Source organism: Pituophis catenifer, unplaced genomic scaffold (genome assembly GCF_029215685.1).
Source record: "Pituophis catenifer annectens isolate HBS135680 unplaced genomic scaffold, rPitCat1.0.hap2 SCAF_4, whole genome shotgun sequence".
Lineage (NCBI taxonomy): Eukaryota > Metazoa > Chordata > Lepidosauria > Squamata > Colubridae > Pituophis > Pituophis catenifer.
Window position 1 is genome coordinate 109,607,567 of NW_027256884.1, and position 60,948 is coordinate 109,668,514.

General features: G+C 38.6%; 1 protein-coding gene across 1 annotated transcript; it reads left to right on the top strand.

Moving 5' to 3' along the window:
* Positions 1–11,740: 11,740 nt before the first annotated feature.
* On the top strand, positions 11,741–59,508 carry SPATA13 (spermatogenesis associated 13). Its single transcript, XM_070943658.1, has 13 exons — positions 11,741–11,932; positions 12,817–14,604; positions 26,562–26,918; positions 33,390–33,534; positions 40,676–40,812; positions 42,100–42,279; positions 45,890–46,075; positions 47,669–47,848; positions 48,910–49,142; positions 52,510–52,639; positions 54,496–54,868; positions 56,047–56,121; positions 58,223–59,508. The coding sequence occupies exons 1-13, from the start codon at positions 11,741–11,743 to the stop codon at positions 58,402–58,404; spliced, it is 4,158 nt and encodes a 1,385-aa protein (XP_070799759.1). The 3' UTR covers positions 58,405–59,508.
* Positions 59,509–60,948: the final 1,440 nt, after the last annotated feature.

Genomic DNA, 60,948 nt, shown 5'->3' on the forward strand with positions numbered 1-60,948 from the left:
AACCACCAGTCGATATTGCTTTAGTGACGGCACCCTGAGGAGGCCCACTCTGTGGGAGCATACTGGTTGGTGGGAGGTTATCGGTTGCAGAAGGTGGTCTCGTAGGTACCCAGGTCCTAAGCCATGGAGCACTTTAAAGATAAGAACCAACACCTTGAAGCGCACTCGGAAGACCACCGGGAGCCAGTGCAGCTCGCGTAGGAGAGGTGTTATATGTGAGCACCATGTCGCTCCCAATATCACCCATGCGGCCGCATTCTGGACCAGTTGGAGCCTCTGTGTGCACCTCAAGGGGAGCTCGATGTAGAGAGCATTACAGTAGTCCGGTCGGGAAGTAACAAGGGCATGAGTGACTGTGCATAAGGAGTCCTGATCCAGAAAGGGTCGCAACTGGTGAATCAGGCGAACCTGATAGAAAGCTCCCCTGGCCACGGCCTCATATGCTCTTCTAAAGACAGCCGTGTGTCCAGGAGGACACCCAAGTTGTGAGCCCTCTCCGTGGGGCCAATGACTCACCCCCAATAGTCAACAATGGTATCAGCTGGCTATATCGGGACGCCGGCAGCCACAGCCACTCGGTCTTGGAAGGGTTGAGTCGGAGCCTTTCTCCCCATCCAAATCCGCACGGCTTCAAGGCACCAGGACATCACTGCAAGGGCATCATTGGGGTGATCTGGGGTGGAGATGTACAGCTGAGTATCATCAGCGTAAAGATGGCACTGCACCCCAAAACCACGGATGAGCTCACCCAGGGGCTTCACATAAATGTTGAAAAGAAGAGGTGAAAGGACCGACCCCTGTGGCACCCCACAAATAAGGTGTCTTGAAGTCAACCTCTGCCCTCCTGCCAACACAGACTGCGACCGGTCGGAGAGATAGGAGGAGAACCACCGTAGAACAGTGCCTCCCACTCCTAGCCCCTCCAATCGGCGCAGCAAGATATCATGGTCGATGGTGTCAAAAGCCGCTGAGAGATCTAATAGAACCAGGATAGAGGAGCAGCCCCTATCTCGAGCTCTTCAGAGATCATCAACCAATGCGACCAATGCCGTTTCAGTGCTGTAACCAGGCCTGAAGCCGGACTGGAATGGATCTAGGTAGACAGTTTCATCCAGTTACTGCGGGAGTTGCTGTGCCACCACTCTCTCAACAACCTTTGCCACAAAGCGAAGGTTGGAGACAGGACGATAGTTTGCTAGAACAGCCGGGTCCAGAGAGGGCTTCTTGAGGAGGGGCCTCACCACCACCTCTTTCAAGGCGGAAGACAAGAGACCCTCACTCAGAGAAGCGTTTATAATCCTCTGGAGCCAGCCTCGTGTAACCTCTCAGGAACACAGTACCAACCAGGAGGGACACGGGTCCAATAAACATCTGGTCGCGTTCAACTTCCCCAGTAACCTGTCCACGTCTTCAGGGGTCACAGGGTCAAACTCATCCCAAATAACATCCTCAAGACCTGCCTCCAACATCCAGTCAGAGTCCAAGCCTTCCCGAATTTGAGCGATTTTATCGTGCAGATATTGTGCAAAATCCTCAGCTCGACCTTTTAAGGGGTCTTCCCGTGCTCCCAGGTGGAGGAGGGAGCGGGTCACCCTAAACAAGGCGGCTGGGCGATTATCTGCCGATGCAATAATAGCGGAAAAATAGTTATATTTTGCCGCTGTTATCGCCACTAAGTAGGTCTTAATATAGGACCTCACCATTATATAATTTATAAACTTATACAATTTATCAAATTCAAATACATTTTATTCAATTACAATTTTTGCCATATTTTTTCCCTTTTTTTAATCATATCTCAATATTTCTTTGCTTACTTATATAAACAACATCTTCATTCGCCCTCAAATTCTAATTTTCCTGTTTATTCATATTTATTTCATTTGCTTTGTCCTTTCAGCTGCATTATCTCCAAAGATCCTTTCATTTCTCTTCCTTTCTCTTAATTCATTTAATTGCTAAACAACATATTGTCTTTTCTTCTGCTGGCACCAAAATGGCTTCCCTTTTCGTTAGGTATCCCATTTTTGCACTACAGTATTTTTGTTACTGTGATTTTTCTACATTTTTACCTGATTTTCACCCTCAATTCTCCTACTTACCCTGTAAAAATATCTCCATTGTGTCTTATCATTTCAACTTCTGGGCTCATGCTATGGAAATCACATCAAGATGTAGTTTTCCATTGCAGAGGATGACATAACTTTCCCACAAGTAACTCTTATTAGCGAGGAAGACAAAAATCTATTTTGTGGCAGGCCAAATCCAGAAGAATTTGAGGCTGTTTTTATTCTGTCTTTGAGACACATCTACGTATGCGCTAGTAACTCTGAAGGAGAACGTTTGAGTCCAAATCTGTTTCAGTTTATATCCACTCATAAGAATTACTTCATTTGAGAATCAGTACAGTCACAGGTATCAAACCTGCAGCATCATGCTATCATGTGACGTATCCTGACTTTTTTTTCCTTCGCGGAGCTGGGGTAGGTGTGGCCTAAGTGTGATGCATCCAGCCTGTGGGCCGCCAGTTTGACACCCCGAGTACAGTTATGCTATGCTGTTTTTTTTCCCCTTCCATTCAATCAGGTGCAAGTGTGGGACACTGCCTGAACAGGTCCTTGCAGTTTTCTTGGCAAAGTAGTTTTAGAAGTGGTTTGCCATTGTGTCCTTCCTAAGGCTGAGAGAAAATGACTAGCTCCAAGTCACCAGCTGGCTTTGTGCCTATGGAAGGACTAGAACTCATGGTCTCCCAGTTTCTAGCCTGATGCCTTATCCACTACAGCAAACTGGCTTTCTGTGCTATGCTACATTATGCTGTATTATAATATAAACTTAGACCTGCTTTCTATTACACAGACTCCCTGATATCCAAACAGGAAACTAGTTCTGAACTAAAAGAAAGTTTAATGAAACTGCCCAAAGAAAAAATAAAGGCGGAGACAATAAAGCAAATGCAAAAGATCATACAAGAGCTGATTAATGTTTATTTTAGCAAAGCAAGTACAGTCTATTTTTTCTGTGCTACGGACAGTACAATGTCAGTCTGGTCTGAGTTTCCTTGAATTATGTATAATAAGAGTGGCTAGCATTAAAATTCACATATGCCATAAACAATGATTCATAACTATATTGGCTGCATTGATTAACATATAAAGCCAATCCAAAGAAACCATGTCGTCATAGACACCCATTCCTGATGATTGTAGCTGAAATGATGAAATCTGTGTTGTGATGTCACAGCACAAGCTCTTGGTTTATGTATCTCCATCATGAGATCATATGCAAATCTATTAAAGACAGAATTTGCATGGAAAGACATGTTTTATAACTTACTCTCCACCCAGCAGACACCTACTCATATTCATATTATATTCATATTATATAATTTAGCATGATGGATAAATGCAGCCACAGTATAGCATTTTGATAAGTTAGTGGATCATTTTAACATGGGAATAACAACACATTACAGCATGTGTCATGAAAAAATAAATACAAATTAAAAATGCTATAGACATGGTAAATGTGTTGGGGAACACATGTGTTGGTGGCTCAGCAGACTAAAAGCATTGTGTTTAACCCCAGCTATCTGCAATTACTGTAAGTTCAAATCTCACCAGTCTCAAGGTTGACTCAGCCTTCCATCCTTTCTAAGGTAGGTAAAATGAGGACCCAGTTTGTGGGGGCAATAAGCTGACTTTGTATAAATATACAAAAGTATGAAGGCTATTGCTTAACGCATTGTAAGACGCCCTGAGTCTCCGGAGAAGGGCGGCATATAAGTCAAATTAAAAAAAAAAAGCCACAATATCTACTAAACATACCTTTCTTTGAAGAAAAAAAGCCCATGTTTTGGTTTAACTAGTTTGCTGTAACATTTGGATAATTAAGTTGTATAGATGGTAGAGGTCTGTCATGCAACTCATCCTTCCTAATATGCACATTATTTTAAACCCTTCTTTTTGGTTACTTTGCGATACATATTAAGTCATCGCTCTCAATTGATAATAACTCTTTTTTTCCTTCACCAATCCAGAATTTGTTCTCTAAAACCTTTACATTCATTGCTTTCTAATCTTTACTTGACTTTCCCATCATTTATTGTTAGCAGAGGCATTGACTGAATTAGGTATTTTATCATTCAACAGGAAGGAAAATTAAACCTAACTTGTAAAACATTTGAGATGTGCTGCTTTGTACAGCTAGTATAAATTCTTGTTAAACTGCTTGTACTTCCTTCTTTCCTTTCTTTTTCTGTTCCAGTGTTTCTCAGCTTTGGCAGCTTTTAAGATGTGTGAACTTCCACTCCCAAGATTCCCCAGGCAGGGCTTATTGGGGAATCTTGGGAGTTGAAGTCCACATATCTTAAAAGTTGTCCGATCGAAAAACACTGCTGTATGTTCAAAGTTGATGTTTGTATGATGCTAAGCCTTAACTTCATTGGATTGGTTTCCTATATTTTTGGCTCAAATACTTTGGCCATCTAATGAGAAGGAAGGACTCACTGGAGAAGAGCCTAATGCTAGGTAAGATTGAGGGCAAAAGAAGGGGACGACAGAGAATGAGGTGGCTGGATGGAGTCACTGAAGCAGTAGGCGTGAGCTTAAATGGACTCCAGAGGATGGTAGAGGACAGGAAGACCTGTAGGAATGTTGTCCATGGGATTGTAATGGGTCGGACACAACTTCGCAACTAACAACAAAATATTTTTGGAAGCCTGTCGTTATGTAGGAGGTTGGCACCCACCCCTTTCCTAGAAGAATGAAATACTTTGGGAAATATTAAAAAGGCAGAATATTATGTTTCCCTGGGTGAGAAATGGAGAAGCATGTTTTAAAGACAAAGCAGCTCCCACCTTCCTGCCCCCACCCTTTTGTTAATGGGCCAGAGGCAGAAACTCAATCTTTGTCAATGGACCTCATCTGCAAGACAATGGGACCCATCAATAGGAAGAAACTCACCACATGGCACCTGGGAAGATTATATCAACCAGCAGGGCTAGCTAAGACCCCCATCCCCTGGAAGTCTGACAACCAATCAGGATACTCTTTCTGGGCCCCAGGAAGTTCAAAGCCAGACAGAGCATAAAACCTGAAAAACTCGCTGTATCTGCCCTTTTCTGTTCAGGAACTCAAACCATGTGATCCTGTCCACCATTAAACCATCTTTCCAAGCAGTCTCCATGTTTCCAGTGTCTTTTTCCCCACTTGGAGCTGAACCCAGAAGGATATTTCTTCCAACAATTATAATTAGGAAATCATGGCTTAGGCTGTGTGACATCTAAGAGCCTAACTAATTGTGGCAAAATAGCCATGGAATTGAAAGTTTATTCTTGGATACATATTTCAAACTGAAATCTGTATTTACTTCCTGTGATGAAGTAATGTTTTAAATTTGGGGGTGTTTTAATATTGAGCCGAAATTATTTAATAATTTTAAATTATTTTAATTGTTGTTTGTGTTTGTGCTTTTAATAGGCTGTACACCGCCCTGAGTCCTTCGGGAGAAGGGCGGTATAGAAATAAAATAAAATAAAAAAAAAAAAATCTGGAAGATGGATCATCACTCTGAGCCATTAATACTTCACAGCAACTTTTCCTCCATCTGATGGGGATCATTGGAAACTGCAACCCAAGAGAGAACTGGAGGGCACCAGAACGAGCAAAGCCGTGTCACACCAGTGACTTGCAAAAAATGCATCACTGCCCTGCCTTAACCAACATAGTGCGTTTTAAAGTAAAGTTTCGCCGATGGACCCCCCTGTTTAAAAACAGCGGCTCCTGTCCTTTCCATCGGGCCGGCCTCCTGGCTGTTACCCGGTTCTTCGGATAACTTCGCCAGCGAGCCTCCCTTTGTCTCCGGCGGGGTCGCAAGGAGGGCGAGAAGAGGGGAAGGGGGGGGGAATAAATGAACGCTTTTGAGGCTCGGGCTCCCCCCTAAGAGACGCTCCCTTGCTAAGTGAGAAGCGAGATGATCTTACCCCGGCCGGCCGGCTGGCTTCCAAAAGTCCCGGTCAACTTTGGTTGCCTTTTTTTTTTTGCAAATAATAAAAAGAGAACCGGACTTTGGGGCTGAAAAGCCACAACGAGGAGCGTCAGCCTGCAACGCTTCTCTCTCCTCTTGCCGGGACTGGGGGCGAGAAGAGGCGAAGGAAAGCGAAAGGGAAGAAACTTCGGGGCAGCCCGATAGTAACACTAGCCAAGTCCCTGTCCTCATGAGGAACTCGGTGCCCCCTCCCTCCCTCCCCTCCCAAGCGCTCTGCACGCTTTCCACCCTCCTCTCTGCGCTCCAGTGTTGCCTGAAGGGCTTCTCCACCCTCTTGTTCCGGTTGCTGCCATAGTGATGCGGGGAAGCAGATTAGCCTCCGCTACCCAGGGGAGGGGAAAAGACGCCGCAGCAGTAGCAGCCAGAGAGGGAGGCAAGGGGAATGCCGCTGCTGCTTCTCTTCTTCCTCCCGCTTCCATGTAGAAGCGTTTAGGGGCTCCCCCTTCTCCGGGCGGTTGCTTCTTCCCAGCCCGCTGCGGATTTGGTGCTCAGCGCCTGCAGACGTTCGGTTCCCTTTTCCCAGGTAACTGGTGCCACCATTGGTGCGAGGGAGGGAGGAGCGCTCGTGGTTAGACTGCCCTGCTTTCTTTGTCGCTTGAGCGCACCGAGGTGGTTGCTGCTTCACTTTTGCGCTTTGTTTGGCACTTAAACCTTCCTTCCTTCCTCCTTTTTTTTTAAAAAAAAAAATATTTCGTGGGATTCCTGAAAGGAGAGCCTGGGAGCCCAGCAGGTGCCGGGTTCACGAGTTGTAGAAAAGTTCAAAGTAAAAAAAAGAAAGAAAGTTGGAAAAGAGTAGAAAGAGAGAAGGGTAAGGAAGGAGACGTCATCCTTGGCTGCCCAGTGAGCAAGGGATGCGTTGAAGTAACAATTTTGAGTGGCCATTGTTCCCTGCAACGTTACTTTTCACTGTACGGTCGCGCCTTTTGCTTCTAGTAGTAAATAAGATTGTTATTTTAGAAGTATATGTGCAAGCGGGGTGACTGCCTTCCCTTCCATGATAATGTCTTGTCCTGCTGTAACTTTCTTCAACCCGGTGTCCTAGATGTTTTGAATTACATAGCCCTAGTCATCTCCAGACAACAGATAACCACGTGATTGAGGTAATCCAGTATACTTGGAAGATACACAAATGGGGAAAAATCTATTTGGACACTATCAACAACAAACCTTGCCTTTAATTGTTTTGATCTTGCATGTGCCCACTGAGAAGTTCAGAAGTAAACATTATTTCACTCCGACTGATTTCACGAGTTTAAGATTGTGACTCTTAAAACAGTTGTCATGTTTTCTCCCCTCCCTTTCTAAATTTTAAAACTAACTTTAAACATTTTTTTTAAAGTATAATCGGAAAATAGCTGATGAAGGAGTATTTGAAGGAGCTCTTAAAAATTATCTGGAAAACAGTTCCCGCAGCATTTGAAGCAGCCCCTTGCAAATGTTTAGATTTAAGCGTGTCTTGGTGGGTGTAAGAAATGTCTGTTGCAGAATGGAGAGTGAAGCTGAAAGGACTTGAATAGGACAGCAGGGGGAAACAGAATTAAAGGAAGTTGTTGAATATCTCTTGGAAACACACTAAACTCTTGTCTGCTGCTGTGTAATGTCAATTTTAAAAAGGAGGAAAATGGAGAGTATAAGGGAAATGGTACTAGTTTAGGATGAAGTTAATTGAAACAAAACATTCCCAGAGTGTTTATGTAAAAGATTGCTTATGCAACATGTTTTTGTATTTAAATAGAAATTAAAACAAGATATTTTTTTTTGAAAACCAAGATTGAAGCACTTAATGGTTGCTTGGAATTAGCAAATATTCCACATGGAATGTTAAGAATATATTGCTTATTTATGTGCATAGGCACTAGATATCTCTTCCCCCCTCTTCCTCTTTAATATTGATTTGAATTCTAGATTTCAGTATGTTGATTCCATTTGTTATTTTGACTGGTAGAATGTATAGCTTTCACAAATCTCACAGATGTCCTAAAAGTGAAGGTGAATATAATAGTTTCTGGTCCTGCAAATATCTCCTCACTTTAATGGGTTGTTAAGAGAGCTTTTCCTTTCTAAATGAACTGAGGAAGTGTTTACAAGAATGGCTTCCACTGAGTATTAGCAGATACTCTAGATAGGACCAGGCGATTTGTATTAGAAGGACCTTGATAAAGAGTTGCATGACATGTATTTTGGTTTGTGCTTTGTCAGGGAATTCTAAAGAGCAGGTAAAGAGGCGGGATTGAAGCGTGAGACGTTACAAATGCAAGCAGGAAATATTTTGAATGAGTTCAAATAGGAGCAAATGAATTGCATCCTAGGTTAATGGATGAACTGGCAGACGAGTTGGCCAAATTCCAAAGGAATATTATCTTTAAGAAATCCTAGACAACCTGTGAATATCAGATGACTGGAGAAGGAGAAATGTGGTCCCTCTCCTCAAAAGGGGTAAACAAAGATTCAGGAAACTATAGATTAGTGAATCTGACGTGGATTCCTGGGAAGATTCTAAAACAGATCATGAAAAAAAATGATTTGCACTCTCTTTCAAAATAATGTGATAATTCTCAAAAAAATTAGCATGTTTTGAAGAACTAATCTTGGAGGACTAACTTTGTGACATTTTTTATCTGTTAAATTCCTTAATAAAGTGTGCGAATGCTATAGACTTCATGTATCTTGCGTTTAGCAAACATAACCATGTTTTTCCCCAAATAATTTTATTAGAGATTACAGTTAAAAAGAATAAAAAACTATACAAACTACAAAAACATAAAAAGAAAAGGAAGAATATAGCATGAAAAAGAAAATAGAAGGAACTTCCTCTCTCGTCCCAGCAAGTACACACAATTCAGGAAAATCTATTGCCATCTCTTAAATTAAAATATATACTCTGTTCACCCCATATCTCATCTTAGCTATAAACAACATCCATCGTTGTCATGAATTCCTTATTAGCAAATGTCCAGTAGGAGTTGTAGGTATAACTATCTTAATCTCTTGATCGACTAAGCCAACCTTTTATTCCTTTCTTAAACTTTTAAAAAACTCAATTCTTGACCTCTTCAAGTAGAATCTTGCATCTTGACTTTTTGTCATCTTATTTAATCCTTCCCCCCACCCCCAAATCTTTCCAAACTTTAGCAAGTCTCTTTTGTACATCTCATAAGAGAAATTTGTGCTTTTTTGTCACTTCTCAAAAAAACCTTCAAAACTTTAATAGACCTGTTTTGTACGTCCAGCCAAAAAAAAAAAGGGGGGGTCCATCTCTCTTTTCTGGTTTGATATTCTGGTATATCTTCTTTAGGCATCAGGCATCAAGGGGCTAAGAGTATTTGGATAGTACAGTGCAGTAGTGGATTTCACTTACCTTCGCTATCGGTTCAGAACTGTGAACGCATGCGTGCGCTTGCTTTACTCGCGCGCAGTGTTTCTGCGCATGCACAGAGCATCCATGATGACATCCGGGCAGGTGGGCGTAGCCTCCCAGTAGAAAGCCACCACTGGTACAATGAGTCCAGAATGGAACTGTGCAGACAATTTTGAAGGCTTCTCGGATGGCACATGTAACACCACTGTTACATGAGCTATCCTGGCTGCTGATCTGCTTCCGGATGTCATTCAGGTTGTTGATCATTAGCTTTAAATTCCCTGAAAGAGAAGCTGTTGGCTGGAGGTGGCTAGTGTAGTTACAGAGAAGCCACTACCACCCCCAAACCTCTACTCTTTTTTAGTTTGTTTTAATCTTTTGCAATTTTAATCTGGTTTTATAGTTAGAATTGTTTTTAATCCATGTCTTATTATGTTGTAAGCCACTTGGAGTCACCTCAGGTTGTGACATGACATGAGCAGCATATGAATTTGATCAATAAATTAGAGCATCATTCTGTTTCATTTAAAAGTTCATTATATCCTTTTCTTTATCTCATTACTTGCCACATTCATATCCACATTCAGATTAATATCAAACTTATCTTGAATCTTTTCTTCTTCTTTCATTGCATCCTTAACAGTCCATGTATTCATCATTTCCAATAACGTCAATATTTTTCAAATATTCAATTTTTCATTAAAAAAAATCTCAGAATATTTCTCTTGTCTCCATTCTTTTGTTAGCCTCTAGCTCTCCTCTAGTGTCCAACATTCAAAACTCCATTAACTTGTTTGTAGAAAGAAAAGGCAAACAATGACAATTTCCCATGGGAGGAATCCTTCCAACAGTTTAAAATTGTAATTCCAACTCCACCTGTCCTTAATTTGTTGTTAAACTTTGTAAAATCTATATTTTAAGCATCCTTTTGCTGTTTAATTTGAAAAGATAATATTTTTCAAAAGCTTTTACAATCATATTTTAAAAATTATCTAAAGAGAAGGCAACTCATCTAGTAAATGCAGTATACCTTATTGATCTGAAGGGTCTTAATCTTTAATGCAAATTCAGAGTGATTAAGCAGTGAGGCTTGGTTGAACTTAGTTCTTTAAAAAGGTTGGGTTGATGACCATGAACAAAGATGGTTCCTCCCTCGATTTGCAGATGCTCAACCCATAAGCATACTGTAAAATGACATTCCTATGACTTACTCATGAGAAGCTGCTTTGTGGACCAGCTATCTCAAGTTCTCCCCTTACCATGGGGAGATATCAGTGTCCTGGCTCTTGTAACAATTTTCTGTTACAAAAAAAGGGACACAAGCTACCAATAGCCATGACTTTCAACCAGAAGTCAATATCCATTACATACTAATTAGGAAACTGGGCAAGCCGAATGGCATGATAATTAAATAGATATATAAGTGTCATGAGAATCTTACTCAAAAAATGCTTCTTAATGGTTGTTCATCAATTTGGAAACAGGTAGCAAGGGGGGGTTCAATAGAAGTCATTCTTGGGTGTATATACTCTTCAGTATTTTCTTTCATTTACTTGAAGAGTTTGAGGAAATGCTTGTCAAATGTTCAGATGACATAATACTAAAAGGGAGAGTTAATAATTTACAGGAAATATGAAATTCAAAATGATAGGTTGGAGAAATGGGCTCAGAGAGAAAAGCAAAAGATGTTTCATTTAGGAAACAAAAATAAAAGTTCTCAGGTGCAGGATAGTTGATACCTGGTGTGTTAATGGTATGATATTTTTGGAATATCAGTGGATTACAGCATTGCCAAAACGGCAAATCAAAATGTAGACTGCATCAGAAGAACTATTTTCAAAGCACAAGAAATAATTGTTCCATTTTATTCTGCCTTGTTCAGACCTGACATCCTCGGCTGGCTCTAGTTCCATATTATGTCTCATTTTGAAAACAATTCAGATAAATTGGGACAGGCAATGAACATAAAGGGGTCTAGAAATTGAGTTCTATCAAGAGCTGGTTATGTTTAGCCTTCTGAAATGGTAATTGAAGGGAATATTCTTCAAATACCTGAAAGATTGTCACACAGAAGATTAATAATTTCTGCCTCATTCAGAATGCAGGACAGAGAATAATGGATTTAAGTTGCAGGAAGGCAGATTCTGATTGAATAGTATGGGGTTTGACAATGGAATTATTTCTCCAGAGAGGCAATTTCCCTATTTCCCTTTCATGAGATATGTTGGTGCAGATGCTAGGCAGTCATCTACTGGGGTGCTTTAGTTTAGATTTCTGCCCTGAGTATGGGATCAACTCAATGGTTTAGATCGGGGTATCAAACTCCTGATCTGGCCCATGGGGTGCTTAGATCTGGCCCGTGGGACCATTCTGGAAGCAGCGAAAGACCAGCCGATGGTGCCTCTGCCAGCAAAAACAGAGCTCAGGAGGGCCGCATGCAGCCTCGCAAGCTTCGTGTTCACTGGCAGAGAGTTGCAGGAGACCGTTGCAGCCGAAAACGGAGCTCGGAACCCTGTTTTCGCTGGCAAAGTACTCGGTTCACCTCAGGCACCCCAACACAAGAGATGTTGAGCTGACCATGCCCACCCTGGCCATGCCCCCCGCCCTCCCTGGTCAAACACAACCCCGATGAGGCCCTCAATGAAATTGAGTTTGACACCCTGGTTCAGATGATCCTTTCCATTTCTATGATTCTATTCTTTTAGGTGGAGTTCATAATTGTGTTAAACCACTACGGCTTGGTTTCTGGTTAACATGATTCAATAATTAATCAAAATGGTTTGTAAACCACAGGTTATAGCTTAATAGGTGTGAATTTAATCAGTTGTGAATTAATAAAATGGCCAGATTTCCACACTGTGATTTCAGATAGCTTTCCAGAATTGTGGGGAAGAGATTAAAGATAAGTATGGGACCAGCTTACTTACCAAAAGCTTCATTCATATCCCCAGTCTGACCCTCGTCACCCAAAATCAATTGAAAATTACATTGCTTGGACGACTGATTTGTGACTCCAGCTATTTACAAGGTGTCCAAACTGTATGACTTGCTTAGTGTGATGTCTCAAATTCAAACTGTGTATGGCTTGCTTATTATGATGTATCAATCAGTAACATATCTGAACCAATGGAAGCTTCAAATAGATTCTGATAAAGTTATATGGTTGGTAGATTGAATTTCTATGGCTGAAAGGATTAATGTTAGAAATAACTGCCTGTGAATAGTACCTAAGTCAGCAGAGTAAGTAACATCTGATAATATTCACTTAATAACAAGATTACTGTGGTATCATTTTAAAGATTTTCTCAGCTATACTAGAGAGTCCTTTGAACCTTTTCTATCATACAGAGAATCTCTCTCTTCTTCTGAATAGAAAAAAAATCCTAAATGCTGACTTTGTTTTCTTGATGCAGGCACTGCAGGCTACTGGAGAGCCGAATTCACCAAAAATATGTATGAACAAGGAGCTTGAAAATTGCACAGTTAAACAAAGGCTTCAGCATGGAGAAGATGAAGATCAAGCAGTCATGAGCCATGACTCCTCCTCTTGTACAAAAATTGGAAACATGACAACTTGGCAGAATGGCTTGGGAAATGCCACCTCTGTTATCTGTATAGTAATGGATAATAAAGAATCAGGGAGCAATACTACCTCATTATGTCATAATGGGGGGATCAGCACAAATAACAAAAATGGAAATAACAATCAGGACGATAAAACCAGTCCTTCCAAAATAATGCATTTTTTCCCCACTCCTCGTAAGAGGTCCAGCTCCAATGTAGAACGGCCTCGTTCGGTTATAGTTATGGGGAACTCGTCGACATGGAATGCTTTGTCTTCCCTTAGAAAAATGGGATCCTTCAAGAAGTTAAAATCATCAGTTCTCCAAGGAATTTCAGCCAAAGAAGATCCGGATAGCTTAAAGGATAGCCTGTCAGAGAACAAAACCAGGAAGTACATTCCAAACAATACAACTGTGAGAGTTCAGACAAACAGGTATTCTTATTCGGGGCCTTTACATGACCGCACCACAGATAACACGGTGGTTTCTGATAATTCTGATGGAGAGGAAGATTCCTTCCTGAGGAACACGCATCGATCACGCAGCATCAGACGTGCTTATGCAACTGGCCGTATAAATTTATTAGATGGCGATCAAACCCAGGACCCACAGAGCAATGCCAAAATGGTCTCCTCTGTCCTGCAGGAATCCCAGATTTGTGAAATTATAGGGAAAGATCCAGAGTGTCCCAAAGTGATTTACAGGAGGAGTAAAAGCAGCGATAACCTGAATTTTCTCAAAAAGAGCTCGTTCAAAAGGAAGTCGACCTCAAACCTCACCGACCTCAAAGCTGTAAACGAAAAGCCTTTGCTACCAAGAACCACAAGTATGTCGTCAACTGACTCAGACAAAACCAACAGGAACTCGGAGCGGAAATCAAAACGTTGGAAGAGCCCAATTAGAGCGAAGGATTTTGACAGAGTTTTGAAACTTGTCAGTAACGTAACTGATGGTGCTTTGAAGAAGGACTGTTCTAGGACTGATATTTCTTCCCCCGGTGAACAGAACCAAAAGACAAGACCAAACAGCAGGCTCCACGAGGACTATTCCCGCAGGGTTTCCAGCAGCACTGAGAATGAGAGGCGGAAGTGTCTGCCATCCCGACGTCACCCAGCTTCAGCTCCTGCCAGGTTCACCATCCAGCGCTCTGAGGATGACTCTGCTGGTTCACCATTTGCATTAAATGTTGATGCTACAGGCCGTAGGATGTCATCCTGTGAGCTTTCAGACTTGGTTTGTTCTCCACCTCCACTTCAGAACCCTGGGTCAATTCCTGATGAAGTTTTCCATGAAGATTTTGATGGGTCAAAAAACTCCAGCCCATTTACATATAGCACTGAGCCCCCTGACCAACCTGTTAGACCCACCGTTCCCAAGCCTCAGAGTCTTAGTGCTGAAAGCATCAAGTGCAACATGGAAGTCCATTGTCCAGACCGGTACAGTACCCTGTCGCTCAGCTCAGTGGAAAGTGAGGGAAGAGGGGAGGGGTCGTCTGCCAAGTTGGGGAAGAGTCCTGTTTGCTTCCAGGATTCTGTGCAAGCCGTCTACTATGATGATACAAATGAAGACAGTGGCATCAGCAGCCATTCTCAGCTGAGTCTCAACTTAGCTATGAGTGCTGATGAAAAGAAGGAAGAGGTAAGAAGGAAAGTAAGCACTTTTTAAAACAATCAGTAATGCTTTATATGGTTGTCCTGTGGCTCCAGCTGTCTTGTGCTTATCTGTATTTTACCTTTCGTAGAATGCTTTCCTTTATTTATGCAGAAATAAATCCCCATGGATAGAACTTTTAAAGAACAAAAGTAGCACCAATTAGTTTGCTTCCCTATACACAAGAATAACAACAGTTCTAGCACAAAGGTTGCTTATGGACCTTTTCAAGGACAGCTTTGTTGCATATAATAAGGTTAGACACTTGGGGCAGGATCAAGACCAAGCAGGTCTAGTGAAGAGAGCTGGATTCTTGACAGAAAGCATTTAGTGTCAATTACATGTCTGTGTTGATGGTAGTAAACTGATAACTGATCTGGCAACCAGCCCTAAACTTGTTAAGCTTATAAATGCACAATGTATATGCGAATATCAATATAGCATATATGGCCTATATTGTGTTTAAATGGCAATATATGTTGGTAAATGATTTGAATATGCATTGGGTAGCAGTAAGGATACCATTATTTTCTACCATCAATTTATAAAGTATCAACTGGGATGTAATGCAATTATTATGATTTTTGTAAATTTTCTTGTTTCTTCCTTACATTTTGCTTATTTCTTTCTCAGCAGCCCTAATTTATACAGCGTCAAATAACTCATAATCATTAAAATGTTTAACATTTTAAGAGCCGTGGTCGCATTAAGAGCCATGGTGGTGTAGTGGTTAGAATGCAGAATTGCAGACTAATTCTGCCGACTGCCAGCAGTTCAATTCTTACCGGCTCAAGGTTAACTCAACCTTCCTTCCTTCCGAGGTCGATAAAATAAGGGCCCAGATTGTTGGGGGCAAAATGCTGACTCTGTAAAACCGCTTATGTTTTATGTTTATGTTTTATTAAATTTATATACCGCCCTACTCCCGAAGGACTCAGGGCGGTGAACAGGCACAAAATAAAATACATAGATACAAAAGTTAGAAACATAATTAAAACCAGATTAAATAATTTACCCCTTAGACAGGAGCTGCAAAGCACTATGGTATATAAGTGGTATATAAGTCTTAGTGCTTTTGCTATTGCCATTTTGTATTAGGAAGAAAAGTGCTGTGGTCACTGTTTTTGGCTGCATCCTGAGAGGCACATAAGCAGCGTGTCCTGTTCGATTGAATTCCTAGCCCATCTAATCCAGCAGTCTCTTCTCACAGAAGCCACCCAACTGCACGGGAAGCCCCTGGTCTCCCAGCAGGTGGCCTTCAGAGACAATCACACTACCGTCAAGGCTGATAGTCATGGATTCCCATGATTTCCATGAACTGATCCAACCCTTTCTTGAACCAGCCAAGCTACATCTCACGGTAGTGAATCCAAAAGTTAAATTACATGTGATATAAAAAGTATTTTCTTTGGCCTGTCCTGATGCTTCCAGGATTCAATTTCATTTGGTGACCTCTAGATCTAACATTTGGGGAAGGAGAAAATAGCATCTCCTTGTTCACTTTATCCACACTGCCTTTGTATACCTCAGTGGTGTCTCCTCTTTTTCTTTTTCTTTTAGACTAAAAGGACCCAAATATTGCAGCCTTTCTTTGTAGGGAAACTGCTTCACCACCTCTATCATTTTAGTTGTCCTTCTTACAACCTTAATCATGTCATTATAGATTTCAATACCTAGACTTGTATGTATCATTTGAGCAATCATTTTGATTTTTTAAAATGCAAATTTCTGTTCCTTGTGACTTTACAGAATGGCTTGAATTTTGAATTCAGAGCCTGTAGTTGCTCAAGATTTATGCTAGAAAAGACTTCAGTATCCTGTTAAAAACATTTTGCCCTTGTCCTCCAGTTACCATCTACAAGCTCTTGCCTTTTCAATGTTCTTGTAAAGTTTGAAAGTTGAAGCCTTTGCTATGCTAAATACGAGAAGTGTGTGGAAGAACAGGAAAAGGAAACTGGGTTAACAACTTGTGGCTTTTAACTTAACTCTTCTTTTTTATTTTGTTTCCTGTTTCTTAACTACCATTCTTAACTTGCAACATACGCTGACAGTTATGTTTCAGAAAGCTTTTAAAAGTTTCCATATAGACAAGCTTTTTTTCTCTTTCTTTCTTTCTTTCTTTCTTTCTTTCTTTCTTTCTTTCTTTCTTTCTTTCTTCCTTCCTTCCTTCCTTCCTTCCTTCCTTCCTTCCTTTCTCTCTCTCTCTCTCTCTCTCTCTTTCTCTCTTTCTTTCTGTGATTATAATAAAAGTACAGATTTCATAAACTTCTCTACTGAATTTAACAGCTCCATCACTTGATGCAGTAAAGAATTATATAAACTATTTTCTTCCTCCTGTTTGTAGCTACTTCACTGACTCTGTGTGGTGCCACATTTTAGATATTATCCTATCTTGGTTATTTAGAGTAGTTACCTATAACGGTGGGAAGACTGCAAGTTTATTCTAAAATGTTTGATGTTGTTGATACAAAATTATCTGGCTTTGGCTTGTCACATCTGATTTGTTGATTTATTTTTATCCCACTTTTATTATTTTTTATAAATCACTCAAAGTGGTAAACATACCTAACACACTTTCCTTCTCCTATTTTCCCCACAACAACAACCTATTGAAGGTGCGTTGAGCTGAGAGAGTATAAGTAGCCCCAAATCTCCCAGCTGGCTTTCATGTCAATTTTTAAGTCTGTATCCTCACCAGTGACTCTGAACTGATAAACCAAAGACAGTAATGCAGACTTTATTTCCATAGTTTGGGTCTCATTGTATGAAAGATAAGACCACAGAATAATACTGAAAAGTTAATGGGTAACTTTTTTATACTGAACCTGTTTTATATACATTTATCTCTGATTCCCATGCCTGTTCTTCTTTGGAATAAACTTGAGCAGATAGATCAGAGATGCATAAATCAGATGGAATATTTATTTGAAATAGGAAAATGATAGAAGACGCACTTTGGATTAGAAGCTCCCAGGTTAGAATATCTGCTATACTGCAGAAGGATATAATTTCCAACATCCAGGTAAAAGGATGCAAAGTATGGGATTTGGGAAAAATCAGTGCTCAACCGTTAAATCAATAATAGAACAATAAAATAAAGTTTTTAGATTATAGTGTTTTGTGTTTAATACCATTGTTACTGATTTAATGGAGAAGCCATAGTTGAAGTGAATCTTACTCCATAGGGACTAGAAAACTGAAATGTGAGCTGAATTTAACTTAACACAAGTTAAGTAGTTAAGCAAAATTCAAATGTTAATCTGTGTTGGCTACACTTAATGCGCTGGTGTTCATGTAGGAAAATCAGCACGTTCATAATCAGTGAATCTATAAATCCAGATTTTTCATAAAACAGATGGAAAATTAAAGCCCTCCATTAATTTTATTATTTAACTTCCTTTAAAGGGAAAGCTGTCCCTGTTGCTTTGGGGAATCAAACTATTTGTATTCTCAGCATGCCCCCTAGTGGTATGCATGGAAGCTTGATAGGTTCAAATGTCGAACATTTATGATGTTCTGACATTTAAACCTTCTAATTTTCCAGACAATCCCTTTAAATATAGCATAGGGTCAGTTACTGCTGTTGAGAATTCAATGTTCCTGCAAAATTTTGCAATTCCCATTAAATTTACAGAATACTTTAATAAGAACTTCAAAGAAACAACTCGATATATCATATGAGGTAAAGGTAAAGGTTCCCCTTGCACATATGTGTTAGTTGTTCCCAACTCTTAAAGGGCGGTGTGCTCATCTCTGTTTCAAATCCAAAGAGCCAGCGCTGTCTGAAGACGTCTCTGTGGTCATGTGGCCAGCATGACTGAACACCAAAGGCGCACGGAACGCTGTTACCTTCCCACCAAAGATGGTCCCTATTTTTCTACTTGCATTTTTTTGCGTGCTTTCGAACTGCTAGGTTGGCAGAAGCTGGGACAAGTAATGGGACCTCACTTCATTATGCAGCACTAGGGATTCAAACCGCTGAGCTGCTGACCTTTCGATTGACAAGCTCAGCATTTTAGCCACTGAGCCACCGCGTCCCTACATCATATTAGCTGTAAATAATTACAGGTGATGACTTAGAAATCAGGGGACTCTGAGTTCTAGTCCCACTTTAGGCATAAAGAACGGGCTGGGTGATTTTGGGCCACTCATTCTCTCTTAAACCAATTCATCTCACAAGTTTGTTGTTGTGGGAGAAATAGGAGAAAGAAGGAGCATTAGCACTATTTGCAGACTTGAATTATTTATAAAGTAATTCAGTAATAAAGGTGGATGAAAAATCCAGTACTAAATGAATAAAACAACATCTATACGTGTTGATTCCTTATAACAATTTATACGGTAAGCAGTATTATTTCTGTAGCATGCTGGCTTGTTTGTGGCTTGCCAAATGCTAATGATGAATGATAAAAGCAGTGTTTTGCTGCCAGGTCCTTCCTGTTTAGGGACCATGCCAGCTTATGGCACATGTAGAAAAAGCAGTGTCAGGGTTCGAAGTAACATCCCCAATGAAAGAAAACTCCGAGGCTCTCCCCCCTGCAGATGCTGATTTGATAACCCAGGCTCATGATTAATAAATATAATGAAGTTTAATTTATAGAAAAATACAATCAAACGATGGTAGACAAGATTCATTCAGGCGCTACAATATAATTAGGTCTGTAATGAAGCCTGTGACCTTTATTATCTAAACAATTGAGCAAATGCATTAATCATTATCCATAACAAGGATGCAGAAGCCAGCTTAGTTTCCCTCTGTCAGCTGTTGCAGAAGGACAGCAATAGAGCTGAGCTCACAAAGTGCAGTTGCACTTCAGATTTCATACCATTTTATTCAGATTTCATACCATTTTAACGTAGATAATAACCTAATTATCATTCAACCCTTTTTTAAAATTTCTTGTGGCTTCGAATCAGCCTCTTCTCTTGGTGACTATAACATTTCATATGAGAAACTGAGAGGCAGTTCAGTGTAGTGGTTAAAGTGCTTGCTTAGAAACTCGGAGACTGAGTTCTAGTCCTGCCTTGGGCGTGAGGCCAGTTAGATGTGAAAAAAAAATAGGAGAGTGTTAATATTTTGTTGCCTCACCTTGCCTTGAAATAACACAAGCATGCATAATCGAATAATAATAATCTGTGTTTATAATATGGTATTTTAGCGTTGCAGATTGTAGCATGGAAGAAACCAGCTTAACTTTCTAATCCTCCTGAATTTCTCTGTGCTCAGTGGACTGATGTTGGATCAAATGTACTGTATTTTTCTATGAACCATTTCTGAAAGCAAGCCACAATAGCATGTCTGCTCCTGAGAGTGGTGTGCATAAGCCAGGACATGACTACCATAGAATACTGGATGTCCTGAGACAGAGGTTCCTAGAGGTTTGGGACTGCTGGTTCCCATAATTCCCAGCCACTGGGCTACAGAACAATGGAATTATAATTGCCAGATTGAAGAAGGCTGACTTTAAGAAATGCCAACAGTAAGCAAAGCCTTTGCTACTCTCTTATCAGGATCTGTTCTGGATCTACCTGCTAAGTATGCAGAATTGCAGTCCATTATATAGCACTGCTCATAAACTCTGCTTGGAGAAAGTATTTCTGCAGGAAGAAAAATCAAAATCACATTTAGGGCAAAACACCTCTGTTTATTCTCTACTAGTCCTTTTTCATGTGAATATCCCTACAGCATAAAAATACATACCTAAACAGGATTCCATATATAAAGTTAATCTCCATATCTATTTATTTATTTGCATCCTGCCTGGTTATTTTTACAAACAGCTCAAGGCATTGAACATATCCAACATCCTTTCCTCCTCTTAGTTTCCCCACAACAACCTTGTAAGATGAGTTGGGGCTGAGGGAAAGCGAGTGGCCCAAAGCCACCTAACTGCTTTCATGGCTAAGGCAGGACTAGAACTCACCATCTTTGGCTTTCTAGCCTGGTGTCTTAACCATTAGACCACAGGTGTCAAACTTGCCATGTCATGTTGCTGTCATGTGATGTTTTGCGATGTTTTCCCCATTTGCGGAGCTGGGGTGGGCGTGGCCTGCACACGACGCATCTGGCTTGCAGGCCGCCAGTTTGACATCCCTGCATTAGACCAAATTGATACTTTCCATTTTGGGAGATAGGAAAAGCAGATTGGATTGTCCTAATTTGCTATTTGGTTTCAAAAAACATGTACAGTAAACTCCATCATTGTTTCCCCCCACCCCATTCCAACTTTCAGGAGGTTATTTTTCTGAATGTATCTTTCAGTAATTATGATTACCAGGAACTTCCAAAATCTAAAACTCAACCTTGTGTTTTCCAACTGTTGGGATTTCAACTTTCACTAAACATTCAAGTTTAACTAATAATTATGGTATAATAATTACAGTGATTATCACAAAAATTAGTCACAAAATTAACCTAAAAGAAATTGCCTCAGTTTTTGACTGGTTAAGATAGATCATAATAGTGTTTCTCCTTCCTAAAGATATAATAAATTACAATTCTTAGCTAGTTGCTTAAACTGGTTAGGATTTCTGAGAATTACACTAGTTGGTAGTTGATATTAATGTTTAACATGTCTTTAATTTATACAAATATATTTTTAAAAATCAAGTAAAAACTACATGTGTTTATAGCTATTTCCCATAGATTTTAAGATAAGAAATCATATTCCCAATTATATTTTTCAGATTTTATGATTTAGATTGGTAAGAATAAAAGTAGCTTTGAATGAATTAGTAAATGAAGATTTACATGGCTAATATGATTTGCCAGTTGTCCCAGAAATATTTTGTTAGCAGCAGATAACAAATCCCTGTTCTTGTTGCAAATATTTCAAGCCATCTGGAATATGGGAGGCAAGGCCATTGCTGCATCACAGATTACAAATCTTTCTATGAATTCTTTGTTTCCATCAAATGAAAATGAAACATTAAAGGCATTAATTTGACCATTCCTTTCCGGTCTCGGGAGACTAGAGAAGTAATCAGAGAAAGGGGGGGGGGAATCTATTTGGATTTTTAATGATAGCAGTGTTCTTGTCCCTTCTCCAGTTTGAATGCTAAGAACTTTTCATTCCTTGGCACAATTATCACCCAAGAAAAAGGGATGAAATGTGCAGAGGAATGAAACAAGAAGGGAATTATGAAAGAGCTAACTTGAGTGGTAGAACCCATTGAAATGACAGGAGATGCAGAAGAAACGAGAAGCCAAATGCAGGCTATTCATTACTCTTGAGTGTTACTTGGAAACAGACTAACAAACATAGAGTTTACGGTAAGCTATGAAAAACAATGAAGGATTTTCTTATAGTTCCAAGAGTTTTTTTTTTAAATAATATCTTCAAAGATTATGGCAGCACATAAAATCTGGAGTATCTCGCCATGGTCACCTGAAGAAGATATGGGTTATTTTCTGGAAGAGAATCTTGAAATGCTTTTAACTTGGCTCGAGTTTAGCCATCTCATATTAGTAAAACCAGCTGAAAATGGAAAAGGATTAAGTTTTGATACCTTGGAAACAACTTTCTTAATCTGAAGCTGAAAGAACGGGGTTTCAAAAGCTTGTCAACATAAAGGCCAAATGACACTGTTTAATTAAAGTTCACATTAAAATTTGTCATAAGGTTTGTTGATTTGTGCAGGGTACTGATGGTTGATCTGTTGGCTTACTGGAAATAGAAATATATTTTAATTTTTTTAATTAAAAAAATTATATTAAATGCAGTTGAGCTGCATGTAAATATCAAAATATTTTGATATATCTACAAATCCGTGTTGCTTTAATCAGCTATTAACTCAGCATTTACAGCTGGTTTAATTATAACAATTAACAAGTTATTTAGGTTATAGATTGGAAGTGATATCTTATTTTGCAACTATCTGTGTTCGGGAGCTGTGTTCAGATAAATAGGTGTAGGTAAGATACATAGGCAATTTTATCCTTCTATTTTGGATGTGAAAAAAATCTTAACAAATAGAAAACTGATCAGTTGCCAGTTTATATGATCCCAGGGTGTAATTTATTTTATTATTAATTACATTTTTATGTCACCCATCTCCCTTATAAGGCGACTTTTGATGACTTACAGATTATAAAAAGACAAATAGAAAAATAATTGAAATATTAAAACTATGCAAATTAAAAATGTAAAACTATTAAAATCAACAGGACTAAGAGACAGACAGCATGAGGAGGAGGTCGTCTTATCCCAACCACCACCTCCAGCAGTGAGTGCCCTCCTCAGGGCCCCAAACTAGCCAGAAAAGTCAAGTTTTAATACCCTTCTGGAAGGCCTAAAGCAGTGGCCCCCAACTTTTTGGGCACCAGGGACAGGTTCTATGGAGAGAGGTTTTTCCACAGACCAGAGAGAGCATGGTTTTGAGTGCTGCCTGCTTCCCACAAATGGAGTTTCGCTTGTTTGTGCAGCCAGGTTGCTGGCACACCAGGGGTCCACAGACTGGGGGTTGGGGGACCTCTGACCTAAAGAATAGGAGCAATTTGGGAAGCAGAATTGCTTAATCAGTCTGAAAGTTCATAGCGAAGATATAAAGGTTGAAACAGTTGGTGCCTCTATTACCTGACAATGCACTATATGTTATGGTCTGTGTGAACATCTACCTATATACAATGGACTCTTCAAATATGCTTTACAGATGGGCTATAACAACCAAGATTCCAGCCATTGTGGAGATTCTGAGAACTGTACTTCCAACATTGTTGGAAGGCAGAAATGACACATAAACAGAAATATTGTTCAGTATGGATTGAATATAGATTTGTCTGAAATGGTATAAAGTTTCCTGCCTGAAGAAGAGGTTGGACTAGCAGATCTCTAAGGTCTCGTTCAACTCTGACATTCTGTTGTTCTGAATAGAATATATTAAGTTTTAGATCTAACGCTTTTTGGAATGATAATAATGCACTGTTAGTAATTTAAATGAGATAAAACATTTAAAGCAACTTAATAAACAGACTTCATTTGGGCTTCTGCATAGAGAATGCAGAACAAGCTGTACCTTTACTGTAATTTGGGCAGATTATAGCTGGTTGTAATCTTTCCAATTCTTCACCAAGTTTTATTGCTTACAGTAGGGCAATAATGTATTAGCACATAAAAAAGGACATATGACGTGTCCTTCCCCAGTTTAAAGGTACAAGGTCATGGAGATGACCATATTAGTCAGCGAGTTGTGTTAAGAGCTGTGCTCTTTTCTACCCGGTTCTTTTTAAAATGAAGTGAAAATTACAGAAGGATGACTTTAACCAATATTGTAATGTCTCACTGTCTGTGTGGGTCTCCAGTGCTTGTGTCCAATACTAAGGTATGCTCTTGGGAAAGGTTTTTTTTCTGATTTGCTTGCCCTTGTCTGGTGTATAATTTCAAGTGTTTAACTGGTGTGAACTAGTAATAACTATTTTTAACTGCAGTGGTGTTATGCCATTTTCAATCAGATAACTTTTGGCATTTAGAAGAAACAATTTTTGAATGTTGCTGTGTTGTTTTGTAAATATGAATTGCTGCCAGCTTTTGGGAGGGTGAGGGTAGACCTTTGAAGAGTTGTGTTTAAGTTGTTAATAATGTACTACATAACAAGGATTTATAACAGGAAAGGGGTTAATCATTTGAACGCAGGAAAGTTGATGTCATGACTGCAGTCTTATGCAGATATACATGTATTCAAGAGTAAACCTGAATAAAGGGGGATGCATGTTCAATTAAATATTCATCAGGTGGCTTAGAAAGGTCTATTGCTAACTTGTTTGCCTGATGCAAGGCTCATGCAGAGAGTTGTTTCTTAACAATCAGGTAGAAGTTCGGATAGTTCAGAGTGCAGGCTGTATAAGTATTTGGAGGTAAGACTGCTCAGTACAGTACATCTTTTCTCAGTTATGGTGATAAAAATTACAACCTTTGCGATACTTTGCTTATTGATAACAATTTTGTATCTTTAGGGCTTGAAAATGTGTATTCTAACTGGACGTTATTTTTAATAATATGTTGCATTATGTCTTGAAATGCTAACAGAGGCTGACATTAGCAAAGGAGTTGGGAGTATAGAAGATTACCAAAATTTAGTATTTTCTAATTGGAATGTTTATCATCTGCTGTAGTCCGAGTCCTTCGAAATGACTGAAATGGCAATTCCCAGGAATGCTAGCTAGTGAATTATGGGAGTTGTAGCCCCATAATACTTGGAAGATATCGATTGGAAGAGATAGTTTGGACTATTGATAGGGTTCCTACTTTCTTAGTCCAAATGTTGCTCAGATCAATGGATCACTTGACAGCATGGTAGTTTCTTGTTCTCTTCTCATATCTTCATTGTGATGACAACTTCAGGTAAGGGGCAATTATAATTATATAAATAGTCACTTTGCCCCGTTGTTAGTGACATTTGGCCTTTGGAAAGTATCACCAAGCTATTGAAGAGACTCTTCCATAGGTTTGCTTCAAGCCAACTTTCTCTAGCCAGATGCTTCTAGATTATGATAGTTCCCTTGGATCTCCCAGCTGGCATGGGCCTAGGCCAGCTGGAGGACTGTGAGAATAGAAATTCAACATATCTGGAGGTTAATCGGTTAAGGAAGAGTACTGCAGATTTTGTTCAAAGGAAGGCATGTTCTTTTAAGTATAGATATTGTTAGAATCTTTTTGAGCTAATTGTTTCTATTCATTCCCATCAGATAAGGTTACAAAATCATCTGCCAATATAAAGATAGCATCTAGTTTCATAAATTGCACTGAGATACAATGTGTGTCTCTGGAGGGGGTGGATAGGGATGATCTGCTCATTTTCCATTAAGTGTATTATGTAAATCCAAGACTTATACTTCATAAGCCATGATTTTGTGACTTGCTGAGCCAACATGGATAAAAGAAAATGTGTTATCATGATGAATAAACCCAATATCTTCTGCAAATTAATTGGAAAAATAGCTAGGAAAATGAATTTAGCAATATGCATGTGTCTTCCCTTAATTAAATCTTTGTGTTTAATGGAACTCACAACCTAGTAAGAAGGTTGCGGAGTGAAGCATAAGGTTCACTTTTGGTAACAGTAATGCAAAAGGAAAATGAGATAACAAGTCATTAATGTATCTTGGCTTTTTTCCAAAGTAATTTCAAATCATCATATCCATTTATTTAATGCCATACAATGACCCATAGCTTCCCTATTATTCAATATTAATGTCCCTCAGTTAAGAGCAAACGGTTGGAGATACTGTATAACCATTGCGTTTTGCAACAAGACATGTTATTATGTCATTGCACAAATAACTAAAATATGTAGTTTCTTTAAGTACATTTTAATATGATGGAAATCCATAAGCTATGTTTTAATACATACACCATCATTTCTCTTTCATGATTTCTCTTGAGGACACCTTTGAGTGCCACAGTTATAATTTCACAGTCAAATCTGGTTTTTGAAAGAGTTAGAATCATAACACACAGGAAATCACAGATCTGAAAACCCTACTTTATACTTTGGTCCCATGTTGCTAGAAACTACTGGATAAATATCTCCTTTTTAAATCGAATGTATATATTTTGGTAAAATTTCCTAACAAAAGAAAAATGTCTGAATTTGCCATTGGCTTTTTTTATTATTATTATTAATGTTTTACCACAGGCTATCACATTTGCTATCAAATATGGTTGATTGTATATGTATAATCTCATTAAATGGCTTATTTTACTCTTGTTGCCAGGGGGAGGGGTTATTGCTTTTTTATTGATTTTTTTAATATTGGGTTTTTATCCTTGTAAGCCACCTGGAGTTACTGAGAGTGAATTGGGTGGCCATATGAATTTTGTTAAATTAAATAAATGGAAATGGAAGTGGAAATTGCATGGTACATAGACCCTGTTTAGAAGAGCATAAATCCTTATATGATTTTAAAGTATTTTTGGTTTATTTGACTTGTTCACCTTTGAAAAAAGGTTGTTACTGATGATCACTGGAAGAAGTTTCCATTTCAAGATGAAGAAAGAGCAGATGCTCAAAAAGTCCCAACCAGAAGATGGGGTTCTGGAAAAAGATCCCGGCCTCGGCCGCTCTCAGATTATGGCCAGTTGGCAATTAGAAGTTCTTCCATTCCAGAAGATTCTGTCGCTATGGATTCCCAGGAAATGGACTCTCTGGAGAATGACAGTGAGACCAAGCCTCTCCCTGTTAAATCAAGAACTTGTGCAGTAGCCAATCCAAAAGCCCACAGAAGACGACCCATCTCTGTCATTGGTGCAATCAGTTACTATGAGAATAATCAAACGGAAGAAATAACTGCTCTCCTTGCACAAGTAAGAAATAAAATTCACTCACTGAAAAAACTCAGATCAAAAGATCATCCTTCTTTTCTTCCCTGTAACCTTCAAATTAGAACATAGTGGACACTCCTATTCCTTCTTTCTGCTTCTTCCAAATCATCACTGCATATTTATTCTTCTAAAAGCATGATATCAGATTAATTAATACTTTTTTGTAGATAATTCTTGCTCTATAATTGTACACTATACTATACTAACTTTTCCACCCTGAATGTTGATGTATCTATCTGAGGTTTTAAGATATTTCTCTTTTACTGTGTACCTCTTCATTCTGTAATAAAACAGTACTGATTATGTTGCATTATATGAAAAGTAACAGGATATTTCAGAGTATAGAGACATTTATGAATAATAATTGGGGCATTTACTTAACCAATTTAATGCAGATTGACAAGCGATGCCCCATGATTCATGATGATTCATGAATCTGGCCTATATGGTTAGAATATGATTTATCTTCATAGTTACAAAAGTTTAAAATCATAATAAATCTGTGTTATTATTTCAATGGTATCTTAATGTATAATTATTAAAAATCAAAGACCTTGTTATCGTGTGCATATGATCATCTAATGGAATAGATTTTTATTCTTCTTGGTATTAAGCAAGAATTGCTTTGTGATCCCATCTATGTCTACTCTTTTATTTTTTATTATCCAATCTTTTATTTCAGAAGAAAAACCAAAGCAGGCACCCATCATTATCATAAAATCCCTTTGAGAAAATCATAATAATTTGATATATCATGACCCTAGGTTGTAGGACTAGTTCAGTGGTGGGTTTCAAATTTTTTTACTACTGGTTCTGTGGGTGTGGCTTGGTGGGCATGGCTTGGTGGGCGTGGCAGGGAAAGGATACTGTAAAATCTCCATTCCCTCCTCAATCCAGGCGAAGGTTACTGCAAAATCCCCATTTCCTCCCTTATCAGCTGGGACTTGGGAGGCAGAGAATAGATGGGAATTTTTACTACCGGTTCTCCGAACTACTCAAAATTTCCAGTACCGGTTCTCCAAAACTGGTCAGAACCTGCAGAAACCCACCTCTGGACTAGTTTGTTGGAGTTCATTCATCTAAAGTGATTATGATTGTATAAGTAATAAAAAACATAAAAATATGAAGGGCCTATTGATTTTTTAAAAAACAAACTGAAGATACAAATCAAGTTAGAATATTGGAAGTTATACTTTATTGTGTTACAATTCCAAGAAGGGTTTTAATTAACTGTATTGCTTTTGGCCACACTTGCATGGCATGAGGCATGGTATAAACAACAGTTTATTTACAAATGTTCTCAAAAGCTTACAACCTCACATTGCATAACTATAAGATACCCATCTGCAGTTTGTTTATAGGTTGCTGTGCTATCTCAATGACATATATGGAGAGAAAAAGAAATACAGTAACACTCTTAATTCTTGTAGGTTGATTAAACCATCACAGGTGGGTGATTTGCAGCTGTGCTACTCACAAGGAAGAACATCTAGGCATGTTCACAATTAAAATGTAGTTGGCTATAGCAGTTGTTCAAACATGGCCCTTGGCTCAGTTATATGAAACACAAGTTATAAAGAAATGAATTTGAAAATTATTGACTTAATTCTTATTTTCAACCTGCATTTTTTTGGAAAAAAAGTATATGTTTATATTTTTAGACATATAGCCCACCCTTAAATGTTGCTTGTGTGATGGCAAAATGTAACCAAAAAAGAATTTTGCGGATGTAACCAAAATAAGGGGCAAAAAATTTTTCTTAACAAGATAGATTCATTTCATTCACTCAGAATTCAAATTGTGAATGGATGCATACAATTATTTGTGATACAAAGTCTGTAAACATGTAGGCTTTGAGTTGTGAGAGTGATGTATGTGGATTCAAATAGTGGAGTTTGTGTAAATAAAATTATATTTTACAATAAGTCACTGAACTCAATAGATCTTGAATAGGACTGGCTGTATTCATAGGTTTCTGCTAGAGATACCGTACCTTGTTTAGAAATTTTCTCTGTTTTTGCCTTTGAATATTTGCAAAGACAGTTTTTTTAATTTCCAGATAAATATGAAAGACTTGCACACATAAAAAAACAAACCCCCAAACCTTGAATTATTTACTTTAATATTAATTTCCTTTAAAGGCAACATTTTGTGTTAATAATGAAACAGTCACTATTCATTTATTGGAAAAAAGCTAGGCTATTATCTTTAAACTTCCCCTTGTGGAAACATCACAAATATTGTTTCAACAAGATGGGCAGTTTTTCTATGCATGTATAATTCAGCCTCCTACCTCCCACATACTCTGTTCTCCCAGGCAGTCGTCTACAATAAATGTTTGCTGTTCTAATGCATATTTGTTGGCTGTAAGCTTGAAGTAACTACCATCCTACTACCAGTGTTAATAAAAAGTTGAAATGCTTGCAAACAAATGTGTGGAAAACATTGTAAACTCCTTGTGCTTGTATTGTGCTACCCACAAGGAAAATGGGACATAGAGGTTTTTATAAGTGAAGCATCTATTTTAACTGGAAGAGATGAAGCACTGTAAAGATAACGGATCAAAAGAGATTTTGAAGGATTTTGTAAAGATCATACTATTTTAAGAAAAAGAGAAAGGAAATCAATTGTATGCAAAGAATGAGAGAAAATGCACAAAAATGCAAGGATATTTAAGTTCTATATCTGTTTCTTAGTCAGCTTTTTAAAAATCAATCTCTAGAGTGTAAGCTAGTAGAATGCCAGAAAGTAAAATCCCTTATTAGTACTACTTCCACTTGCTTGACAATTTAATTTAGAAGATGGAAGCATTTCAGTTTCAATGAATATTAAGCCTTTCCAGACAAAAGAGCTGCTCGAAAAGCTGTGAAAACCTGACAAAGAGGTTGCTGGAGCTTTAGAGTTGAAATGTGAAAAGTGCTCACTTCCTCTTTATTAAGAGCAAATTAGTTGAAAAGAGCGAATAAGAAAAAATGAAAAGATATTTTATTTTTATAGGGGAAGAAGAAGCTTGGAGTTAGACATCTGTATGAAATACATGAATTAAAAATGGCTTTTAAAAATGTTTATTGTGTTGAATTGTGAACAGGACGACCAGAAAAAGATAGTTAATGAAAATCAAATCCTGATTCATGATACCAGCCAAATCATAAACCAGGGCCTTCCTATGTAGGAAGGAGTCAAGATGGTGATTGTGACCCATGATCAAAGCCCCAGTGATGAGTAAGAGCGAAGCTTCGGCAGTACCGTGGCAGCTGCCATCTTGACTTTTTTTGACCCTCCCTGCAAAAATCCCTTGTGATAAACATAAAACAAGCCATGTGGATTGCTTGTTTGCTTTCTGTTATGCTTAATAATAAGGCAGCCCAGAAAAAAAGACCCTTTCAATAATGGGTCCGAAATTTTCCGTTACATTTATTTTAGTGACTCTTGGGACCTTATTGGAAGCTATATTTTACCTCAGCCCATCCTAGAATTTAAACGGTGAATATAATAATACTAATGAGAGTTAATATGTTTCTGGTTTAGTATGTTTGTAGATTTTGACTGCAAGTGAATACTACTCCCTTGATTATCGAGACTGTAGCTTTAGAGTAACTAGTAATTCCATAGTAACTTGGGATTTTTGAGTTCATTTAACTTAGTTTTGCTATATTTGCTTAATTATATCAACTTCTAAGAGTCTTGATGTATCATTAAATGAACTCTCTCCCCCCATAAAAAATTATTGTGCATGGCTCATATATGTCAATCATCCAGTGTTTAAATTATACAAGTGTCACTAATTTCAGCTAGAAAAGAAAAATTGCCCTTCTTATTTTTCCCTAAATTTGGTGAACATTTAATTCAGTTGTTCTTTGGAATGTGGCTTATTTATTCACTATTTGAATTTACTCTAATTTATAGAATAGTGTGCATGTATTTTAATTCAAACATCTTAAAATGCTAAATAATAGGCGTGTCATTGAAAAAAATGGAATTATTTTGCTTTTGTTTAATGCTTCAGCAAGCTATATAATCCTTTTATTTCACTTTATTCCTCTTTCCTATTCTTTCATTTAATTCCAAGAAATCAGGTAGCATAAATTGTTGGATTTAAATTTTTCTCTAAATTGTTTTTCCCTGAAATATATTCTGAATATCTGGAAGCCTTGGGCTTTTCCCAAACCCTCTGATATTTTCCATGTCTGCATGAATGACACCCTTGTATGTAAGCAATTATATTCATCTCACAATTGAAACAGAGATAGCAAAGGAACAGTATGTTGCAGCTAAATATGTTAGTTCAATATTTCAGTGAGCCTGCAAGATCTTTTTTCTGAATATTCTAGTATATTACCTCCATTTTTACATTTCTTGTTCAATTGTCGCTGAAAATGATTAGTATTTTTATTAGTAATAAATTTATAAAGCCATCTAATCAGCAGTGGGTTTCAGCAGGTTCTGACCAGTACTGGCGAACCGGTAGAGGAAATTTTGAGAAGTTCTGAGAACTGATAAATACCACCTCTGATTGGTCCTACCCCCATCTCTTCTCTGCCTCCTGAGTTCCAGCTGATCGGGAGGAAATGGGGATTTTGCAGTAACCTTCCCCTGGAGTGGGATGGGAATGGAGATTTTATAGTATCCTTCCCCTGCCACACCCACCAAGCCATGCAATGCCCACCAAGTCACACCCACAGAATCGCTAGTAAAAAATTTTGAAACCCACCACTGCACCTAATCACAAATAGCTCAAGGTGGCATACAGAGAGTTAAAAACAAATCATCATAATAAATGGGCCATATGAAATGTAGAGAAAATGCTATAGGTTGTTCTTGACTTATGACCACAATTGAGCCCAATATTTATGTTGCTAAGTGAGACATTTGTTAAGTGAGCTTTGCCCCCTTTTATGACTTTTCTTGCCACGTGTGAATAACCGCAGTTGTTAGTAAGTAACACATTTATTAAGTGAATCTGGTTTCCCCCTTGACTTTGCTTGTCAGAAGGTTGCAAAAGATGATCACACTGCGACCATCATAAATATGAAACAGTTGTCAAGCACTTGAATGTAAATCACATGACCCTCGGGGAGTTGCAACAGTCATAAGTGTGAAAAATGATCATAGGTCACTTTATTTTGAATGATCACTAAACAAACTGTTGTAAGTCAAGGACTACCTATATTCCAGAAGATTAGGATAGTGACTGAGAAGCAGTGGTGGGTTCCTTCCGATTCAGCCCGGTTTGGCCGAGCCGGTAGTGGTGACAATATGATGTCACCAAACCGGTTCTGCCCCCCGCCCCCCCCCGCATTATTCTTACCTTTTATTTGGCCCCACCCCCAATCTGTTGCTGCCTCCTGAGTCCCAGCTGATCTGCTAGAAGGAAAAAAGCTGTTTAAACTCTTGCTGTGGGGCTTCAAATAGCCACCCTAGTGTTAAAAGGCAGTCTGCTGGTAGACCGGTGCCTCCAAAAACAAATGAGTAGACTGGTGCCTGCAAAAATAAATGGGTAGACCAGTGCCTGCAAAAATAAATGAGTAGACCAGTGCCTGCAAAAATAAATGAGTAGACCAGTGCCTACAAAAATAAATGGGTAGACTGGTGCCTCCAAAAACAAATGAGTAGATCGGTACAGCTCTGCAAGCAGTTAAAAGCCTGGTAGGCCAATACCTCTGCTAAATCCTAAAGAATTGTCACATGACCATCAAGCCACGCCCATAAAATAAGCCACGCCCACAGAACCGGTGGTAAAAAAAATTTAGAACCCACCCCTGCTGAGAAGAATACCTCCCACAGACAAAAAGACTCAGGGTATGCCAATCCTACCTCCGGTGGTCATCAAGCAGACTTGTTAGGAGACATGATAACAATGTTCCAATATTTGAGGGGCTGCCACAGAGAGGAAGGGGTCAAGCTATTTTCCAAGGCACGCAAAAGCCAGATAAGGAATAATGGATGGAAACTGATCAAGGAGAGATTCAAGCTAGAAATTAGGGGAAATTTTCTGACAGTGAGAACAATCAACCAATGGAACAGAAGTTGCCTTCAGAAGTTGTGGGAGCTTCATCACTGGAAGCTTTCAAGAAGAGATTGAACTGCCATTTGTCAGAAATGGTGTAGGGTCTCCTGCTAAGGCAGTCGGTTGGACTAGACCTACAGTACAAAGCCCCTTCCAACTCTGTTAATCTGTTATCTATCATTCGTTATTTCCAGGGCTGTTTTTAAATTTCTTGCTATCCCCCCACCCCCAACTGTTAACTTTTCATGGGATATTCTTCAGAATTTATCTCTTTTGCATTTGGAGAAGTCATTAGTGTTAAATAGATTATCAATCTTGAGAATAATAGGGAACCCTAATGCTGATTTATAACAAGAGGTTCCTTTATGCTTGTTTCAAAAACAGTTTCCAAATAAATATTTTTTTCTGCATAGCTGTAATAAAATATATATTTTTTGCCTTTTCAGCCTGTGGCACGGCCCCCCGTACCAGCACATCAGGTTCCCCCCTACAAAGCTGTCTCAGCCAGAATCCGCCCCTTCACCTTTTCTCAAAGCACACCCATTGGTCTGGATAAAGTTGGATGTAAGCGTCAAATGAGAGCATCCAATGGTGAGTTTCATTTGGGATGAAAGAAGTAAATAAAGTCAGAGTATTCAAAGGTTTTACTCCATTGTTTCCCAACACCCACACTTCGGAACTCAACTTCTGTAGAAATTAGTCTTAGAAATAATTGTCTTCTTCAAACCTATTTTTAATTTGGATTTTTTTTTTCCTGCACCCTCAGAATCACAGTTTTAGAAGTTTGTGGTATTTTAATGTTTGTATGTTTGCTTAATTGCAAGGCTCTTTGTTCTTTTATCAAGAAAATAGATATTTTAAAAATACAATTGGGACACCTATGCTCCATGTATAGTATTTTGGACTGGATATTTGTGTTCTTTTTACTAGATGCTGCCACATTTTATTATACTTATGTGCTGTTCTTAAGGGAATTATCAGATATAGAAAGTAACAGGTTACCAATCCGTGTGTGTGGGTGGGTGCCCTATAGATGCATGTTGATATATCACTGGGTTCATCTTTTATGTGGGTGTGTAAGCATCCATATGTATACATTATAGCATGTGTATTATGATAACATTACTGTTCAAAGTAGAAAGGATTGCTACAATATTGCTTTGGCAACTTCCTTTCTAAAATTACGTTATATTTCATCAGGCATGCAAAATTGGTGTGCTTTTTGTCTGGTCTTCCCAACCTATCAGTTTCCTTGTGCTTTTTGTTCTGTTGGGAATAAGCAGTCAACACAATAATCTGTTTTAGAACAATAACACCATACAAGCAATTTGATATACTTTCATGTTTCTGGTTTCTTCTTGTTTTCAGCTGGCAGTTGATGGATTGTGTGGAGTCCTTGGTCTGAGCTTGATTGTTTGCTTGCAGACATTTCGTTATCCAACTAGAGAATATCATTAGTGCTAGTGAGCATAGGATTTACTCTTATACAATAGCTTGTTCCAATTTTGACAGGGATGTGGTTTTTCTCCCTGGTAGTTCCTTGACTAGGATTATTGTTTGCTGGATTGTTTGTCTGATGCGAATCCCTGCTTATCTGGGAATTGGCTGCTGGAGAAGATGTGTTCTGGTCTTTCTGCTTCCTCTTTAGCTTTTTTATTGTCTCTTTTGAATGCAATTTGTAATTGTGGTCTACCTCTGTGTCTATTGATGGCTCATGTATCTGAATCCCAAGCTTCCAGCAATTCCTAGTGTTTCTGGATTTAGCTTAGTCTAGGATGGTTACATTTACTATTTAAAAATATGGTTGATTTTGTCCATGCGTTGTAAAATTAAGGAGTTTTCGTGTCTTCTGACTGGTAGTTGGTATTCATGGATGTGCTTCTGTCTGCCTGTCCTGCCTGCCTTCCTATTGTGGCTATGACAGTCCTTTCACTGTTTGTTGTAGATGACTCCTATTTTTTCTTTTTGGACTTGTGTCTTTTGGCTTACTTGAGGTGTTCTGGAGAACTTTAGTTGGTTTCTGTGCTACAGTGATGCCATGTAATTGTAACAGTCTGTTGGTTGTTTCTGAGTTATTTTTGATGTTTGTTAGTTTTCTTTTTCATAGTTTGTGTTGGTTGTGCTGTAGGACATTGAGTGGTCAGACACTTTTCGATAAAGCTGCATGGGTATCCGTTTTGTTGGATATGATCTAAAGGTAGTCAGTTTCCTTTTTGTTTCTCTATGTTGGATGGATTGTGGTCTTCACACATGTGTATATTCATATACATGCATTCCCATGCCTGGATCCAAATATGCAAACATTTTATATACATATTACTCAGTTTTAGGAAAAGAGATAGAAAATGCACCCTCTTTCCATATGCAATATTTCTGAAGAATTCAAAGAACTAATTTGTACATTGTGTTTTCTTTACTGGGAATTAAAAGCTATAGCACTAATACTATGATACTTCTGACAGCTCAATAGTCAATTGTGGACTCTGGGGGATATTAAGCAGCCTATCAGCCAGCTTATTTGCAAGCCTCAGAAAGGTGCTTCAAGCAGCTTGGCCATCAAGAGAACGATTTCCTGCTAGGGAAAAATGTTTCTCTTCTGTTTAGAGTTTTATCAATAGTCTTGATAGTTAAAATGAGTTAGTCTCCTTGCTTCATTGCACTAGCCACCTTTTATTTTTATATTTTATTGATTTTATTGTAATTTCTTTGATTGTTGTGAATTGCCCAGAATCTTTGAAGGCCAGACAGTGTAGTAGTAGTAGTAGTAGTAGTAGTAGTAGTAGTAGTAGTAGTAATTCACATTTAATATGTGAGTGCAGCAAAATCGCAAAAACTGGTTACAAAGCTAGACATGACTGAGTTGCTAAATTAATCCACTGGTCATTATGTAAAAAATACGACTTGCCTATATCCAAAAAGTCATGGAAACATAAGAGCCAGCACTGTCCGAAGACTTCTCCGTGGTCATGTGACTGGCATGACTAAACGCCAAAGGCACACGGAACACTGTTACCTTCCCACCAAAGGTGGTCCCTGTTTTTCTACTTGCATTTTTTTACATGCTTTTGAATTGCTAGGTTGGCAGGAGCTGGGACAAATAACCCTGAGCTCATCCTGTTATGCAGCACTAGGGATTCGAACCGCTGAACTGCCAACCTTTCGATCGACAAGCTTAGCATCTTAACCACTGATCCACCACATCCCTCTTCAATCATAAAAACTATTTTTTAAAAATGCTACAGCTTCTGTCTTACTTCTGCATGCTTCAGTGAATCACTTAGGTCAAGCCTGGAATCTAAAGATGGAATTTATTTTGTGTTAGATAGAGTCTCATTGTAGCTCCCAAGAGCTATTCTGAGTTCTGCTGATGTTAACCAATGGAAAAGCTGTTTCCATTGCAACTGGGCCTTTTCTTTCAAAAGATAGCAAAATGCCGACGCTTGCAGGTGCCAAGTGTAGAAATTGCCACGTAATACCCGGCTGTTCATTTCCCATTGAGCCACGGAAGCCCAGGAAACCACATGACTTGTATGGATATTTCAAAACTACAGTATTGCCTCAAAGATATTTTGAGTCAGAGAACAACACAGTGGCAGAGTTGTGGTCCAAGAGGGTGGGGTGTCTCACTTAAAAAGCCAACAGAATTAAGCAGCACTGAAGGATTCCCCCCCCCTCTTTTGAAAGCTCTGAGTTTTGCAAAGCATCAAAATACAGTTCAGCTGAATTACTTTTTGGATTTAAAAAAAAATAGAAATTTCCATTGTTGCTGCTTTCGGAAAGGAAGCCCAAATATAGAAAGATACAAGGGTTATTGCTTAATGTGTCAGATCAGCACAGGGCAGTCACTGAAGAGATAAATTCTGACCTTGTATTTGTAACTACCATTGCTGTGCTGGGAAATTGTAATCCATGCTCAAGAACAACTCTTCATAGATAATTTCAAGTTTCCTTGCCAGTCTCTTGCTTTCCTCAGTTGTGGGAAAGTTTGGTTACATGGATACTTATAGCTAATTTCTGTATACTCCCCTATATTTTTCATCTATTTTTGCCCTTCTGATTTAGGCTACATTGTTGCTAGGAAATAAGGCAACAGGATACAAAGCTAGTTTTTGTGCTTAAGGTTAGCATATCTCTAACATTTGCAGAATTTTGAGTGGTGACTTTGTAGGTTTGGGGCCACTTATGGCTGCGTTAAGAAAACCAAATCCTTGCGATTGTTGATTTTAGCTAAGATGTATTCTCTCTCCTCTGCTCTCCTTTCCTATTATTGTAACAGGTATCAATGGATTTTTGAAGTGGTTAAGAGAAAAGTTTATCACCTCCATCTGAAGAATACTGGCTGATGTCTGTAAATCCCTAGAACCAATAGAAGGCAATAAACAACAAAAAAGCAAATAAGACCTTAATTATAAGACCTAGCTTGGCAATGCTGTAGTTAGAAATGCTTTTCTGGGATTTATACAAGTACATATATTTTGAAAACATCTTTCAAACCTTTAAACTTCATTTTTATTTATTAAATTCCAATATAATTCAAAAAAATGTAGTTTCTCTGTCAGGCACACTGGAATCACATATTACTAAAGAATAATATATACAGTACATTAGATTGAGTTTTTAAAAATTAAATTCTTATACTATTCTCTTGAAGATTACCCAAATAATATGCTACCTATCCATAGAAAACAAGATCCTTATTGTTTAAGTTAACCTACTTGTTAATATTTATTTTCAGTCAATGATAAATTCTCCTCTCCTAGAACTGATACTTTTAAGAAGGAACAATAGTCCACAATCAAGCTATCTTCACTAAATTAAAATTCTCTGATTTTTTTAAAAAATGTGCAGTTGTCCAACTACTAAAGTTGAACTGATTGCTTAATATCTATCTGGCTGCTACACAATGATTTTCAATTATTCACAGACTGAGTAGATGTTGCTGTTGTGAAGTGGTTTTCTCCTTCATTAACAATGCCAAATCCTAGCAATTGCCACCTTTGCTACTGAATTTTGTAATCCAGAGACAGTCATCTCACAAAACTAATTTCTAGAGTCAGCAGATCAAGACTCTAAAGGCAGATTCCACTGAATATTCAGGACCAGACAGAAAGCAAATGCTCCAGAAAAGGCAGATTGGCAGGCGCTGAAGTCCAAAGGCTTAAGTACATTTGAAGCTGAGATCTAAGGTTACAGATGTGATATGGGAAGGCCAGAAGCTGATAAAAATCAGGCAGTTGTGACTTTGAAAGAGCACTTTGAAAAAAGAACAGGGAGTATAAGTTCTCACAGGAATGTAATATAGTTCCAGTTTGTTTTTTAGACTATAAAGATTATCACAGTGGTTTAATGTAGAGTTGATGAAAAAAAGAATCCCTTGCCTGTAAACCTATATAATTTAGAAATCATGTCACAAAAGGAAAAGAGGATGGCAAGCAAAGAGAAAAGCAGCAGGTTTGGGTCTAATTCTTCATGTTAAACATCTGTTCTTATAGAATGGCCAATGGGAGTGGATTCAAGGAGACAAGATACAAAGCTGAGTTTTCAACAGGAAGAGAGAATGGCTTTATTTTTATTTTTTTCCATCTCTCTGTTGCTAGTAACTGGCAAAAATTGCTGGTTCCTAAAGGCAGTTTGATGGAATTAGTCTTTTGGCAAGACTAAAGAGAAGTCGTGTGGGCTGAGGAATCAGCTCTTTTATACCCCTGGTTTAAAATAGATTTGAAATGTGAGTCAGCTGATAAATCTTTGTGCCACTAATCCTACTGACGTAGAAGCTCTCTTAGCCCATGGAATTTAATTTACCCAACTCCTGTAGTAAGCTAGTGGGCCAGTACAGCTGCTGAAATCCTGGAATTAAGAGCTGAAATGTGCAATTTTTCATTTTCCAATAATGCAGTGTTTGCACATTTTGCATCAAGTGAATTATTATTATGTAAATGCTGTGGAGACAAAAGTAGCTCTTTAACATTGGAGGAAGAAGGGTGAAGATTTTTGTTGTTGTTTTTGTTTTTAAAAAGATGGATCTGAATGCCCAGTGAAAGTCTAATTCAGAATAATAATAATTGTGATAGGTCCCTTGGGTTCAATCCCCAGACATCTGGAGCACCTCTTGAACTCTATCGGCATTGACAAAAATCATCTTCAGTCAATTGCAAAAGGCAACTTTACTTAGAATAGATAATATTTTGTAACCTGTTCAAACAGTGTCTGGCTATCCCTGGTCCTTGGAAAGAACTTGATAGGTAGATGAAAATGCCAAATCTAGTGTAAACATCTGACTGACCAATCATAATAATAATAATAATAAATCAGTGCATTGGTTACAATAAGGAAAGAATTGATCAGTTTCAAATTATATGGATGAATGCTGCATGTGCACTATTTGTCTGTATATCTTCTCTCTTTTTCTTTCTTTCATAACTTCCTAAGGATTTCCCATGATGTCACTGAAGGCACTAAACCCACAGCTATACATTCAGAGAGTGAGCTGTCATTTTAAAGTAGAGTTCGGCTGAAATGCAGCCACAGACGCTCAAAGCAATGAATAAGCTATTTCGGCATTTCCAATAGCTGCAGCTTCCGTGACCTATGATAATTTTTATTTACGGATTAAAAAGGATTCTTGGTTTGAATGTAAACCAGGTGCATGGTGAATGATCTTTTTCTGGATAGCAGGATGGTAGCCAGAGGGGATATAACTCGGTTTTGGAGCCTGGAAAGCCTTCAGATAAGTATGTTGATGTAGGAGACTGTTTAACTGTTTAAACATAGGCTTAGACTTGGATATCTAACATCATGTTTTAACTGGAAAACCTAGTAGAGTAGTGGGATTGAAAAATAATGAAAATGACTTCACTGTTGATTTTAGTTTTAGCACTCCCGTTTGAGAGATAAAAATTGCCCATTCATGTCTGCATATTTACTTCAGGCAGTAAACAATCGAGTGAGAGTTACAGTGAACAAGAAATAATAAGCCAGCTCTACAGAATTCACTGGATGAATCAGTTCCAATTTATTGTTATCTTCGTAACGGGTATCTGTTTTAAAACTCGTTAAAAAAAATAGACAATTAAATCTAGATGCATTATTAAGCTGGAAACCAATAATGGATCTTAATGAAGATGGCTTTCAAATATATATTGCATTTCTGTAACTTCATGAGGTTTTTTTTAAATGTCTGTTCCTCCTGTTTTTAGGAATAATTCCTCTGTTGTGATTGTGATTAATAAAATAATTCATTCTAATTACTCTTACCTTTTTTATTTATTCTAAATAAAAGAAGTTAAGGAACTGAGATTAGGTGTTACTTTTAGGAGGATAGGTCTAGTCTACTTTAAAATATCTGTAAATTAAATATTTTGTACAGCTTTAAATATTAAGACTCCTAAAATGAAGATCCTTAAAAAGATTAGAACTTGTGGTAGCAAAAGTAGAAAGGATATAATTTGATGGATCATTATTTACATGCACTTTTGCGACCTTCTGACAAGCAAAGTCAATGAGGAAACCAGATTCACTTAACAACCATGTTCCTAATTTAACAGCTGCAGTGATTCACTTAACAACTGTGGCAGGAAAGGCTGTAAAATGGGGCAAAAGTCACTTAACAAATTTGTCACTTAGCAACATAAATTCTGAGCTCAATGGTCATCGTAAGTTGAGGACTACCTGTAATGCAATGGACCGTCGCTTTGGCAATACCTAATTTCTCAGAATTTCTCTTTCCCGCTAGGTGCTGCAGATGGTAATGCTGAATCTTCAGCTTTAGTCGATGATAATGGCAGTGAAGAGGATTACAGCTATGAAGAACTCTGCCACGCCAACCCCAGGTACTTGCAGCCTGGAGGTGAGCAGCTAGCTGTCAATGAGGTAAATTTCTAGTTTTGGAATTTCCAGACACTGCAACTGAAAATACGTAAAAAGTTCCACATTTTGTCCACTGCAATGACTACTGATCCTTACCCTTTGATTATATAGTAGCGGCCAAAATTGTGGAAACCTTTTGGGAAAAGTCTATTTTTGAAGTTTAATGGCTAACAACACCACTTTTTTGGGGGGAGTTTCAAGATAATCATATTCCACTGCTGGAATGGCCCAGACCTTAACCCAGTTGAAAATCTATGGAGCCGACTAAAGAAACTTGTTAATGAGAAATGACCCAGTAATAAAACCCAGTTAATAGAAGCAATCATTCAATCTTGGTTTCACATTATAACAGCTGCAGAACTAAAAGACTTGGTTCACTCCATGGGAAGACATTATAAGACCGTAATTCATGCTAAAGGTTACCTTAACTGACGTGATAATTTTTGTATATCTCGTTTTTTCTATGGTGATAATTTTTGTATGTCTTGTTTTTTCTACGTGTTTCACTTTTCTTCTTTATACTGTAACTGTAACTGCTATTCTAACAGCAAATCCTTCATAAAAGTTATTGCATTACATCAGGGGTGAAATGTTCCCCATTTGGACCGGATTGCCCGATCCAGTAGCAATGGAGGCGGGTGGTTCGGAGAACCGGTAGCAAAAATTGCGGGCCCCCCGCCCATGCCCAGCTGAGCCGCACACTCATCAGAGGCTTTTTCTTTTAATTTTTAAAAGCATTTTTTCTACAACCTCTTCGGTCGAAAAAATGCTTTTAAAAGTAAAAAAAAAAAAATAAGGCCTCTGATGATCGCGTGGCTCAGCTGGGATCGTCAAAGGGATTGTCAGCTGATGATCCCAGCTGAGTTGCCTGATTGGCAGAGGTCTTTTTTTCTTTTAAATGCCTCTGATGATCCAAGCTGAGTTGCCTGATCGGCAGAGGCTTTTAAAAGAAAAAAAGCCTCTGCTGATCAGGCAACTCAGCTGGGATCGTCAGAGCCTTTTGAAAACATTTTTTTACAACCTCTTCGCCGAAGAGGTTGTAGAAAAAATGGTTTAAAAAAAAAAATTGGCCATGCCCACCCAGTCACATTACCACCCCAAGCCACACCCACAGAACCAGTAGTAACAAATTTTAGATTTCACCACTGCATTACATTCTTGTTTAAATTATCTTTCCATTGATATATAATTTTGTGCTATTAGCTAGTTTTAGAGAATACACTTTTCCCAAAAGTGGCCACTACTGTAACAAGATCCTTGTTTTCTAACAAAATGTTTTTTATATTGCAGCTGATAAGTGATGGAAATGTGGTCTATGCAGAGGCCCTCTGGGATCACGTGACCATGGATGATCAGGAATTAGCCTTCAAAGCTGGAGAAGTCATCCAAGTCCTTGAAGCTTCCAACAAAGATTGGTGGTGGGGAAGAAATGAAGACAAGGAAGCCTGGTTTCCAGCCAGTTTTGTCAGAGTAAGTGGAGCAAGATCTCTCTCTCTCTTCCAAGCACTTGTTCATCCTTGGAGACCTGGTTAAATTCTGCCCTGCTTTCCTCCCCGCCAAGACATCTAGACTGCATTGATTCATTGGATTGTTTTTGATTTTTCATTTATTCCCATCTATTAAAATCATCATTGTCCTGCTTTTCTGTTTATTTCTGTTTGCTTGTTTTGTACATAGGAATGGTCTTTCTTGAGTTGAGTTCAATTCTTGGTGACAACATGGACACCTTTGTGTAATTTAATGACAATAATGCCATTCCCTTCCTCTGAAGTGTTTTTTCCCAACTTCCCAATCTAGTGTAGAGACCTTCGTTATTTATTCATATATATATATATTGCTCTTTATTTCAAAACACCTATATATCTCACCGGCTCAAGGTTGACTCAGCCTTCCATTCTTCTCAGGTCAGTAAAATGAGGACCCAGATTGTTGGGGGTAATATGCTGACTCTGTAAACCGCTTAGAGAGGGCTATAAAATACTGTGAAGTGGTATATAGGCCTAAGTGCTATTGCTATATCTGCTTATATTGTGCAATTCCAGGCTCTGTACAATAGCAATAGCAATAGCAATAGCAATAGCAATAGCAATAGCAATAGCAATAGCACTTAGACTTGTATACCGCTTCACAGTGCTTTATAGTCCTCTCTAAGTGGATTACAGAGTCAGCATATTGCCCCCAACAAACAAACAAACAAACATTTTATCAACCCAGGAAGGATGGAAGGCTGAGTCAACCTTTTGCCAGTGAGACTCGAACTGCCAAACTGTTGGCAGCCAGCAGTCAGCAGAAGTAGCCTGCAATACTGTATTCTAACCACTGCGCCACCATGACGCTTAACGGTAAATCTTAACAAAACAGTAAAAACATCAGTAGCCCCAGGGGTGCTATTCAGCAAGTTCTGACAGGAGAATCAGTAGCGGGAATTTCGAGTAGTTCAGAGAACTGGCAAATAACACCTCTGGCTGGTCCCAGAGTGGGGTGGGAATGGAGATTTTGCAATATCCTTCCCCCAGGAGTGGAGAGGGAATGGGGGTTTTGCAGTATCCTTCCCCTGGAGTGGGGTGGGAATGGAGATTTTGCAATATCCTGCCACGCCCACCAAGCCGCACCATGCCCACCAAGCCACGCCCACAAACTGGTAGTAAAAAAATTTGAATTCTACCACTGAGTAGCCCCCAAATTATAAAGTAAAATTATTGCACCTTAGGGCAGCATTCTCCCATACATCTAAATACCATCTTGCTATGCTTTCGCCTTTTGCTACCCCAATGCTTGCAAGAAGAGACTGCTCCACAAGACCCCTCAGAAGGCAAGGAGGACGAGTCTACCGGAAGCCTGGGGAAAAGATGGAACAGAACTGCAGGGACATTTACAGAGAAGGCTCTCACTATATAATAACATTTAAAGGAAGGGATCTGGAGTGCACCCACCCTATCTGACCTAGTAGGATGGGCAGGTATCCTTATTGAGAGGCAGTCATCAGGCAGGTAACCTGGTTGTCATGCCATTTAGGACTCTAAAAGGAATACCCAACACCTTGAATTGCACCAGGAAGGAAACCAGAAACCACTGCAGCTCACACAGCAGTGCTGCAATATAGGGAAAATGTGGAGCACTCAGATCTACATCATTGCTGCATTCTGGATCAATTACAGCTTCCAGGCACTGGTCCAGCATCAGGATAGCATCACTTAGCCAGGGGAGGAGACGTATTACTGGGTATCATCAGCATAGGCAGAAACCAAAGTCAGCTTTGTCTTTTCATTCCCAAATATTGTTTCCCTTGTGTGCAGGCATTTAATCTTTCCAAATTGCTGATTCTTAAGAATATCATTTTTTTTTCTTCTGCTTGCAGGAGAAAACCATTAATAAGTAATGATTTCAAAAAGCATATTGAAAAGGCTAAATAGGCAATATAAAAGGTTAAAAGGCTCCACTGTTGACAGTTAAGTTGCTGTTAATTGAAACTGTTCTTGAGGTCACTTGTACCTTTCTAGTTACAATGCAACCTCTCCATACTGATTTTTAGCTGGTAATATCTAAAACAACAGGTGGACAATCTGTGACTTCAGAGCACAGGGAATTCCTACTCCATTTTATAGCCATGAAACCGTCTAAAATTATTCCAAGAAAGTTTGAAATACAGATAGTCCTTGACTTACAACCATTCATTTAGTGATTATTCAAAGTTGCAGCGGCACTGAAAAAAGTGACATGACCATTTTTCCCACTTAGAACATTTGCAGCATCCCGATGGTCATGTGATCAAAATTTGGATGCTTGGCAACCAGTTGATGTTGATGAGTGCTGTGGTATCCTGGGATCATCTGATCACCTTCTGTAAGCTTCTGACAAGCAAAGTCAATGGGGAAGCCAGTTTCACTTAACAACTGTGTTACTAACTTAACAATGAATAAATGTGGCATGAAAGATCGTAAAATGGAGCAAAACTCATTTAACAACTGTCTCACTCAGCAACAGAAATTTTGGTCAAAAGTCGAGGACTACCTGTACTCAGTTCTCAATGGAACATTTTTATTTATTTATTTTATTTTACAAATAAATGGAAATAGATGTTTTAACATCTAATCAGACATGTATCTCTGTTGGTAACTCCCAGAGGTCATGACCCGATGCTGCACAAAACTGGAATTTTTGAGGCATCATGCAACAAATTTATAAAGCAAATTCTATATTTCTCTATATCTATCTATCTATCTATCTATCTATCTATCTATCTATCTATCTATCTACCTACCTACCTACCTACCTACCTACCTACCTACCCACAGAGGGAGGGAGGGAGAGAGCTTTGAAATGAGTTTAAAAATAGTAAAGGAAGGATTTTAAGAATAACAAGATAACATGAATCTTCTGTCATTGTATAATAAGGGAGTTAGAGACAAGTCTGCCTTGAGAACTGAGAACTTACTTCTGAAGTTAAATCAGAGTGAATGTTAGTGTAATTTCAGTTCCTATAAGAATATGGATAATTGGATACTTCCTTAGGCTAGATTATATTTGCTCACTTTAGTTTACTATTACATATTCTATGCAGTTATATTGCCTAATAACTCAAATTCCAGGCAACATACAAATAAAATATAATAAAATAATGGGAGAAATTGTATAATAATATCAAGATTAAATAAGACAACAGGCAACATAAAATCACAGTAAAGCTTGCAGCAAAATCAATACAGATACCTAAAAACAATAAAGTGGTTATTAAGTTCTTAGAAAATAAAAAGATCTTATTCACTTAGCACTAAAAAGACCAGAACATGGATACCAGGTGGAATTCTTTAAGGAGGGCATTCATAAATACAGTAGCACAACTAAAAAGGTCATATAATCCCCATCATGTTATTTGACATGGTTATTTGGAGAGAAACTTTAATAAAGTTTGTAGAAATATGGTAATGCATGTGTGAGATAATTCTAGGTATACCTAGGCAAGATACTTAAAGAATTTCAAGTACATTGCCCTATTATTACTGACATATTTCTGGAATGGTGTTGGATATAGATTGAATTTTTCAGTTCAATTGTTTGATCTCCATTCTTCTCATTTCAGCTACGAGTCAATCAAGAAGAATCTGCAGAATACTGTAGTAGCCTCCAAGATGAAGAACCAAATGTAGATCCTGAAAAGCATCGCCAAAAAATAGCAGAAAACAAAGATCAGATGAGAACCAATGTAATTCAGGAAATAATGAACACAGAGAGGATTTATATCAAACATCTCAAAGACATCTGTGAGGTAAAATGTAAAATAATGATGTAACAATGGAGAAGGAAAGAATCCAACTTTTGTCTCAAAGAGTCTATGAGCCCTCCAAAATAGTGAAGTGATCCCTAATGAAAAACACCATCACAAAAACCTCTTTGGACTATTCCTTTTCCTGTGATGTGATGCTGATTCACACATCCACATTGCCCCAGTGCAAGTATGGGCTACAAACCATATTGTACTTTTATTCTTTTCTTGCTCCCCCCACCCAGACCACTGAGAAGGCAACCTTCCCAGGGGTGGGATTCTACCGATTCAGACCGGTTCAGGTGAACCGGTAGCTCCAACGATCAGGTGGGCCCGGCCACCTGACCCTGCGCTTTACTGACCTATATCTTCTCAGCTGATTCGCGCGGCAGAGCAGATTGCTGCGCCTCAGTTGTGTTACTCCCCAGCAGTAACGCAGAAGGTAAGTTTTCGTAAAACTGTGCATGCTCACATGCGTCAGTTGTGAGTGTGTGTGGAGCGCACACGCGGAGCGCACAATCACCGAAGCGGTTGTTAAACTGGCAGGATCCCACCATTGAACCTTCCCCTGTCGTTTCCTGTTACATATGAAATTAGTGTTTGAGAAATTATGATAGCCCAAGTGACAGAAATGTTTTATGGTATTTAGTTCCTGATCTATTGATGGACATTAGACAGGAAGGTATCATGTATAAGGGTGAGTCAACTGGCTGAGTTTATGCAGAAATTCTGTCAACAGAAACCACAAGGCACAGGGTCTTTCTTGGCTTAGATGGGAGTGATAATGACGCAAGAAGTCTCAGTAAGGTTATTAGGTCCACGCAGTCCAGGAAGAGCACCAGGTCATTACTTTAGATAAAGTCATTTCCAGCAGGTCTGTACATAGGACTCAGTCAACACAAGGCTACAGTATGGACAAAACAGAGAAAAACAGAAGAAAATGACAGGGAAAGGCAACATGGGCAAAGACAAGAAAGGAACTAATATGTCAATGCCATAATAACAAATATTTATTATAAAATTTGAAAAAAAATATCCATTTTACAGAATAAAGGTTGTTGGTGATCATGACTTATATTTAATACTTTTGCTTTGTCTCCACTGACCCTGGGTCTATCAGCTGCTCTTCTGAGCACTTTCCCATGTAAAACACACACTGACCTTTTATAAATGTTTCCTTAACCTTGTTTTAAAAAGATACAGGAAGGCACTTGCTGCTACTCACAGAATGTTGCATTTCTTTGAGCAGAAAACCAAGTTGTGAGTCTGTTCTAGTATTGCACTCAGTTTTCTTGCCATAGAAATATAATACAGTTGTCTGGGAGCAAATTGAAATGTGTTGTCCAGATGCTGAACTAAAACAGTGGTTACTTCCTTAAAGTAAATTCATTCTGTAATGCTGTATAATTCGGTCCCTGTATATTGACTTTGAGTCATGTAAAATAATTATTCCTTATGAATTCTACAGAATTATTGCAGTAGACAAGTGAGGAAATGTTATGATTGCAATTCTTTTACTGTAAAGTGATAGAATGCTTATCTTCCATTTTTATTTATCCTGATCAATATTAAGACCCTTTTGGTTGAATTTTTTAGGGATACATTCGGCAATGTCGCAAACATACAGGAATGTTCACTCCAGCCCAGCTAAGCACCATATTTGGAAATATTGAAGATATTTATAAATTCCAAAGAAAATTTTTGAAAGATCTAGAGAAGCTGTACAACAAAGAAGAGCCCCACTTAAGTGAAATAGGGTCCTGCTTTCTTCAGCATGTAAGTTGGTTAAATATCCTCATTTGACTAAATAGTACATTACAAGAGAAAGGAAGTTCGGTGAACTAGGGAACTACAGTGAGATAACAGTGCAGAATTAATGTCAGCATAATTCAATGAAGTTTACAGTCAATTTTTCAGATACGTTTTCTGAAGAGGCAAAGGTCAGAATGAGTAGCAGGATGATTATGTAAAAGAAGCAGGGCTTTAGGATTTATAGTAAGTATATTTTAAGGGTTATACCAGGTTTTTTTAAAGGGATGTGGTGGCTCAGTGGCTAAGACGTTGAGCTTGTGGATCAAAAGGTCAGCAGTTCAGCGGTTCGAATCCTTAGTGCCGCGTAACAGGGTAAGCTCCTGTTACTTGTCCCAGCTTCTGCCAACCTAGCAGCTCGAAAGCACGTAAAAAATGCAAGTAGAAAAATAGGGACCACCTTTGGTGGGAAGGTAACAGCGTTCTGTGTGCTTTTGGCGTTTAGTCATGCCGGCCACATGACCACGGACAAGTCTTCGAACAGCACTGGCTCTTCGGCTTTGAAGCGGAGATGAGCACCGCCCCCTAGAGTTGGGAATGACTAGCACATATGTGCGAGGAGAACCTTTACCTTTACCTTACCAGGTTTTAATATTTCTCATTTCTAAATGTTAAAGAACTGTTAGAGAACTAGAGAATAGATTTTCAGTAATTTTAACCAGAAAGGCTGGGGGTGGGGAATGGGGGCTGTAGAAAGGGGGCTTATGCTGCAAAGATTCATTCATTCTGGGTCCTGCATACCTGACTGACTGCCAAGCTCAATGGTTCATTTTTTGTCAGCTCTCTGAGAAACAATTATATTGTCTCTGTGCCTTCGCAGGTGTCTTACATCTATGTCCTCTCTCCTTCTTCACTTTGAAACAGCTGCGGAATTGCAAAAGCGGCATATAAATTGAACTAATAAATAAATAAATAAATAAATAAAAGCAATTTCTACAGCTTGCAGCTTATCCGTGCTTTTAGTTTTCTCCTTCCGGCTGTGAGGTATTTTAAAATTGGTGTTTTGTATATTTGTTTTTTGCTTTTAGCAAGAAGGATTTGCGATCTATTCTGAGTATTGTAACAATCATCCTGGAGCCTGCCTTGAGCTCTCCAACCTGATGAAACAGAGCAAGTACCGCCATTTTTTTGAAGCTTGCCGCCTCCTTCAGCAAATGATTGACATTGCTATTGATGGTTTCCTCCTCACCCCTGTTCAGAAAATCTGTAAATATCCCCTGCAGCTTGCTGAATTATTAAAGTACACCACTCAGGATCATAGGTAAGGCCAACTGATTAAGTTTTTTTTTTTTTTCCTGTGGGAACATTCCACATTCAGGTTAACTTCTATCCACTCACCAAGAATGCTTGCGGGATATGATCAAATACTAATGAAAGCAGCGATGATTTGTGTAATAAACATTCCTCCTGTTTTTCATGTGCATCGCACACACACACACACACACACACACACACACACACACACACACAAAGGGATACCCTTGCCTTTCAATTTTTCCAGAAAAATTTCTTAGATTCGTATGTCTTCTTCATATACAATTCTTAGTGATAGTGAAAAGAAACTTCTAAACCATCTTGAGAAGTAGGTAAAATTATTAAACGGTGCTGAGAGCATTCAGTTAAATTGGCCTGAAACGCAGCACATGGAGCCCATGATACCCCTAGACATTATCCATAGAATTAAAATTTAACATGGAAATGGTTGGATGTCGTAAAGTTTTTGGAGAAGAATAGCAATATCCTCTTAAATTTCAATCCTTTTGCAAGACACCTATTGAGATGTTAGCGCTTTTTGTGCAGTGTGACAAGGGTGATGAACCTGTATGGTTTTAAGCAATTTTATTTAATTGTGGAGAGGGGATCCTCAAACTCTAAAAACATAGTTGAGCTAGCCTTGCACTGTCCTAGCCTGACACTTTCCAGATATGCTGGACTTATAACTCCCAGAATTTGCAGCCACCACTGCCAATTTTAGTGACGGATTGAGGAGCTGAGGCCCTTCTGGATATTGTTTTAGAATTACAACATCTTGTAGCTCCCAATTAGCACAGTCAATGGGGTGGAATGCTGGGAGTTTTTAGCTACTTACTAAGGTAGGAAAGATTGATTTAGAAGATGAACCGATCGGTTCTCCACACCTCGCTGAACTGTTTTCTAATTCTCACAAACTGAATGGAAATTACTAGTGTGAGAGAAAACGAACTGTTGGATGATAAATTATGATTCAGAGCTTTAGTACTTTTTGATTACTTAACATGTCTGTTACAAGTTCTGCTATTCTCAATGGACTGAAAGTGCATGGACTGAGTAATCAAATAAAGAGGAACTTGCTTGATATCCGGTTTTTCATCCTAGAGCTCTCAAGATAGGCTGGATGACAGCTCCCATCACACACCCATGACTTTCAAACTACATGCCTGTGCGTCCCTCGTGTAATCCTGTATCTTGCAACAATATAAATCACCCACCTCCTACATGGACATCACAGCCTGAGGAAAATAGGAAATGCAATCTACACAAACTAACTAGATTTCTTTGGGCCACTCAGTACCTTTCCACACATTCTACCTCACCATTAGAATGAAAATAAAAATAGGTAACTATGCAAGGAGAGACTTGTAGTTCAGAGACAAGATCAGTCCTAGGTATACCCTAGTAGTAGCTCTGTGATTATTTTAATTGGAACAATCTGCTTAAGAGCCTAGGGAATTATCAGAGCTACAGAAGTCTATAACCTTTTCAGTCACTGAGCCTTCTTGCATAATATTGTACAGTGTTCTGCCATCAGTTTTTTTTTTTAAATTGCTGGTGAGAGTTCAACACTCTTTTCTAGGAGTCATGCAAGAACTCACAAGACTTCAGTGTTCCCATATAAGCTCATGAAATCTGATTCGAAAATGGTGGAATCTTGTGAGTTTAACAATCATGGGAGATTTTCAATGTTACATTTTTATTTAATGTATCGGTCTTTCAGTGCTTTCTAGGGATGCTGTAAATCACGGGTGTCAAACTCGATCACTTGACACGATCAAGTTTGAAACCCGTGATTTACAACATCGTATCGTGATGTTTTTTGCCTTTGCGGAGCTGGGTTGGGTGTGATCCTGCCCATGATGCATCTGGCCCATGGCCCACCAGTTTGACACCTCTGTTGTAAATGGTGTGGCTGCAGTTTTGCTGGCCTCCTGACCTGTGGGTCAGTTCTCTAAAATTAATTAGAGAAAATGGCAACTTTGCCCCATTCAAAACGTCCACTAGCAACAGCTGAGAAGCTCAGTTTTATAGTCTTTCCAGTGAATTGCAAAAGCGCACTTTTTGAAATCATACAGCCTTTTTATGGGACTGTTCTCATGCCAGAGGTATCTTAGAGATGAATCATGCCAGAAGTAACGTAGGGTTTATTTTGGGAAATCTTTTCTAAATTTAAAGGTGGTTTCAAAAATTGCTCCATAGGCAGTCTCTTTTTTTCCCCCCCAAAAGACTGCAAGCTCTAATCTCCATTGTAAAAGTGCTCAGACAGTGAGACAATTAAGTGTGGGATTCATTAAAAAAAATCAGTTAATATGCAACCTGGACAGGAAGTTGCCATGGTTATCTTATATACCCTTTTTGACTATAAATCCCTTTCAACTGCAGCTACACTCCAGATAGATAGGAGTGTGAGAGATATTTGTTGTCTTGGTTTCTTCTTTTCCCACTTTGTTCTTTGGGACTAATGCAGGGATGCCTTGGAGATTCTGAAAAGATTTGCAGAGCTTTGTACAGAAAAACTTTGTCCTTTTATCGGAGCGGCCCCCCTGTTCTCTCTGCCTAACAAAGGGATTGCCTGTTGTCTCTGCTCAGTGGGAAGAACCCATCATGGTCCTTGTAGAAATGGAGTCTCCTGCCACTCTTCCCCACTACCCTCAAATCTCTGTGTGAATGTATGTAATGTGTGTCAGAGAGAGGATGCTAAAAAGAGACTATAGATTGTTCCCTATACGTGTGGTATTTTGTAAGGCTATTAAGACCTTGCTGTTTCAGCAGGTGGGATCATTCCCTCTTGTAGGGGAATGCTTAGTGTGATGTGTTTTTGGAGGTATGAAAATTATTTTTTTCCCTTTGTTAGACTGATCGTTCCTGTAGTTTTTGCTATTGTTTTGACTTTCTTTTTTAGCTTGGTTACTGAATGAGGTAGGTGTAAACTGCTCAGGATCATTTTTTTATTATTATTAGAGTAAGATTCTTTAGAGATTCTCTTCTCATCCAATTCTGACTGGATGGTGGGGAATGGAAGGATTTATATTCCTTGTAGACAGCTGTTAATTTGCATCCTTTTAGAGGGTCCAACTTGGAGGTTTATCTGTGTCCTCAGGGTCACCTGAGTAGTGCTCCTGGTTCCTGTAGTCTGCAATTTTTTCTTCTGGAAATCCATTCCTACTCCCACACCATTCAAAGGGTGTTCATCCCAAATTGTATAGCTAAAAATCTGGATGAGAAGCAAAACATCTTTGAAAGAAAAAAACAAGAAAGTTCAGTTGCCTCCTGAAAAAACACCTTTGGGATTAGAGTAGGATATCATCCTAGAAAGTGAATAAGATGCATCCTCTGCAGGGATTGACCAATATCTTTCTTTCTTCCTTTGACAGTGACTATAACGATATCAAGGCAGCATACGAAGCCATGAAGAACGTAGCTTGCCTCATCAATGAACGCAAACGAAGACTGGAAAGTATAGACAAGATTGCTCGCTGGCAAGTCTCCATTGTCAACTGGGAGGTATGGGGAACATTGCCAGTCATTTTTTAGGCTTGAAGACTCAGGGTTTCTCCCAACTCTTTCAAAGGGCGTTTTCTTATTTTCTGCTGTTTTCACTCTGAAAAGGTGGTTGTTGATTTCCATTGTGGTGATCATGATTATTTCATAATTGAAATTATTAATTTATTTCACTTTTATTTTTCTCAAATGATTCATTGTGGCTGATGTCTTAAAAACTCAACAAGCTCCACTACATTACATTGTTAATGCTTACCCCCAAAAGGCTTCAGAAAAAAATCTTAAGGACAGGAGAACCATGCTAAACCAAGAAACTGTGTTAGAAATTATTTAGTTATTTGGAGATTTTACAATGATTCCCATGGCAGCTGGGTGATGACAGCTTTATAGTTGAAATTGAAAAGAGGTGAAGTTGGACTCAGTGAGTTGGAGTCGATGTACATTTTTCCTTTTCCTGAACACTGGTTACTCTTTCTTCACTCTCTAACATTTTGAGGATATAATCTGTGCAAAAGAGAGGCATTTGTACTTGACTGGGCTCTCCTAGTTTTTGGTTATTTTTGTAAAACTGCTGCAAGTAATCTCATTGAACTGGAATTGGCAACTTAGGGGGGCATTTTTAAAAAAAAAGTCTTGTTTTTTGAGAGAGTTTAGCAATCATAATCCATGATCTGGGAAGATCAGGCACTATTTAGGAATGTAATAAGATCCTGGCATTCTTAGGTACCTTTCTGATGACTCTTAGGTTGGAGAGATAATTTGGTTTAAATCTAAAATCCAATACAATTATGTATACTTAGGTTCAGAATTCAATAAACATTTGAATCAGCCTGTTTAATTCTGTTTTGGAGAGGTCAGCTACCATTTAGGGCAGGGTCCCCAAACTTGGCAGCTTTAAGACTTGTGAACTTCAACTCCCAGAATTCTCCAGCCAGCATAGCTATAACTAAAAGCAGGTTCATTAGCACAATCACAAACTCTGAAACAGAGAGACAGAGGCAAAGACCTAGTTTTTCAGTAGGAAAAAAATTTCCCTATGTAATTTTTATTTTTTAAAAAAACAAAACAAAAAGAATAAAAATAGAAATTTTGAAACAGAAAAGTAAGGAAGAGGTGCAAAGAGTGAAATAGAGAATAGAAAGGAAGACAAGAAAAGAAGTTGCTACATTTATATTTTATCCTCTTTCTCTAGGGTTAAAAGGCATAAGCTAATAAAAATATTAGGCTGTAAAAGTGCTACTGAACTCTTGATTTTTGTCTAGTCTAGACTTCACAGCTCTTAAGTGATTTACCATAAATAATAATATTTAAAATAATATTCCTTGTTTTAGTGACTTGAGATAATAGCTCCAGACAGGTGAATAACAGGAAAAAAGCTTATTTCCCACCAAACACCCTAGACGTATTGCCACAAGGGTGTCTGGCAGGAATAGATACTCTCTCTGGCTGTTCTTCACCAGGAAATAATCTTCCAATATTTATGTACACAACAGACCATTCCACTGACTTAAATGGAGGTGTGGAGGAGAGAAATGAACCCTCCTGTTTTGTACCTCTTAATCTATTGATGATACTTAACATGGGTGACATCTAGCTCTAATATTTGTTCATGGGGGATGGGGTGGAGAGGGGTGTCTTCCCCATTCTGGTAAGGAAAGTTTTTGCTGTATTTGCTGACATAGGGATCAAAAAAAGTGGCAAGCAGTTCAGGATTGGTGGCTATCACATTGGAGACTAAATCATATAAGAAAGATGAATAGAAGATGAATTATTTATCTATCTTAACGTCATTGTTGGTGCTGATAAAGTTTGGTATCTCCCTTTCATTTTCATTTTTTATTTTTTTACAAATGCTTTAGGGGCAAGACATCTTAGGCAAAAGCTCTGAATTAATCCACTCGGGAGAATTGACCAAAATCTCCAAACAAGGCAAGAGTCAGCAAAGAACATTCTTCCTTTTTGACCATCAGCTTGTGTTCTGCAAGAAAGATTTATTGAGAAGGGACATGTTGTATTACAAAGGCCGGATGGACATGGACGAAATGGAGGTGGTAGATGTTGAGGATGGCAAAGACAAAGACTTCAATATCTCTGTAAAAAATGCTTTCAAAATTGTTAATAACGCTACAGAAGAAGTTCACCTGTTTTGTGGGAAAAAGCCAGGTGATAAAAAAAAGTGGCTGGAGGCCTGTGCAAATGAGAGGAGACGAGTGCAAGAAGACAAAGAAATGGGTAAGTATTATCTTTTGCTAACTGAAATCAGTAGAATTGGAAAGGTGTGGCGAGGCAGGGCAGGGTGGATGGGTCCAGCCAGTGGTTCATTTTACCGGTTCTCCAAACTGCGGAAAATCATAACAACTGGTTTGCCCGAATTGGTCTGAACCGGCTGAATCCCACCCCTGTTCCTATAGCAGCAAAACTATAACAAAAGTGTTCATGATGTAGCCCAAATGTTGTGAGATTGCAGTAGCATTGTGTAAAACTTCATGATTTTTTTTAAAATTTAATTTGGCTATAATTAGATGCATTTGTCATTAGAGTTGTTCCATCAATGAGCTGGAAGGATCACCTTACTGATTTTTGTTTTTTTAAATTAAAGCCAAGATGTAATATTTTGTTTATTTCTGATATGATTTTGGTATCAGTGGATTCAAAAACTACTCACAGTTGGGTGGTATATACGTTTAATTTTAAATAACAAACAACTTTCAAATATAAGCGTTATGTACTATTATGACTGAAAACAGCCGATCCAGATTCTCAGGAATAATTCCTTGCGATTGCTACTTACCTACTTCATTTTGGTGGAACTGTTCTGGACTGACAAATCTGCATTATTCTGAATCAAACCATTTGTCCATTTTCTGAGTATTCTCTACACTGAATGGCAATGGCTTGTTTCTGTTTTTCAGAAGTTATGACATCCTTGTGCAGATGTTGAGAATTGAAACTGAGCTTTTTCTATGTGTAAAGTTTGTGCTCTGTTATTAAACTCTGATGTGTTTCACAAGAAACATGTGTTTCCTCTTTTGAAATTAGATCCGTTAGCCAATTGTTACTTAGTTATGCTTTGCTTTAACAACATATTACACTCTGGTTCAGTGGTGGGTTTCAAATTTTTTTACTACCGGTTCTGTGGGTGTGGCTTGGTGGGCGTGGCATGGCATGGCTTGGTGGGCGTGACAGAGGAAGGTTACTGCAAAATCCCCATTTCCTCCCGATCAGCTGGGACTTGGGAGGCAGAGAATAGATGGGGGCGAGGCCAGTCAGAATTTTTACTACCGGTTCTCCAAACTACTCAAAATTTCCGCTTCCGGTTCTCCAGAACTGGTCAGAACTTGCTGAAACCCACCTCTGCTCTGGTTCTTAAAACAGCATTGAAATTTGTATCATTTATCCTTCAACTGTAGGAATGGAAATCTCAGAAAACCAAAAGAAGCAAGCAATGCAAAATGCACGGAAGTCAAGACAAGGGAAAATGAAAGGTGAATATTTAAGCATCATCCCCCAACATGACCAAAGACTGGTTCACTCAACATACGTTTCCTTTCAGATGAATAATGCTGTTTTCTTGGGTGTTAAATGTATAAGGAGGTGGCACATAGACCAGGCAATATAGATCCAAGGGGTTAAATTTTCCTATTCTTTACTAGCTGGATATTGGCAAGATACGACTGCTGGTTGTTAATCCATATATATCATTATGTTCATAAGTACATGCCTGTAAATACAGGGGGTACCTAGTAGTAGACCCAGGATAATGAACCATGTGCTGAACTATGACTCCCAGAACCCACTCACTGCATTAGTTAATATGCTTCATTTTCTAGGTTTACACAATAATTTAGCCATAAATTAATGGACTCCATTTGCATAATTCTTTACACACAAAAGAAATTAGCAATGGTTAAACAACTTCTATGAATACATTATGTCTTTAGAAGTTGTTTAACTATTGTTAATTTCTTTGGTGTGTAAAGAATTATGCACATTGAGCACACTATTTTATGGCTAAAGTATTGTCTAAACCAGTGTTTCTCAACCTTGGCAACTTGAAGATGAATGAACTTCAATTCCCAGAATTCCCCAGCCAGCATAGCTGGCTGGGAATTCTGGGAGTTGAAGTCCACTCATCTTCAAGTTGCCAAGGTTGAGAAACACTGGTCTAAACCTAGAAAACGAAGCATTATTAACTAATACAGTAAGTGGGTTCTGGGAGTCATAGTTCAGCACATTGTTCATTATCCTGTTCTACTGCTAGGTATGACCTGTATTTACAGACATGTACTTAAGAAAACAATGTTGGTTAAGCATGTTGTTTCAGCCTCTTTTTGGATCCTGCTCTCTGAATCAGCCAGGTGTATAGTTCCAGGAAAACTAGAGTATCACAGCAATGGTGTCTCAAAAAAACATACTATCTGAGATAGGAAAAGGACTGCTGCTTGGGTAGAAAAGAAGACCTCCCCGTTTCCCTTTTTCTGTTGCCCCATTGCCTCACCAGCTCTCTGACATCTTTTTCTCCGTATGTTGTATACTCCCATTCGTAACATTAGAAAAGAATAGAATAACAGAGTTGGAAGGGACCTTGGAGGTCTTCTAGTCCAACCCCCTGCTTAGGCAGGAAACCCTAAACCATTTCAGACAAATGGTTATCCAATCTCTTCTTAAAAACTTCCAGTGTTGGAGCATTCACAACTTCTGGAGGGAAGTTGTTCCACTGATTAATTGTTCTAACTGTCAGGAAATTTCTCCTTAGTTCTAAGTTGCTTCTCTCCTTGATTAGTTTCCACCCATTGCTTCTTGTCCTGCCCTCAGATCAGTGGTGGGTTTCAAAATTTTTTCTACCAGTTCCGTGGGTGTGGCTTGGTCAGCATGACATGGCTTGGTGGGTGTGGCAGGGGAAGGATACTGTAAAATGTCCATTCCCACCCCAATCCAGGGGAAGATTACTGCAAAATCCCATTTCCTCCCGATCAGCTGGGACTTGGGAAGCAGAGAATAGATGAGGCCAGATCCAGTCAGAATTTTTACTACCGGTTCTCCGAACTACTCAAAATGTCTGCTATTGGTTCTCCAGAACTGGTCAGAACCTGCTGAAACTCCCCTCTGCCTCAGCTGCTTTGGAGAATAGCTGACTCCTTCTTCTTTGTGGCAGTCCCTGAGATATTGGAACACTGCTATCATTGTCACCCCTAGTCCTTCTTTTCATAAGACTAACATATCCAGTTCCATCAACCGTTCTTTATATGTTTTAGCCTCCAGTCCCCTAATCATCTTCTTTGCTTCGTTGCTTTTAATTATTATTATTATTATTGCTGGTTCTGTTTGGGTCCTCAGTGTGATACATTGCGAAATGGTCACTTAGGCAGCAAATTACTTAGGCAGTTTAGGCATAATGAGTGAACTGTTGTGGACAGCAAAGTGAGTTGGCTCCAATTTACCATGCATCCTGTTTAGTCCTTGGAATTTTGCTTAATGGTGAGGCTGCCCCTGGCCTCAGATTCCTATTCCCTGATGTATATAGCAAAAAGTGTCATGTGAACAGCTCCTGAATTATAATCTTTGGATACTGTTTTCCTTCTACAGGTGTCAACTATAATGGCTGCCCAGTGCCACCACTACTCCAAAGTTTGCATCCTATCCATCAGCGTCACGTTACAGTGCCCACTAGTATTCCACAGCAGCAAGTGTTCGCCCTAGCAGAACCAAAGCGGAAACCATCCCTTTTCTGGCACACTTTTAACAAACTGACACCATTTAAGAAATGAACAGCCCCAACATCCATGGCCTGAGAGGCCATCCAGAAAAGAGGAACAATTTGCCAGCAAAGCTTTTGTTGGTCCGGTTGGAAAACCTGGATTCTGCCCTGGAGGGAAGATATGGGCTGATTTTTGATTTTTCCACCATAGCCTTCATTGAACAACGTGAAGAAGACGTGGGTTTATTGAAGGAGATAGTGAATGATCTGAAATGGATGTGGTCCTGAATCAATAAACAGACTGATGGGAGAGTTGCCACTTGACCACAATAGCAAATTGCTGCTTTCTCAGAAAATGCCATGTGCATATGTCACCCTTGTACCAAAGGAATGGTTCAAAAATTTTAAGTCAATTTGACAGGCTTAATAATGAATGGATTGGCCAAATTTAAAAACAGGAAGGATAACTTCTCCGCCTTTGTGCAGAATTCGGCAAAGAGTGGTTTCATCCTTCCTATGGCTTTTACATCATCAAGTTGTTGATACTGAGAAAACTGCTTAGTTCTTCCTATTTGTCTTTGTTTGCTGTGTTCTTCTGTTAAATGAGACTTAGACTTCCTCCGAGGCACATTTATGGCAAAAGGAAGAAAATGTGAATTTGGTGTCATAAATATACGAACATGTATTTTTATATGAAGAAAGTCCCTCTTGGACTCAGGGTGGAGTCTTACCAAAAATGGTATTTTGCTGTATGCATTTCTATTCATCAAGAAATGGATTTCACTTTGCTATCTCTGGCTCTTGAATCCATGAAAACTGCATCATTGGTTTCCAGTGTGCCTGCTTGTACTTTATGAAAAAAAATGAAAGTATTTCTTTTTAAATTTTAAAAGTGCCTTAAATGGCACCAATGCAACTTATACAAAGATAAGGATATGAAAAAGCAACCTGAGAGAGTTTTTACTCGATCCCATAAATGTACTCGTTCCATCTGGGTTTCTTACAAAAAATGACTTTAAACAAGTTCCAACACGATCTTTTTATGTGGTTGCTCTTATGTGCATCAGATAAGCCAGAAGAGGCTTAGCAATTATTTCTTTGGCATTATGTTAAGAGTATCCAACACTAGGACCATCTGGTGACATTAGAAAATGAACTTTGATTAAACTTGGTTAGAAACATGGCCTATTTATAGACTATTAAAATGATATGTCCTTGTTTTGATTTGGTTTGTTCTCTTCTGTGAAATGAAATTGTTTTTTTAGCAGGGTTTAATTGCTAAAAATACCCCCCTTTGAGACAACTGCCATAAATTAGGGTTTGTGGCATGCTCTTGTTCACCCTCTCTGTTTTAGTCTTATATTGCTAATGCTTATAGTAAAACACTGGATCTTGAAAACAGGGTGGGTATGTAATTAGCACTAAGCCATAATGGATGTGTTCAATTTGGTCTGTTACAGTAATCCAAGATCTGCAGTTTATTAACTGTGGTTCATACCACAGTCTGTTGAGCATATCCAGCCAATTCTGATTTAAACCATGGTTGACAAAACTACAGCTCAGAGTAATGCATAAGCAACTTATGACAACAAAAACAAATTCAGGGATTTTTATATTATTTTTGTTACAAAGGTTGGGGGAGGGTTCTTGAAAAAAAAAGTATCAGCCTTTCCTAAATAGGCTGGATTACAATTTCTTAGCCATCTTGACCCAAAAGAAAGGCTAAACTGCATGAAGAACTATGGCATCAACCAGGTAAGCTAAAATGTAAAACACATATTTGAGTCCATTCCTCAATAGAAGTTTAGAAAGTAAACCATTTTGATTTAATCGTAACTTACTTCTGAGCAGATATAGCTAGGAGAGGTTGCCATCCAGCTAAACTGCAACTTTTTTCAGTCTCTACTTGAACAGACATGCTTCAGTATTAAAGACTGAGCTTAGGGAGGTTCAGTAGTTCCAAAGTTTGACTTCATTGTGCCATCTTATGTACATATAGGGGACATGGTGGCTCAGTGGTCAAAGATGCTGAGCTTTTCAGTTGGAAAGCTGACAGCCCAAGTTTGAGACCCGAGTGCCTTGGAATGGAGTGAGCTCCTGTTATTTGTTCCAGCTCCTGCCCATCTAGCAGTTCGAAAGTATGCAAATGCGAATAGATAAATAGATACCATTTCAGTGGGAAGGCAACAGTGTGAAATGTGCCTCGGCATATAGTCATGCTGGCCATATGACCATGGAAATGTCTTCTGCTGGTTCCCTCGGCCAAGAAACTGAGATGACCACTGTGCCCTAGAGTCGGACACAACTGGACAATTACATTTATTATATATAGGCACACACATGGTGTTATAATGAGTTTTATCAATTGACAGCTTCAGCAATAGACAATAAAAACTGATATGAAAATGCTAACAAAAGGTGTTGATTAGCCCTGATTGATTTTATAAATATATTGAAAGGAATTGGTGCATCTTCATTTTTAATACACATTGAAATGTCTTTACTAACAAGAATGTTTAAATATGAACAGATAGTTTTAAAAACAAGCATGCAATATATGTCTCTGTACATAGCATAACATATTCTTCAAAACAGGCCTTCCCTCCAGGTATGC

Bases quoted from the DNA above. Each gene is read 5' to 3' on its own strand.
- SPATA13 (XM_070943658.1), top strand. From the start codon at position 11,741: ATGGGGTGCTTAGATCTGGCCCGTGGGACCATTCTGGAAGCAGCGAAA. The intron at 11,933-12,816 runs GTACTCGGTTCA...TTCTTGATGCAG, and splicing joins ACCCTGTTTTCGCTGGCAAA to GCACTGCAGGCTACTGGAGA. The intron at 54,869-56,046 runs GTAAGTATTATC...CTTCAACTGTAG, and splicing joins GCAAGAAGACAAAGAAATGG to GAATGGAAATCTCAGAAAAC.